Below are 72,089 nucleotides of genomic sequence, written 5' to 3'. Positions count from 1 at the left end.
TAGACTTATATACCGCTTCATAGGCCTTTCAGGCCTCTCTAAGCGGTTTACAGAGAGTCAGCATATTGCCCCCAACAATCTGGGTCCTCATTTTACCCACCTCGGAAGGATGGAAGGCTGAGTCAACCCTGAGCCGGTGAGATTTGAACCGCTGACCTGCTGATCTAGCAGTAGCCTGCAGTGCTGCATTTAACCACTGTGCCACCTTGGCTCAGCAGCCATGCCCTGGGAGACCAACATGACAATAATATACAGAACCCTGGTGATGCCATGGTTAGAATGCAACATTACAGGCAAACTCTGCCCACAGAACTAGAAATTTGATCCTCACTGGCTCAAGGTTGACTCAACCCTCCATCTTTTCAAAGTTGGTAAAACAAGAATGTAGATTGTTGGGACTAGTATGCTGACTCTGTAAGCTGCCTAGAGAGTCAAAATACATTCAACAAACCTCCCTAAAGAAAATAGAGTTTTAGACATAGATTATTGCCTTACGACACCACCCTAAATGATGCCTTGATTTGACAGCAGGAAGGATCATGGGAGCAATCTCATGACACTCACCCTATACAGGCACCCCAGCTGTTGTCCTTGATTACAGTTTGAAGACTGTGAATCCTACTGCAGACATCAGTTTCTGGACAATCAAATGCAGCACCCAAAATAATATTGCAGTAATTATTTATTCAGTGGACATTGGAGGAATTTCACTCCCCAAAATAGTGGGAGAAAATCCTACATACAACAGGATGCACTCATATTGATACATTTCAGAAAAGGAGGACAAAATGATAATGATATATATGGATACTTAATAGATCATGAATATTCATAATTATCAAGCCTCAAGTTACTTCCCCACTAATCTTCTGCTATTATCATCAAGAAAGAGTTATTGTGTAAATTAAAAGAAACAATTGCATAGCCTTAGCAGTTTTAACAAAAAGTACCAACAATTGAGTTTGTCAAGGTATGCAATCCTTCCATATTTCTATTTTGTTAAAACCTTCTTACTATTCCAAGAATTTCTTTGTCTCATAACACTAACTTCATAGAATCATAGAATTCTATTATTGATAATCATGAATCCTCCAGCTACCCTTTAATTATTTCAAGCAAAATCATTGAAATAACTTATGGATGGAGAACAGCTTTGATCTTTTCCTAGGTTATCTTGGAAAATGTTGAGCATGGGAATTGCTCAATTTCACAAGTTGACATTTTTTCTTGTTGTAAGCTGCTCCTTGGTATTCAGGTCTGGCCTCAGAATGATAATATAGCACTTCGGGATGAAGATACAGCCCAGCAGCCCAGCACTGGAGGACAATATGGAGAACACCTCCACAGCCACCATGTATTTCCCTTTGGTACTCAAGTAGGTTGGAACAAAAGTCACCCAGACACTGCAGAAGACTAGCATGCTGAAGGTGATCAGTTTGGCTTCGTTGAAACCCCCAGGGAGATTCCTGGCCAGGAATGCAACTGTGAAGCAGATGGCAGCCAGGAAGCCCATATAGCTAAGGGTGATGTAGAACATGACATCAGTGCCTTCATTGCATTGCAAGATGATTGCTTCAGTTTGGGAAAGGAAGTCAAAGTCAGGGAATGGAGGAGAAACTCCAAGCCAGATGGAGCAGATGATAATTTGGACAGCAGAACAAGAAATGATGATGGAGTTGGCCAAGCTCTTCCCCAACCATCTGTTCACTCGGTTTCCTGGTTTTGTGGCCAAGAAAGCCAGCACTACAGTAATCGTTTTGGCCAAGAGAGAAGAAATGGCAATTGAGAATATGATGCTGAAAAACATTTGTCGGAGAAGGCAAGTGGTTCTGCTTGGTTGACCAATAAAGAGAAAAGAAGACAAGAAGCAAAACTGGAGGGAGACCAGGAGGATATAAGACAGGTCCCGATTGTTGGCTTTGACAATGGGAGTTTCTAGGTATTTTATGAATATGATTAAAACAAGGCCTGTGGTTAGGAACAAGACTAGGGCAAAGGAGACCAGGATGATGCCCAGATATTCTTCATAAGACAAGAAGGAGATAACTTTGGGGATACATTGGATTCGGTCCTCATTTGGATATTTATCATTAGGACACTTGGTGCATTTTTCCATATCTGAAAAGAAAAAAGCAATATTTCTTTAACATTCTATCCTTTTATCTTTTAGGGAATATCTTATTGAGACAACACTTGATACCAGCAGCATTTTCCACTGAAATAAATAAGTATATTTTCATTTGTTCTAGGCACTTTTTAATATACTGAACCTAAAAGATGTTGATCTTGTGAACTTTATTTGCTTGGCAGAGAAAGCTAGTCTTCCAAATGTCTATGGGGATTCTCTGTCATCCAGGTCACAGTTGTCCAAAGGTGCTTTTTCAAAAGGCAATTGGACTTTTTATGGAATAAAATTAGCAGGAAGGGACCTTGGAGGTCTTCTAGTCCAGCTCCCTGCTCAAGCAGGAGAACCTATACCATAGGAGGAGAACCTATACCATTTTCCTTGAAGATGTTTTGTTTCTTATCCAAGAAGCATCTTCAGTTCTGACTGAATGATGAAGAATGGAATAATTTATATTCCTTGCAGTGATCTGGTTATAAGCACTCTCTCTGCAAGTCTTTGAGGTCACTTGTCCTTAGGGTCACCTCTATAATGAGAATGGGTATGGGCTTTGTCTTTCAAAGTCATTCTTTTGAAGACAGGTCACTATTCTGAGGACATCAAAGCCCACATTCTGGACAGAGTAAACCACTGGTTTGAAAGAGGGACCAGAAAGGCCATCTACATTAAAATTGAACAGCCCTATTTCAACAAGAGGGGGAGGGATACAACATCTAGTTCTGCAGCTCGGCGGTTCAAATCTCACCGGCTCAGGGTTGACTCAGCCTTCCATCCTTCCGAGGTGGGTAAAATGAGGACCCAGGTTGTGGGGGCAATATGCCGACTCTGTAAACCGCTTAGAGAGGGCTGAAAGCCCTATGAAGCGGTATATAAGTCTAACTGCTATTGCTATTGCTATCATCTACCCCTGGTCTCTAACACAGTCCTTTCAGCAATTCCATGGTTTCACACCTCTTTACAATATTTTGGTGACCCTGCAGGAATAGATAAACCTCCAAGTGACCTCAATGACTCTTAGAAAGAATGCTAATGACCAGATGACTGCAAGTAACATAAATCCTTCCATTTACCATTCAGTCAGAACTGAGGAAGCTTTTTGGATGAGAAACAAAATGTTTTTTTAAGGAAACACAAAGAAAGACTAGTTGCCTTTTGAAAAAGCATCTTTGAGATAGTCTTCCAAATAATCTGAAATGACCCTTAGGAACATTGTAAATATGTGTGTAATGAGGTGAATATTTAGTTGTCTACACTACCTTATAGATTAGTGACATCTTTTCAGTGGTCCTTAATGAGAGGCCCATATAGAGTGTGTTTCAATACTACTTTTCTTTTAATATTTCTTCTAATTTCTTTTAACTTGCATTTTCATGAAAATGCTCTGGATTAAGCCACTTCTACTTGACAGTTATTTTCTTTGGTGTCACCCACCTTCCTGAGTGGAGATGGTCCCCTCTGGACAAGGAACACAGTCGTAACAGCAAACTGGCTCTTCTTCTCGCTTTCGCTTGACAAATCCAGGGTGACAATTTTCCACACATTTGGACTGTGGAATAGACTAAGCAGAGAAATAAGGAATTACCAAAGAAAATGTGTTAGTACTAATTATTTATAGAAAATAGATGTAGAAATGAACATTAGCCCAGTAGTCACTGGGCTTCAGTTAGTTCAATATAATTTTTTTGCTTAATTCCAAATAGATGTAGAAGATGCAACTACTGACAGATTCTTTATTTAGTTCCTCCTTTTGAAATTTTGGAATAACTCATTGCAATAAAGACTTCTTTTACTAAATAAAGTCTGGAGGGGTTTCAGCAGTACATGGCAACAGTGGCTACATACTCATTGTCTTCATTAACAGGGATTCTTCCATTCTTTATATGTCGTATCTATGATTTTAAAGTATGGTGACCTTATTATATTAAATTTTACAAAAAAAAATTCTAAAAGAATTATTATTTTTTATGCTATTTGATTTATTAAACTAGATTAAAACTGTGGTTTAGAAACTTCTGACCAGTAGAATTTGCAAACAGGGGAGGAAGGGAAGTTGGTGGTCCATTCCCTGAACTTACCTTCCTTCCTTCAAGAAACAACTCTAAGCAAAAAATAGAAATGGAAAGATAGAACATAGAATATAGCATATGAGCCAGCAGTGTGCAGCGGCAGCCAAAAAAAGCCAATGCAACCCTAAGTTGCATTAACAGAGGGATACAGGATCAAATGAGATACTAATATCATTCTATAAAGTCCTAGAAAGATCACACCTAGAGTACTGCATCCAGTTTTGGTCACCACACAATTAAAAAAAATGCTGAGAATCTAGAAAAAGGGCAGAGGAGAGCAACCAAGATTATTAGGCGACTGGAGACTAAAACAAAAGAAGAACAGTTGCAGGAACTGGGCATGGCTAGCCTAGTGAAGAGAAGGACAAGGGGAGACATGATAGCAGTCTTCCAATATTTGAGTGGCTGCCACAGAGAGGAAGGGGTCTAGCTATTGTCCAAGACACCTGAAGACCAGACAAGGAATAAGGGATTGAAACTGACCAAGGAGAGATTTAACCTAGAAATAAGGAGGAACTTTCTGACAGTGAGAACAATCAACCAATGGAACAGCTTGCCTTTGCCGATTGTGGGAGCTCCATCACTTGAGACTTTCAAAAAGAGATTGAACTGCCATTTCTCAGAAATGGTGTAGGATCTCCTGTTTGAGTGGAGGGTTAGACTAGATGACCTATAAGGTATCTTTCAACTCTTAATCTGTAAACTCTGATTTGTATAATAGAGTTGGAAGGGATCTTGGAAGTCTTCTAGTCTAACCCTCTGCTCAAGCAGAAGAGTCTATACCCATTTCAGAGATGTCCGGTCTCTTTTTGAAAGCCTCCAGTGACAGAGTACCTACAAATTTTGAGGCAAGCTGCTCCACTGGTTGATGGCTGTTGGGAGAACAATCTCTGAATGGATTCACAAGGAAGGGCTTTTCTTTGCATCAAAGTCTTGTTTCACTTCAGTTTGCTAGGTCAGACCATTATCTTACATCAGAAGAGTCTTTATGATTTCATGCGAACTGAAATCTTTGGACCTTCTTAGAAAGGTCTATTGCTCTATCAAGGTGCAGTGAAAAAGTGTCATGGAGATCTCTACCAATAAAGAAGAATATTGGTAGCTCAGGGTTGAAATGAGGGGTTCTTGGTGATATCTGAGCTTGGATGTTTTCTTAGATAAACCTGACCAGACTTAAACATCATAGATAATGGACCTGCTCATTCAGGGACACATTCCCCAATCTGGACAATACAAGGTTTATTTCCCACTTGGAAAGACTATATTCCATATAAGTCATGATTATATTCCATATAACCAGATGTTATTAGCAACACAAATCTTTGGGAAGAAAAGAGAAAACACAGCAATTTTTAACCTACCTTGTTGAGCAAATTTAGCTCTGATAGAGCATCTTGGTTGATAATAAGTGTCTGTCTTTCAAAACTCCCCAGTTTCTTGTGGATGGAATCCTTGTTGGAGAAAACCAACAAGCTGAGGAGTCCCAGATCAGCTACGACATCCCCATTTTGGTCCAAGTATAGTTTTGCCCATGAAAGATTGCAAAACTCGTTATTCTTCAGGAATGGATGAAACTGGAAAAGACACATCCAGGAATTTTAAAAGCAGAAACCTTTTTTAAAAAAAATCTCATGTGGCCTCTTCACATTTGTATCTTTCTTCTACAGTTTTTAAAAATGCAAATATGCTTAATTAGGAGAAGTGTTACCACTATCTTTATAAGTGAACAAAAAAGGTTGAGCAAAGTTTATCAGTGATATACTTTCAAAATGCCATCTAGTTTGACAAAATACAGATAATCCTCGACTTACAACAGTTCCTTTAGTGACTGTTCAAAGTTACAATGGGATTGAAAAAAGTGACGTATGACCATTTCCCATACTTATGACTATTGCAGTATCCCCGTGGTCATGTCATCAAAATTTGGATGCTTGGCAACTGCTTCATATTTATGATGGTTGCAGTATCCTGGAATCACCTCATCATCTTCTTTTGACAAAACAAAGTCAATGGAAAAGCCAGATAGTTATAGTTATAGTTTATTGGTCTTGTATGCCGCCCACTCCCGGAGGACTCTGGGCGGCTTACAATAAAAAGGGGAAAGGGAATAAATAAGACAGGCAACAATTTAAAATACAACAACATTCATAGTTACCGTGGGGCTGGATACTTCAACAGCCCCCGGCCTGCTGGAACAGCCAGGACTTAGTGGCTTTACAGAGGGCCTGGAGGGTCATAAGGGTCCGGATCTCCATGGGGAGCTCATTCCAGAGGGCCGGAGCTGCAACAGAGAAGGCTGTCCCCCGGGGGGTCGCCAGCCGACATTGGCTGGCAGATGGGATCCGGAGAAGGTCTAGTCTGTGCGATCGAATTGGTCTTTGGGAGGTAATTGGCAGGAGGCGGTCTCTCAGGTACCCAGGTCCGATGCCATGAAGGGCTTTATAAGTAACGATTAGCACCTTGAAGATTTACTTAACAACCATGTTTAACAATTTCAATGATTCACTTCACAACTGTGGCAAGAATAGTCATAAAATGGGTCAAAACTCACTTAACAACAAGAACAGGACTGCCTGTATAATTATGGTAATACATTTCCTCAAGTATAAGGATCATACTAGAGCAGCTGTCAAATAAATTGAATAACAACAAAATTATTCAGAAACTTCTAGGAAACAAGAATGTATGGGTTTTTCAAGATGAAGGTTGCCAAGCTAATCTATTCCCAGGTAGACTTGACAAGAAGCACGATAATATGAACTACATAATTGTACTGTATTGGAATGCTACTGAGAGAATTATACAAGTCTGAAAGTACAAATCTTCCGCCAATTCTTTTTTTCAACCTGAAAACTTAGAGAGGATCCTTTCTGAGTTTCTTTCTTTACCCATTACACAGCTTCTGGTTCCCCACCTTTTCTCTGATTATCCCTTAAGCAACATCTCTTCTCCCCATCACAAGAATTATTCTCACATTGCAATACAATTCCTTAATAGATTATGGGAATGTTGATTTCAGCAAAATATTAATAAATTAGTTCATGATGTGGTGATTAGGAACCAAGTTAAGTGAAGCCTGGGTGGCATGATAAATAAGTGGATAAAAATCTACTAAAATGTACTCAAATATTATCCAATCTTTTAAATCTTTCATGTGAAATTATGAATAATAATTAGCCCTTGGCCATCTGTTCTTCAGACTATATTATGTTATTAATGATTATACTGTCATTAATATAGCATAGCAATTGTGATTTTTTTTGATGCAATATTTATAACAATTCTGAAACAAAACTAATTTGATCTTGTTTTAAAAATAACAAGTTTCCATACATATATGAGGGGGAGTAGAGATCAACAGCAACCCCCCCCCCCCCTTTGGGCATGCAGATTTGTCCTGCGAAGAAATGAATATATTTAAAAATGCAAGCATCCTTTGAAAATTAGCAATAACAATAGATATATACTGCTTCCTAGTGGCTTAGAGAGTCAGCATATTGCCTCAACAATCTAGGTCCTCATTTTACCAACCTTGGAAGGATGGAAGGCTGAGTCAACCTTGAGCTGGTCAGAACTGAACTCCTGGCAGTGAGCAGTGAGATGTCTTGCAATGCTAACCACTGTGCCATCATGGCTGTTTGATATTAAATGCAATAGTGTTTAATATCAAAATATATATGTTGCCAGCTCTTTGGAACATTGTCCCCTGATGGATTAGACTGGCAAATCAGTTGGCCTTTTGTAGTACAAGGAGATTGATAGGGTTCCCTTCCTTCTTCTTGGGATTCCTTCTCGGAAGGAACTAAGTTTGATGAATTCTTCTAGGTCCTCCATACCTGCCATGGCTTCAGCCTTTGAGCCGCCAACATCTCTTCACCCTCCTTCATTCTTCTCCTGGATCTGGAGGAATATGCAGCTTTCAAGACATGTGCTAGAGTTATAACAGTAAAGAAAACATAGTCACTATTTCGGAATGGGAGACTGTTCTTTTTCCTTTGGGTCTCCAGTGGTGCTTTTTGGGTGCATCTTCTCCGGCCTTTGACAGAAAATTTGTGCTTTGAAAAAGAACAGTGAAAAGACTGCTCTTCAAACTGGGAATCTATAAAGAAATAGCGTTCAAAGGCACCATCGTTTTCACGTTCCCTTGAAAGAAAACCAAAGCTCCAAATACTATGGATGTATTTCAAAGAGCTATGCCGTTTTATTGAATATTTTCCCAAAGTTGTGGTGATCCAGACTTTCTCTTTGATGGGTCCTGGCAAACTTTCAAGCGTTAAATGGAAAGGAAGAAGTTTTTCCGCAATGGAGTCATATCCTATGAAGTGAATAAAGACATTGACTTTTCTCCACTTAGAGAGGGCATCCTTGAGGGGTGCTGTATGGCCAGTCAGTGACAATTGTTGTGAGATAACAACACAAATTCCATTCCTGACAAGCATAGGAGTAAAAGTCCTCATGAAATTCTCTTCATTCTCTGTATCTGAAATAAAAAGACCAATCAGAATCCATCTGAAATGGAGGAGCAGTTGGACAATTGCTGGAAACTCAATCCCTTTTTTGGGGAAGCATCCGGTGGAAAAAAGGGAATTGAGTTTTATCACTCATAGCCTCTGAAGCCATTTTATCTTGGATCTGAGAAAGCAATGAAGAATGCTGTGTTATATTTGGGGTCAGATCAAGTTCAAAATATCAGCTTTTAATAAATCCAGCTTGGATCCAGTGAACACATTAGACTAGATTGTAGATTCACCATTGTTTAAAATTTTAAACAGAGCATACTAACAAGATTATATTTAAAAATGGAATACAAGAAACCAATGAAGTAAAAAAAGAATAAAGAATGCAAATCATATTTCAGTGTTATCCCAACAATTTACTATAATTAGACTCATATGTGCAGATAGCTACTATGTTTTTTTATTCCAATAAAGATCTCTATTATATGTAATTTTGAGGATTTCTTCATTTTTTTCTGCTTCCATCTTCCAAATTCATTATGCAGCAATACTGTTATTTTTTCCAGTTGTACAAGAGATACAGAGACCACAGTACCTAATATAACTTGTCAATTGTATAATCAAAGAGGTGTTTCATTGAAATTGTGTCTGTTCTAACATGCACAATATTGGGAGACTGACATTTTCCATAGTTTTAATTTGGTACTAATAATGATGTGCCCTGATTTTAGAGAAAGAAGAAATCACCTAAATCCCCAACTCATCTCTCAGAGCAGGAGCTGAAGTCCTTTTATGCCCCTCCATGATACTTCTCAGATGCTTTGATTAAGTTTGTTCTATTAGTGATATCTTATTGAAACCCCAAATATCGGCTTGATATAAGAACATGGGGGTAACTTTGGCCTTATATACTTTAATAATTGGGGATAAGGAAGCTGGATAACTATGAATTTTTAATGTAAGTACTTTCACTCACTCTTTGACCTCAATGAGCTCCTATAATGATGAGAAATGCAAGATTCAGTCTCAGAGAAAATTTCTCCTAGATAAAGAAAGGTGCAACTTTCTCTTTAGCTTACCATCGGATACCCATTTATGACTATGATAACATTTTTAAAGACCACAACTTTTGAAACTGATTTATTAACAATTATTGAATTATTATGACAGTAGGATCCCAGTCTTATTAACAACTTTCACAACCCAAATGATGAGTATGACAAAATTATCTTGTTAGTTTATAAGGCATTGCATTAGGTATTGTGGGCTTTAGGCATGTGTAGATCAGGTTCATTCATTAGCATAAAAAAGTTGTAGATGTGTAGATAGAATAACAATGGTTCAAATATGCACTCTTCTCTACACCTCTTGGTAATTATTGATCCTTCTTCTTGTGGCTCCATTGAGCCCAACATGCACTCTCAAACAAGCGCTTGTAGAAAAGAGTTTGATCAAAGCCAACAGTTTGAGTTCCATTTTAAGAACAATCAGTTTCCTCCACAATATGTATCTGTTTAGTATGTCAAATTCTGCATTAAGATGTATAAAGACAGCAAACTTTAGTTTCCCCTGATCAATGTATTTTGTAATTGGATGGTTCAAGACAAAGGCAATAGTGAATCAACTCACAGGATCATAGAGTTGGAAGGGATCTTGAGACTTTCCAGTCTAATCTGTTTATCAAGGAAAAGATCTTCTACCATTCCAGATAAATTGTCACTTCTTTAACACTTCCAGTAATGGAAGTGAGGCAAGCCAGTCCATGGATTAATTGTTCTCATTGTCAGAAAATTTCTCTTTAATGCTAGACTGAATCTCTCTGTCATGAACTTACAACCGTTACTTCTAGCCCTGACCTCAGGTGCTATGGAGAAACAAAATCAATCCCTTATTCTCTGTGACAGCCCCTCAAGTATTGGAAGACAACTGACACATCATCCCTAGTCTTCTCCTTTTTATACTGAACATATTTAGTATATAATGCAGTTTAGCCTCCAGACCCCTTATTGTCTTTTTTGCTCTTCTTTGTACTTTTTCCAGGGTTATTCTTTTTAAATAATTCAGGGCAGAGTGTCCTCTCCAAGAGCTCTATTGCTGTTCAAGCTTTTTTGCATGAATTTGATCATTAATACATTAGGATAAAAACATGTTGATCTGTTGACTAATATGCCTTTTTAATATCACAGTTAATTAATGCTAGTGGTCACTATGAGTCTATTGAACACAGAGCCACTCTTCACCTTCACAAATTTGCAGCAATGTCACTCAAAATTATGAAGATGGCATCATGAGAGGATAAGGTCACTTTGATCCCTTCCCTCACCCCACTGTGGATCCCAGTCCCCAACCATGACATCTACAATGGTCATGGTGAAAACCAGCTCTTGATTTCCATATAGAAGCTATAGTTGGAGCTACTGATCACCCACTTCCATCCCACTCACTTTTACCAGATAAACATACACACAAACCTGTGGAACTTTGTAGGTGCCAGCTAATGTTGACATCTGGATGGAGATGTCCTTGTTAGCTGCATCAACAAGAGCCAAAAGATTTTCATTCCTTCCACAGCTGTAGTTGGGAACATTGGCTTCTCCAGTAGAAAGTATGTCCAGCAAGGCTTCTGAAGTAGCCAGGGTGCTGACATAGTTGTCATGGATGTTGTACCCAAGTGTGAGATTGTCTAGGAGCTGGTGATCTTTGTTGATTACTTGAATATTAAACATAAAGCGTACCACTCCATCCATACCATATGGTGTACTAGTATAAAAAATGCTCACGTTAATATCAGCATCATCAACAGGAATAACAAAATACCCTTTTCTATTTAATTCTCTTTTCCCTGACAAACTTATTGAATCTTAACCCAATACTGATCCAAAAGTAGAGGCAAATGATCATTACCATTTTATTTTAATAGGTTTTCTGAAGATGGGATAGAGATATTTCTCCACTAGGATTTAAACATATGATTATTTGTAGCAGAACTTATTTTCACCACCCCAGTAGCAGATTACAAAATAATTCAATCATTAACCTGGAATTATCCTAATAGGAAGAGGATTTTTGATAAGTGACCTAGAAAAGCCATTCTAAAAACAAGCCATCCTCTCTCCCTAAGTTCAGGTATTGAATACAAATGAACATATATAAATAAGACCCCCAAAAGGTGGATTTCACTGAAATCAAAATGATTCAAGAAATTACTCAGGTCCCGAAATATAGAAGTAAGTGGAAGAAGAAGAAAATAATGAGTGTATTAGAACTGCATATGGAGGGAAAGCAACAATATCACACTGAATAACTTACAATTGAATCTGATTGGAAGGATCCATGCTGAAATTTAACATTCTATGTTGTACAGTTGATGCCCTCATCACTATACCAATGAGATGATTTCCTGGCATATAAAAGCTCCAGGCTTTTTGTCCATCTTGGCCTTCGAAATTCTGTGGGCACTTCATTCTAAGCTTCCCAAAGACCGGCTGGGACAACAGCAGCATTAGAAGCAGAAACAGGACTTCCATAATTCATGGGGCTGTATTAATCCCCTCCCTGTTTCTAAAGAAGAATTAAAAGAAGAGAAAGCACTCTCACAAGATGGAAATGTCAGATGAAGAACAGACAATCTGAGCTTCATCTGGAAAGGAGAGAAAGTACATTCCACAGCACAGTCCCTGCCTGTCCCAATGTCTAAGTGTGAACTGTGGCATTTATCCTTTTCTGATACAAGTGATTCAGCCTGATGTTTACATCAAAGGCAATCACTGGTAAAGGAGCAGAAGAGGTCTCAAAGATCAGGATGGTGATAATTATGGTGAGGAACAACTTCTCCTCTGGAGATCCTTAAGTTCTTTGGGACTCCACATGAAAAATGGTAGCTGGAGAAAATCATGGTAGTGAAAAATCACAGATACACCCCTTAGCAATAGCACTTAGACTTATATACCACTTTACAGTGCTTTACAGCTCCCTTGAAGCAGTTTACAGAGTCAGCCTATTGCCCCCAACAATCTGGGTCCTCATTTTACCCACCTCAGAAGGAGGGAAGGCTGAGTCAACATTGAGCCTGGTGGGATTTGAACTGCCAAATTTCAGGCAGCCCGCAGTCAACAGAAATAGCTTGCAGTACTGCCTTCTTAACCACTGCACCACCAAGGCACCACCAAAGAAAGCATGTAAATAGCATGTAAATGTAGATGTTTTTAAAGAAATAGTGCAATAGAATAAGCATAAAGAATAAAAATTGTATTTCTTTACAATCCTAAAATTTACCACAATCAGACCCTAATTTCCTTCCAAAAAGCCTATATGATGAGCCGATAGACAGAGAAAGGAAGCAGTATGCTTTCTCCCATATTTGGACATACCAGGGGTTGTGACACACACACACACACACACACACACACACACACACACACACACACACACACACATATTTCTGAGGTTTTCACGGGTGTTAGTATGTAGGTCTTTGGTTATTCGGGTTTTCTCCTGCGTAAAATTGTCAAGACACCTCCAATTTTACATGGGAGAAAACCCGAATAACCAAAGACCTATATCTGTGTGTGTGTGTGTGTGTGTGTATATGTGTGTGTGCGTGTGTGTGTGTGTGTGTGTGTGTGTATGTATATATGTATATATGTGTATATGTGTATATGTGTATATGTGTATATGTGTATATGTGTATATGTGTATATGTGTATATGTGTATATATGTATATATGTATATATGTATATATGTATATATGTATATATGTATATATGTATATATGTATATATGTATATACATTCTGAGTATACAGGAAATACATTTTTTAAATACTAGGATCCCAATAGGTTGTTTCTGTAAAATGCAACCTGAGATATTGATTTCCCACTTTCTTATAGAATTTACATTGAAAATAATAGATGTATTATATCTTCTATTTCTGGAGCTCCGCAAATACGAGTATATTCATTGTAAGGGATTTAACTCAATACTTGGCAATTTGGAAGGTACATTTGTAGCATTTAATGCATTTAAAAGTGCCAACTTTACTGAGGATGGCTATATATTTCTCTGTTTTGAAAATTTTGGATTCTTTGTGCTGCAGCATTTTTCTTAGTTTTTTCCTCCATTTGTAAAAAAGACAGGGAGATTACAGTTTCTAATATAATTTGTCAGCTGTACATTTTAAGACTTTTTAAATTGAAATTTGTTTGTTCTAATCGAGTTTTTAGACTGACAGTTTCCACACCATGAATTTCATTTAAAAATTACATGCCCTAATTTTATAAATTGTATAAATTCCCAATTCAGCTCTCAGGACAGCAGTTGAAGTCCTTTCATCCATCCCTAAGATACTTCTTAGATGATGTGATTGGATTTGTTCTAGAAGTGGTATAAATTAAATCCCAAAGTTCAGCTTAATATAAATGCATGGTGGTGACATTGGCCTTCTCTACTTTAATATTTCAGGCTAAGAAAGTTCCATAGCTATGATTTTTTTAAATTATGTTTATACTTCTGAATTTAGAATAACAGTTGAAAGGGATTTTGGAGGGCTTCTAGTCCAACCCCCTGCTTCGACAGGAAACCCTACACCATTTCAGTCAAATGGTTATCCATTTGTTATTATTCTCTTTAAAACTTCCACTGTTGGAGCATTCACAACTTCTGGAGGCAAGCTGTTCCACTGATTAATTGTTCTCACTGTCAGGATATTTCTCCTCGCTTCTAAGTTGCTTCTCTCTTTGATTAGTTTCCACCCATTGTTTCTTGTCCTACCTTCAGGTGCTTTGGAGAATAGTTTGACTCCCTCTTCTTTGTGGCAACCCTTGAGATATTGAAACACTGTTACATGTCACCCTACCTTTTCATCAAACTTTCTTTATTCAACCTATATGTTATATATGCATTAAGGAAAACTGGATTTTGAGATGAGTTTTATTTTGAAACTGGAGGAAAGGAAAAAAAAGGCATCAACAATCAATATTTTGCTGTTGACACAAATTTTATAGTCAAAAATGCAAATGATCTTCAAACTCCAGCCTTAAAAGTAAAGGGGCACACAGAAAAGGTAATGTCAGCATTCCAAATATCATGCAGAATTAAATCAGTCCAAGACAGAGCTATCCTTAAAGTTCCAATTCAATAAGAAAGACATGTTGGCACATCTGTGGAAAATGCCAATTCTGAAAACTTCCTGGGATTCCCACCCAGTTGAAAGTTCATGATCTTATCCCCACACCCATAAATCCATCACATGGTCCAATCTTCTTCAGCCACACTGGCATTTCCACCCATCTAGTTCCGGTCAGATGCAGAGGTGCGGAGACAAAAGATGACCTTGGCTTCTAGAAAAGAATAATAACAACACATTCCACAATTCTACTCCTTTCTATTCCCCCCTCCCAACTACTACACTAATGGAACAGCATAGGAAAATAATAGAGAGTGTGGCAGGCCAAAAATCCTAAAAGGAATATAACTGCAGGCCTGACAGGTAACTAATATTTAACATGAAGAAGGTTAACCTGAACTCTTTTTCAGTTCTGTAATTCTTCTCCCAATGATGTCATTTCAAATTTCATTCCATGTACATAATTTCAAACTTTTTCAGAACCTCTTCCATGGATTAAGAGTTCTGACCTTGCTACCGGTTTTTTCATAATCCATTCACAGAATATAAAAAAAACAGAGTTGGAAGACAACTTGGAGGTTATCTACATTGAGCAGGAGACCAAATACAATTTCAGACAAATGGCTGTCTAGTCTCTTCTTCTCCAGTGACAGAGCACACACTGCTTCTGAAGGCAAACTGTTCCACTGGTTAATTGTTCTCACTGTTAGAAAAATTCTCCTTAGTTATAAGTTGCTCCTCTCCTTACTCAGTTTCCATCCATTGTTTCTTGTCTTGCCTTCTGCTACTTTGAAAAATAGCTTACCCCCTCTTCTGAAATGGACTGACTGATCTATCTTTGACAACACTGGAGAAATGATGTCATGTCAGAAAATTCAAGAAGGGTGGAACTCATTGTTATTCCATACATCTAGAGCTGATGTTAAGAAAGAGTTACAGTAAATATCCTAATTGGGCACCTTCTTTAGGATGGATGGATGGATATTCTATATGCAATAAACATTTAATGGAAGAACACCTAATATTCTATTTAGCAAGTAAGGGTAATATGCTGTAGTGGTTATTAAGCTGGCTGAGAAATTTAGCCAAAGAGGGCTGATTGACTGGTCTTCTTGAAACAAACAAGAACAATTGAATTTGTTGTCATATTCTGCTTTGGATTCTGTATTCACCAACATTTTTATTAATTATTTTGATGAAAAGAGAAAGGGAAGGTATCTTAGAGCTTGGGATGGAGTTCTAATACTATAGAAGACCAAAGGGGCCATTGACGCCTTGGACTATGAGTGTGTCCATGAGGTTGCCTAAATCAAGATGAATTAAAATATTTGTAAGCATTTATCTGGAAATGGAGTGAAATATTTCTTGAAGGACTGATTTATTGCATTTTTAAACAAGCATCTATAGTAGAAAAGGGGCGTGATAGCAGAAAGGCCAGTCTAAAATTAGTTATGAAATACCAAAAACATAGACCAAACCAGGAATTCTGTTTTGAGCCTTCTGGTTTAGAGTAGGACACTATTTTTTTTTTAAATTAATCCTTGTATTTGCCATTCACAGGATTGTTTTCTGAAGTGGCAGTTGATTAAACTCCCTAGCGAGAAAAAAGAAAGGAAGAAATCCCCAGTGCCTCCAAAATTATAGGGAAGAAGTGGGACACCTGCCACAGCTCCTTTGCAGAGCTAGAAGTGAGCCTGTAAACAAGAACTGACTTTCAAGGTTTCACATCCTTGGATGTTAATCAAGGAGGGGCAAATATGGTTTTCTTTTGAAAGAAATCAAGGCTGAGATGTGGCAATGAAAGAACAAGCAACACTGGTTAACTAAATTCCACGTTTGCTGCAGTCATGAAAATGCTCCTTTGCAGTGTGAGAAGTTATCATCCAGCCCTCTCCCAGAAAAATAAAATATCATAGGAAATATTGAAAAGGCAGAATATTTCTCTGGATGTGAAAAGAAAGAAACAGTTTTAAAAGACATAATAGTTGCCTGTAGCTTCCTGCCCATTCCCACTGGGCCTTTGAAAAGGCCGGCTAGCCCCCTTTACATAATAAAGACTTCTCCACTGCAGCTGCAGGGGGAAGGAATGTTGGAACTTTACTCAACTGATCACATGGCATCTGAGAACTCATCTATACCTGGATTCAAAACAGCCTAGAGAGTAGCCCCTGCATGGCCCCATGGGAGTCTGATAACCAATCAGAATACATTTCTTACACAGGAACAGGAAACAGAGAAGTGGGACTAAACAGGGTATAAAAAGCCTAGCAAGCTCCTCCTTCAGCCCTTCTCTTCTTCTCCAAAAACATTGAAGCATGTGATCATCTTTTCTGTTCAGGGCTCAAGCCATGTGGCCCTGTCCAACAATAAACCATCTTTCCAAGCAGCCTCCATGTCTCCAGTGTCTTCTTCCCCACTTGGCGATGAACCCAGAAGGACATTTCTTTCAACAGCAGATTTAAATTCTAAATCATGGGAGTCAAACTCTTTGGCTTGCCTGAGACACATTGAATGAAGAGGGACTGTCTTGGGCTACATATACAATATGTAGTATAGATAGTTAATGTTTATAAATAACAAACTCCCTTTGTTTTTTTAAAACATTTTATTATATCTTGTCAGGCCATATTACTAGCTGCTCAGGGCTTCATATGGCCTGTGGGCTACAGATTGGACAAGTTTATGGCCTAAATGGACTCAAATGCTCTTCCCTGAGAGTCAAGGCAACCCTGGATCTCAGGCTGGGTCTCCTCTACTTTTTCTGGCTCTAGGGCAGATTTGGCTTTTAGCAGGAGATCAAGGACCCGCTACAAAATGGTGGATATAATGGTGTTCCAATCTTCAGAGAGCACCTAGATCAGATCTAGAAAATCAAAATCTGGTTTTCAGGAACTTGCAGCATATTAAAAACACCCATTGAAACCAGCATGTTGCTACCTAGAGAGCATGCAGGTAATATATGGGGAAATCTGTGGAAGGAAGGCCAGATTGATGGAAATAGTCACAAACCTTTTCTTAATTTCATTGTGACATCAGACATGCCCCAAAGGGGTGGAGCTTGCAGCTTGACCTTTTGATGCTGATTTGATCATTCTGGCAGAAACTGTGAGTTCCTGCAGATGTTCTTTTATACAATTCAACAGCTTTATTACAATTATAGTGCCAAAAAACAACAACACACAACTAAGAAAATTCACTGAGATAGGGCAGACAATCATTCCTTGAACTAAAACCTTAAGCTTGATATTTATTAATAAAGAATAAGAAATACTATGGAGAATTAAATCTGGGAGAGATAAATGTATATATAAACAAATAATTTAAAAACACATATGCATTATGTGTAAGTATGTGTGCATAAAGGTACAGAGAACACAAAATTAGACAATGAAAACATATGTTATTCAGTACATGTCACAGTTTTGTGCAGTGGCAAAGCTATCAACAGGAATGTAGCAAGCTAATCAATTACACTTTTTATTGTTTGTGTGAGAGTGTAGCCCTCTGTAGAGTTCATGGTTGGTGATTGATAGCTCTCCTTGAGTGTGTGCAATAGATGAAAAAAAATAAGGAGAGACACAAATATGATGCAGATTAAATCATAAGTGGCTATATTACTATATTACCGATTGTAAAGACAACTAAGATTCTTGAAAACAATCATAAAATTAGGTTGAATTTATGAAGATCCCATATTTTGGTCTTAATCTGATTCCAGATAAGATCATTGTGGGAGGGAAACCTCATCGATGTGTGGAGTTGTGTGGGAAGTGTTTCAATAGAGGCTTTCCATAAAAAGGTCCACCAGAGAAACATCATTGTTGACAAGAGGTTTAAGCAGAGGAATTTCCTCAGTTCCTCTTAATGGATCCGTAAAAGAACAAATATGTGTGATGAATGGATTATGGAAAGACCTTTAGCAAAGATGGTATGATTAAATGGGTAATAAACCTTGGATGCAACATAATGTTTGACCAATGGGAAAATATGTGGAGTGAAATTTACACTGAATTATAATTTGAAAGACAAAGCTGATTTGATGTACCGGTATATCATTGGTATTTAACACCTGACAAATTGTCCAAAATGAAAAGAAATGTTTCAAATGTATGTTGGAAATATAAGCAGTTTGAAGGCACCTTCATCACATTTGCTGGTCATGTAAGAAAGTTAAGAAATACTGAGACCAAATGGGATAAAATGTATTTCATATTCATAGAATTCTCAAATTGAATGTACAATTGAATATACAACTTTTTTCTTCTAGGTTTCATGGACAAACAAAATGGAAAAAAAATGGAACTTTGTTCTTATACATTATAGCAGCAGCAAAACCTCTTTATATCTACAGAAATGGAAGGACTCACAAATACCAACAGTGGAAGAATAGATGGTGAAGTTAATGGACCTGGCAAGGATGGCAAAATGGATTGCTTTGATTAAAGAAAAGACTTTGTCTAGCTTTGTTTCTATTTGGAGCTTATGGATATCTGCAAATCTCTTATGTGATGTTTAAAATCAAAAGGTGGCTTTCAGATTTCACTCTCTGCCCCTCTTTCTCCTTTGCTCTTTCAGACTTATAAAATCAATGAAAGCCCAAATATGATTCCTGAATAAATTGTGATATGATTTAGAAAAGTAATGTAGCCTAATGAAACACTATTTGTGTAGACAAATTTGTAAATATCCAATATTTGGAAAATCAGGGAAAAAATTTTTAAGTTACATTCCTGAAAAATCAACCCAGAAGAGTTGCATTCTCTATTTTACTTTTATTGCTAGGTGTTCCTTGGTGTTCAGATCTGGTCTTAGTAAAATAATATAACATTTGGGGATGAAGATGCAGCCCAGCAGCCCAGAATTGGAGGCCAAAATGGAGAACACTTGCACAGCAACCATATATTTCCCCTTGGTGCTCAGATAGGTAGGCACAAAGGATATCCAGACACTGCAGAAGACCAGCATGCTGAAGGTGATCAGCTTGGCTTCATTGAAAGCCCCAGGCAGGTTTCTGGCCAGGAAAGCCACCGTAAAGCAGATGGCAGCCAGGAAGCCCATGTAGCCCAGGGTGATGTAGAACATGACAACAGAGCCTTCATTGCATTGCAAGACGATCTCTCCAGGTTGGGAGTGCATGTCAGAATCTGGAAAAGGGGAAGAAATTCCCAACCAAATGGCAACAATGGCAATCTGGACACTAGAACCAAAAATAACAATGGAGTTGGTCAAAGCTTTTCCCAGCCATCTCCTCATGGTGTGTCCTGGCTTTGTGGCCAGGAAAGCCAACACTACTGTGATGGTTTTGGCCAAGACAGAAGAGACAGCAAGTGAGAAAATAATGCTGAAGGTTGTTTGACGGAGAAGACAGGTGGACTTCTTTGGTTGACCGATGAAAAGAATGGAAGTCAAAAAGGAAAGCAGGAGGGAGACCAAGAGGGTGTAGGAGAGATCCCGGTTGTTGGCTTTGACAATGGGAGTTTCTTGATGTTTCATGAAAATCCCTAACACCAGGGCAGTTGTGATGGAGAAACATAAAATAAAAGAGACTAGGATGATCCCCAAAGATTCTTGGTAGGACAGGAAAGTTATCTTCTTGGGGATACATTGATCTTTGGCCATGTTTGGATGTTGATCTTCAGGACATTTCAGGCATTTTTTTGCATCTGAGGAGAGGTAAAACAATATCGCTGGTACAACATTTCATTTTTCCAGTTGGTGAAATGCCTGTTTTGGGTGAAAACTCCTCCACATGTGTTTAAGGGGGATACTTTATAAACATGATCATAATGGGAAGAAATTAGAGAAATGGACACCAACCTCCCCTAGATCACAAGCCTTTCACAAGGGGATGAGGGAATCTCCACGCCAATGAACTTAACTGGTATTCAAAGGAAATATATCTAGGAATCACCTATTTCTATAGTTTAAACTTATTTTATAGAAATTATACGTCAAAATGAAAAGGTATGAATGAATGAATGTAATGAATCAGTGTATGGCTCTTTCAATGCACATTTCTACCAACTCGAGGATCAGTGAAGTTTCCTCTTTGAAAACCAGTATCCTTGTCCACTTTTGGTGGCAGCTGGCAGAATATCACCAATGACCCTAGCATTGATGTTCATAGGAACAGACTGATGAAAATGGAGTGACAGTGGTATCAGGTAAGTCCCACCCTTTTTTTAAATTAACAAACATGTAAAATACGCACACACAAAACTTAGACGTACACCACATTTACACAATACAATACAAACAGGGGTTTCCTGTTCTTTTTAATAGCAATTATCAATCGATGCCACTCACCTTATATTATTTCCCCTTCTATTGTATTTCATTCGGATTTCACCATTCTTAACCCTCTTATTTTACTCATAACTATTATTTTTGAGTTTTGTTATATTCCTTCATTGATTCTTGTTTCTTTCCTCCATCCACCTATACCATTTATCCCATATCTGGTAGAATTCTGATTCTTCTTTTCCCTGGATTTCTTTAGTTAGTTTGTCCATTTCAGCACAATCCATAACCTTTCTTATTATTTCATCTTCACTTGGAATTAATTTGTTTTTCCATTTCTGGGCCAAGGCAATCCTTGCCGCCGTAATTATATGTGATATTAAATACTGGTTTTCTTTTTTGTATTTCGCAGACATTATTCCTAGTAAAAAAACATCAAGTTTCCATTCTATTTTAACCCCTGTTATTGCCTCCAGCCAATTTTTGATCTTTTTCCAAAAGTTTTTAGCCTCCTAAAAGCCCACCATAAATGTAATATGTTCCATGTATTGATTTGCATTTCCAACATTTTGGGGAGGTATTTGTTAAGATTTTAGCTAACCTTGTTGGTGCCAGGAGCCATCTGTAAAACATTTTGTACTGGTTTTCCTTGTATGCAACCGATAATGTCATTTTTAAGTTTGTTCCCCCAAATTTTTCCCATTTGTCTAATTCAATATTATAGTCAAAGTTCTGTGCCCATTTTATCATTGGTTCTTTCACAATTTCCTCTTCCATTTTATACTTCAGGGGAAATTTATATATTCTCCCTATCATCTTTCTATCTGCACTTTGAATAATTTTATCCAATTCATGTGGTTCTGTTCCGATGTCATTTAATTTAGTACCATTATTGTATTTAGTTTTGATTTGGAGGTAAGTTAGCCAGTCAATTTTCATGTTCTGTTCTGCCAATTCTTCAATTGTTTTTAAATTTCCCTGTCTACCAATTAAATCTCTGTATCTTAGGGTTGTTTCGGAAAAATGTTCCACAATTAAATATGATAATTACAATAAATTAGTGGTACAAATAAAGAAAGATTTAGAAAATTGGAAAAATATTCAGCTCTCACTCATGGGATGTATAGCAACAATTAAAATGAATATTTTACCAAGAATCTTATTCCTGTTGCAAGCCACACCTATTAATCCGGGTAAAAAATACTTTCAAGAATTAAACAAAATAAGGTTCATTTGGCAGGGACGAATAGCAAGGATTAAATTAAAGTCAATGCAAGACAGCAAGTAGGGAGGTTTAGCATTATCAAATTGGGATTTATATGCATCAGCAGTATCAATAACATGGGTGAAGGATTTGATAGAGCTAAAGAATAAAAGAATTTTGACCTTAGAAGGCCATGATTTGCAAGCAGGCAGGCTATGGGATGATAAAAATAAAACACGCAAATACTTTCGAAATCATTTAATTAGAAGAGCATTATTGCAAAAATGGCTCAAAATAATAATAAAAAGCCACTATGTGGAAATCCTGAATTGGCTATCATCGACAGAAAGGATGACCCATCCAAATTTTATAGATTTGAACAAAATTCTAGGATACAGAGAAGTCCCACCCTTTTTCTAAGTGCACCAAGATATGACATATGCAGTCCAGAGGGATGGAATCTACGGCTTGGTGTCACAGCAAGTTTTTGTTGTCTTGGTACATGAACATGTGGATGCTGCAATTCTCCCCAGAGCATCAATTTTCTCTCCCTCTCTCTTCCCCCCCCTCTCTCTCACACACGTACGTACATACATACACACACACACACACACACACACACACAAACAGAGACAGACAGACAAACACACACAGAGAGAGACAGACACACACAACTCCTCCAAAATCTGCCTTTTCCTCCATCGTCACCCACCTTCAGAAGTGGAGATGGTACCTTCTGCACAAGGAAGACAGTCATAGCAGCAAAGGGGTTCTCCTTCTTGAGGCACTTTGACAAAACCTGGGTGGCAGCTCTCCACACACTGGGAAGCAGGCAGGGGCTGAGCAGAAAAAAAAAGTAGAAATCAAGCAAATGTGATTAATCTCATTTACTTGTGGCCATGAAGATTCAGGAGAATAAAGTCATTCTTCAGTTGTGGCCTGAATTTGGAACTTCAAACAAATATCCTGTTCTGGTGACTGACACAACTCTCTATTACTACTTTATACTCTTTATTCCTTCTCCAGGGTTTCCCAGGAGATTATTCCATGAATGGACTGGATCAATGGAAACTAATCAAGGAGAGTAGCAACCTGGAATTAAGGAGAAACTTACTAACAGTGAGAACTATTAAACAGTGGAAGAGCTTGCCTTCAGAAATTGTGGATGCTTCATCATTGGAGGTTTTCAAACAAAGACTGAACAGACATCTGTCTCAGATGGTATAGAGTCTCTTACTTGAGCATGGGGTTAAACTAGAAGATCTCCAAGGTCCTGTCCAACTCTATTCTGATTGACTGAGGTCTGGATGCCCTGCCAGTCCTTTGTAAATTGTAGTCTGATTGAATACTAAGGAAGTTTCTACATTTGCACCTTGACTGACAGAAACTGCCTGAAGACTTTGCTTTTCTACTGCCTCTGTAAGATGCAGCCTTCCGGTTGTCCCAAGACCATGAATAAGATAGAATTAAGTTGTCTTAAATTAGGTAGTTATAAGTATTTGGCAGGCATTTGAGTCAGTAAAGTTATTAAAATTTTAGAAATTAAAACCTTTTGTCTCTTACCTTGTTCGGCAAGCTGAAGAGGGCAGTGCCATCTTGCTCAATGAAAAGCTTGAGGTCTAGGGATCCATCTCTTTTCAGACTCCCAAATTTCTTTCTCATTATGGATCCATTAGGGAATATTATGGAGCTCAGAATATTCAAATCAGCTGTCACATTGTTGTTCTCATCTAAATGTACTCCATCCATGGAAGAGTTGTAAAAATGGGAGCTTTGCAGGAAGGGGTGAAACTGGAACAGGTGAAAGAGGAATAGCAAAAGGAAGAGATGGAGAAGAAGGTGAAGGAGACAAAGGAAGACAAGGAAAAGAGAACAAATATTGCCCATGTTTATGGCATGGTGCCTATGGTGAAAAACCGATAGAAACTTGAGTGGTGGCACAGGTTTTTTTTAGACATATGAAGACATCCTACTCATTTTGAATATCAAATGAGATCTAGTCCTTTAAGAAGGCAAATCATTGTGTTTGTATATTAATAATAATAAAACTGAGCTGAATGTCATTTCAGGAAAAATAAAACTGGCAAAGAATAGAATGTTCTAGTATAAAATGAAAGGGCACAAAAAGAAATACTCCAGTAAACTACAAATAGTTTAAAGTCTCTCTGTTGGACACATGATATAGCTGTAAGTTCAGACTTAACTTGGCATTGTCCTGCACTACAGTTTTTAAGAACTTATAATTTTAATCAAATTTCTTTTAGAACTTTTAAATACATACTTGAAATATTCTTGTTTTGTACCTAGGAGAGATAGGCAATTGCATTTTCTTAAAACTCAGCAGGCCACATTGTTTCCATCTATATGTCCTGTCCATGAATTACAGGACAGTCAAGTAGAGCAAAGGTCTCCAACCTTTTGGACCCCAGGGACCATTAAATTCATAATTTTAAATCCTGTGGACCACTAATATGATCTGGGTGTGCAGGGCTAGATGGTCATGTGACTTGATAGGAGTGGCCAACTTGATGTCACTAGTCATTCCTCAGCTGCTTGCCCAGGCTCCTTAGGGCCCCAACAGGAAGCAGTAGTTGGAGCTAAGTAGCCACCATGAGAAAGAGTTGGCCAAACAGCTCGTTTCAAATTGGATCTGACTGAGAAGGAGGCTCAGCAGAAGCATCTCACTGAGGAGTATGAGCATAGGCTTTCCAAGCAGAAGGAAGACCTGCAGGAGTGTAAGGCCTGGAGGCTCAGTGTACTGAGATGGTCAGGCAGTTCCACACGGTGATGCAGTCCCACTGGAACAAGGTCCTCTGTCTCTTTGCCACCAGTGGCACTTTCCTCCAGCCTTTGCCCAAAGGCCTACAACAGGAGGCAGAAGCAGACCCCAGGTCAGAATTTCTCCCCTACTCCAACCCACACAAAAAGAACCCAAGGGGGAGACTCTCTGCAGCAACAAAAATGTTCATTGCACGTATCTGGCCCAGGGGCCATCGTTTGAGGAGCCCTGATTTAATGCAATATAAAAAAATGGAAATATTTTTTTCTGTGGACCACCAAAATTTTCTTGTGGACCGCTGAAGTGGACAATAGAGCCCTACAATGGAAAAAGTAATACCTGCCATGGTTGCAACCCATGAACTTCCAGCTTGTCTCCATCCTTCTTCTTTATCTTCCTGCTTCTAGAAGAGTATGCAGCATTTAATGCCTGTGCCACAGCCCAGACAGAGTGGTATATATGATAGTTGTCTAGAGATAAGTTTTTTTCCTCCCCCTCCTGGGTCAGTCGGGCTTTCAGTTTCTCTTTCTCAGTGCACCTGGTCCAACCTTTCTTGGCCAAGGGATGCTTTGAATATGAACAATGAAATGCTTTTTCTACAAACCTCTCAACAGATTCATAAAATAAATGAAAATAATCATGGGTTGCCCATTTTTTTTGGAGGGTGAAGAAGGAAAAAAAAGCAGAAGTGTAGAGAATATCAGGTGTACAATATTTCAAATCCAGCATAAAATCCCAGCTAGCTGTAGTGATCCAGACTTTGCCACGAGTGGATGCTTTCACCATCTGAACTAATTCCTGCAAAAAGAGTACTCCTTGTACAAAGGTACCTGGCTCTCCAAAGAAAACAAAGACATTGACTTGCATCCATTTGTAGAATGGATTTAAGTCAATTGTCACATGGTGGGCAGCCACAGATATTTTATTTGACAAAACCACACAAATTCCAGTCCTTATAAGCAGGGGAGTTAAGGTTCTCATGAAGATTTCCCCATCGTCATTATCTGGAGCAAGGATCCCAATTAAAGTCCATTTGAAATGCTGGAGGAGTCTCACAATCCCCGAGTACTGAGTTTCTTCCGAAGGGACAGAGCGATAGAAAAAAGGGAACTGAGTTTTATCACTCAGTACAGATGAAGCAAAAGTAAAAGTGATCTGGAAAGGAAAGGGGGATATTAAGGTTTTCTGTTTGGTCAGATCAAGGCCAATTTGGTTAGCTATACAAATTGAAAGTTAAAATGATGCTCTTTATCTTAGGGAAAGGTACCCCACCTTTTTCACAAAAAGGAACTTTTACAGGGAAGCTGCTTCCCATCTCACTTTGCCAAGCCCAAAAGCAGGAATCTCACTTTGGAGGCCATTTCTCTTCTAATGATTGAGACCTCTTGAATCATCCAAACTTTCACTTTCACTTTATTAGGATTTGTATGCCACCCACTCCCTAGAGACTCATTGTGCCAAAGTAACCATTAAGGAGGACAGGCTAATCCACCTCAACAGGGGCTGGGTAATGCTCTGCAAATGCTATTATTAAAGGAGAATTTTTTTTACAATTAGCTGTTCTGACCTGGGCTTCCTGATACAGTAAAAAGCACACACTTAGTCCCAAAAATCCTCTTTTTGTTTCAAAGGCTGTGAATTATGTTCATTCACAATGAGGGAATCCAAATGAAGATCCAATATTGAGTCCCAAAGAGTTGTGAGTTCTGCTGTAGGCTGGCCAAAGCCCTTCAGGATAGGGCTGATACGCCTTTATCTTCCTGGAAATGCTGCCAAAGACTTAATTGGCAGTTAGTGTAACAAGGCCACATGGAGCAAAGTGTCAGAATGGAGCTTCAGAATGTAAACTGACCAGCATGAACCAAGTCGCTTCCTGCAAGGGCTCATGTGCCTTTGCTCCTCCTTTATGTCCTATGGGGAGAGGGCAATCACCTCTAAGCCTTACTCTGGAGTCATCCCTTCTGTCTTAACTGTTTTTGCCTTCTGGCAGCTTTGCACATGCACACACTGGGAACAGGGTGAGCCTGTTCCTCTGACTCCCTACTGTTCAACTCTGGAAACTCCGAAGGCAGCACATAACACCCAGATGGCCTTGGCCCCCTCTCTGCAGAGCCCTCATCTGAGCCTTCCCCAGACTCCAGGACTGTCTCGTGTTCCTCCTTAACCTCCTCACTGTCCGATTCTGCTCCCAACTCTGCAGGCTGCCAGCGGACCACAAGATTAGCATTCATGGGTCACCAATCAACATTGGGATATTATGCTGCTAATATTTCAATCATATTACTGAACTAGATATGGTTCCATGCACACAAACACCTGAGGGATTTTGTAGGTACCCAACATAGTTGAAATCTGGATGGAGATGTCCATGGCAGCCCCTTCAAGAAGAGCCAGGATATGTTTTGACTTCCCACAGGTGTAGTTGGGAATGTTGGCCTCTCCATTTGAAATCAGGTCCAGCAGAGCATCTGAAGTCATTCTTGTATCAAGGTAGCTTTCCTGGATTGTGTAGCCCAAAGTGATGTTGGGTAAGAATTTTGGATCCTGGTTGATCCTTTGGACAGCAATGAGGAAGGACAGGAGTTTCCAATAAAGTGGTGATCCTTTTCTACTACTACATGACACAAAATGACACAAAAATAGACTTGAAAACAATATTGAGTGATTATGAGCTGCTAGGCAGGAAAGTTAAGGAATTAGGTGCACAAGTAGTTTTTTTTATCTGTACTGCCAACAAAAGGTCAACATCCAGTAAGGGAACAAAGGGCTCTAGAAGTGAACCACCAGCTAAAGGGTTGGTGTTACCAAAATAACTTTGGATTCCTGGACCATGATCTGCACTGTCTCCATGATGGGCTTTTGGCATCATGGGCTGCACCTCACAAAAACTGGGAATAATGTTTGTGGGAAACAACTTGCTCAACTTATTAGGAGGGCTAAACTAACTAAACTTAAACTAAAATTGAAGGGGAAATGTAAGTAATCTTTAGGATCTGCAGGATGGGAAGGAAGATAAGCTCAAACACCAAATAGAAGACATCGGAAACATACCTAGAGTCAGACATAAAAATCTCAAGTGCCTATATACAAATGCACAAAGTTTGGGGAACAAACAGGGAGAACTTGAATTATTAATACATGAAGGTAGATATAATATAGTTGGAATTACAGAAACCTGGTGGGATGAAACCCATGACTGCAACATACTGATAGAAAGATACAAACTGTTCAAAAAAAACCCAGACCCCATAAGAGGGGAGGTGGATTTGCACTATATGTAAAAGAACACTATATTGCTACAGAAATGCATGAAAGCAAACATAAAAACCTACTATAAGGCATATGGGTCAATATAAAATAAAAAAAGAATGACATTGACATAAATGTATATTATAGGCCACCCAACCAAGCAGAAGAAATAGATGTCCTTTTTGCTAAACAGTTAACAACTATATGTAGGAAACATACTGCAATATTAATGGGGGAATTCAATTAGCCTGACATCAATTAAAAGACTAATTCCACACCAAGTGAGAAATTGAATAGGTTCCTGACCAACCTAGCTAACAACTTTGTTGTCCAAAAGGTAGAGGAAAGAACTAGAGGGGCATACTGGATTTAATTCTTACAAACAGAAGAAGTGATAGAGAGAGTGAGAGTCTGCAGGAACCATGCAATATAATGCAAACACAACCAATAAAACATAATGATACCAGAGTCTTAGATTTTAAAAAGATCTGATTTTAGAGAGAACTTGGGAAAAATTCCTTGGATGAAGATCCTAAAGGGGAAAACAACTCAAGAAGCTTGGGAAAATATTATCATAAAAGTTCAGTCCAGCACAATACCACTGAAAAAGAAAAACAAGAAATCCAAGAAGAAACCAGCAGGGCTACACAAAGGTCTCTCTGATAAACTGAAAGATCTTGGGGAAAAAAAGGGATAGAAACAGACCCAGGAAACTATAGACTAACATAAACAAACAGAAACAATCAGCCTAACATAAATACTCCAGAAGATACTGGAAAAGATAGTCAAAAAACAGATCTGCAAACATCTAGAAATGAGTAAAATAATAACGAGAAGTCAGCATGGATTTGTTAAAAAGAGATCATGTCAAACCAATCATATTTCATTCTTTGACATTGTGAATAAATTAGAAGACCAGGGAAATGCTGTGGTCATAGTATACTTAGACTTCAGCAAAGCATTCAACAAAGTAGACCACAACCTACTTCTTGGTAAGCTAGAAAAAAGTGGGATAGATAGTATCACCATCAGATGGATTTGCAACTGGCTGACAAACTGCATTCAATGAGTAGTCCTTAATGGTATATGTCTACATGGAGGGAAGTAAGCAGTGGAGTACCATAAGGCTCTGTTTTAGACCCAGTACTCTTCAACATCTTCATAAATGGATTAGATGAAGGAACAGAAGGGGAAGTTACTAAATTTGCAGATGGTACTAAACTGGCAGGAATAGCCATCACCCTAGAGAAATGGATCTTGACAGACTTGAACTCTGGGCCCTATCTAACAAAATGAAATTTAATGTAGAGAAAAGTAAAGTCTTACATTTAGCAAGAAAAACCAAAAGTACATATATAGACTGGGTGAAACTAGATTTAATAGCAGTACATGTGAGAAGGATCTTGGAGTCTTAATGGACAACCAATTAAATATGAGCCAGCAGTGTGTAGGGGCAGCCAAAAAAGCCAATGCAATCCTAAATTGCATTAACAGCGGGATTCAGTCAAGATCAAGTGAGGTACTGTCACAGAGAGAAGTGGTTCAAGCTATTTTCCAAAGTACCCAAAGGCCCGACAAGGAATAATGAATGGAAACTGATCAAGGAGAGATTCAACCTAGAAATAAGGTGATTTTTTTCAGACAGTGAGAACAATCAACCAATGGAACAGCTTGCCTTCAGAAGTGGTTGGAGCTTCATCACTGGAAGCTTTCAAGAAGAGACTGGGTTGCCATCTGTCAAAAATGGTGTAGGGTCCTCTGCTCGAGCAGGGGCTGGACTGAATGACTTACAAAGTTCCTTCCAGCTGTATTATTCTGTTCTGTTCTAATTGCAACCTATCAACATCAACCTCTCCAACAAACACATCTATTTCATTGCCCCTTTCTTTAAAACTAAAATCATTTACAATGGATTTATAACTACTGATGGAGCCTCAGTAGTTATCCAAGCACAATTCCAAGCTATGTGGAATATTTTCTGCCTACTATCATTGGGAGGTGGAAGTTTGATCTTATTTTAGGGTCAGCACCTCTTTTAAATGTGATTCTTATTTCTAATCCACCAATCTCTGAATTCTGTGTATGCATTGCAAAGATACTGAAGATTTTAAAACAAAACAACCCTGAAATAATGTGGATAAATATATTGACCAGCACAAAAAAACTCTGAAATGGGTTTCCCCCCCCCCCCAAGATTGCAAAGTTTTGCAAGTCCTGGCAAATATACTGTATGAATTAGGAATGAGCATTATCTGAAATCCTGTCCAACCAACATTGCTGGTTCCTTAGTTATGTAGATTTCTTCACAAATCATTTGACTAATATTCTTTTTTTTTAAAGCAAGAATAAAATGAAGCAGAAACTGCTCGTTTGATTTTTTTTTTTTAGGACCTTTTCCCTTCTGCCGAATGTAAGAAATCATTATCAGTTTCCTGCAAGATATTTGGAGCAGTTTCCTCCTCATTCCTTCTCCCTCTCTTCCTCCTCTTCTTTCTTCCCCTTCTCATCAATAATCAAGTTTTGCATTGATACAGCAACAAACGGTCAACAAAATGGTGCAGCCGTGTTTGCTGTAAAACAGAGAAATGCTGTTTGGCAGAAAGACTTCTAATCTGTCTAGCTTGTCAGTCAGCATTATGGCTTACAGCCACATCAGTTGCACCACAGTAAATTCATCTCCATGAACATGGGGCAACGATTGACCCATGGAGAAGAGAGGGAATTTGGAAAGATCCATATTTTACTAATGCAACAGAAATCAGATTAGCTAGAAAACCAGCGTAGACTTACTGTTCTAACATAACAGAGGGAGAGGGAGTCCTGTGGAAATTAATTAGTTGAAAAAGAGTTTTCATTCCACAGGTGAGGCCACCAATGAGAGCATCTCCTGGTTTGTAATGATTCACTGGTTGTTCCCCATCCCGCCCCAGAGTCAAAGGGCAGGGGGTCTTCCACATCCTGGAGGCTGTGTCTGGAAGGAACAGGAACAGCAGAAATAACGAGTGCAACAGAAACATCCTTCTATACCTGCACTCTCTCCTGCCTTGTAACTGCATTGTTTACTCTGCAAGCAGAGCATCTTTCAAGACAAACCTTCAGTGGCTTTTGTAGTGCAGAGAGAGCTCAATAAAAGGCTAACTTCTGAGAGGGTGAGGCGATGTTCATCTACACAGCACCTGCCAAAATCTGACCCAAGGTGTTTATGCAGCCTAGATGCTGGATTACTTCATCTTGCACCCCAAGGGGTGCGGCATCAACATGAAACAAGGAATAGCTGTGATTTGGAAAATTGCAAGGAGAAAAAACATCACTTTTGTAACTTCCTCCAGAGTGCATGGCCTAAAGTGCTCCATTGAGAAAGAAAGTTTCAGAAAGTCTGCCCCCCCCCCGCCCAAAAAAGCAAGCAAGATCACAGAGCGCCAAGGACCCCTCATGTCAAGGGGTGGGCTTCAAAATTTTTAGCAAGAGGTTCTCTGCCTGGTTGCTGGGTGGGTGTGGGAATGGCCATGGTGGGCATGGTCTAGTCGGCCTCTTGCACCATAGAGGGTGGTTTGCCCGCCCTGGGCTTCCGGAGGCTTTCCTTGAGCCTCTGGGACAGCAAAAACAGCCTCCCCAGATTCTGGAGGCCAGAAACAGGCCTTTTTCCAGCCTTCCTGAACTTCCAATAGGCCCGTTATTCACCCTCCTTAAGCCTCTGAATGCGCCCTGCACTTATATGCATCTAAAACGGGCTATGTGGGGATTCCTGGGAGGGGACAGGTGGGGAGTATGGGACCAGCTAGAGTGGGATTTGGGAATTCTCTGAACTGCACAGAATCTTAGCTAGAGGTCGTCTCGAACTCCTGTGAACCCCCAGCAGCCCACCATTGCTCATGTCAACCCTGAGCTACACATATTCTTTATTGGGAAAACACCACCAAGACAAACTCAAAAAGCAAGGCCCCTTGGCCATCTGTTGAACTAGTCAAAATTCAAAAAGAAAAATGGTAACAGCTGCTGAAGGAGAAAGACAAAGTAGAACTACTCAGTCTTTTATTGTGGTGAAACTGGCAAAGGGGGAGGAAATGCAAAGAATCAAGTCACACAGAGGAAGAATTGGCTGTTCACTCGTCTTCTCAATGTCATGTTTGCCAAGATGAATGAAGAAGGGGAAAGGGGGATAATTTGAAATCAGTAATCAGAAATCATCATAATGATTCTACTCTAACCTAGGGAGAGAAACTCCTGCTATAGTTTCCAAGAATTTATATTGACCTCAACTAGCCTTCAAGAGATATTCCCTGAAAATCTAAATACAATGGATATAAAAAGTCTACACACCCCTGTTAAAATGGCAGGTTTTTGAGATGTAAAATCAGAAAAACACACATCACTTCATATTTTTCCTCATCTTTAATATAATGTATAAACTGTACAATTTAACTGAAAAACAAACTGAAATATTTTTTTGGGGGGAATAACCATTTAAAAAATGGAACAATGTGGTTGCATAAGTGTTCACACCGTCTTATAAGTAGGGATGTGGCTATCTTCTGAAATAACCAATCACATTCAAACTAATGTTAAATAGAGGTCAGAACACACCTGCCATCAATTAAAGTGATTCTGATCAAGACTATATAACATTCAGCTGTTCTAGTAGGATTTGTATTACAATATATAATAAGTGGGTTATCAGAAATTTTCAACATGGGTGTTTTCCATTTTAACATTTTTACCAGCAACACATGGACATTATTTGTCATAGAACTTGGGATGGGATCCTAATATTGTAGATTTGGCACATTAGAAAGTGTCAACAAGTCACTTTGATCTCCTGTCACCGTGATGGCCAACCTATGCCACGTATGCTGGAAGTAGCAATCTATCTGGGCATGGAAGCCATCACCTGATGCTCTTCTGGGTTCCAGCACATGCCTACACAGCAGCTAGCTGATTTTTGTTCATGGTGGAGCACCACAAACCGGAGGAGCAGTGTCTGGGTGCGCATGCACACTCCAGACTCCTGATCTTTTGGTTTCCGGCGCATGCATTTGGGGCGGTAAGTTGGTTTTCATGCATGCATGCCACTGGAAACAGGAAGAGCAGGCGGTTGTTGTGCATGTGCACGCCAGAAACCAGAAGCACAGCTTCCCGGCATCTGCATACATGCTGGTTATCTTCCCTTCTGGTTTGTGGTCAGTGGTGGGTTCCGTATCCCATTCCAACTGGTACAGTTGGAACGGGCCTGGCGTCACTCACAGGGATGCATGCAGCACACATGCACATCTCTGTGGCATGTGCATGTGTTGTATCTGCCAGCGACGCTCATGCAAGCCTCCAGCTGCTCGGCGAAGGCTTTAAATGACAGGTAAGGAGCTCAGGTGGGTGGATTGACCCGCCGAAGCATCATACCGGAACAGTACCCAGTGCTCCGGGCAGGCTCCAGTATGCCCATAGAGGGGCATACCGCCTGCAACCCACCACTGTTTGTGGTGCTCTGATACATGTGTGCATACACATATTTAGTGCCGAAAAGGTTCACAAGCATTGTCCTATCACTTACATCTTCGCCATGTTGATTGATCCCTCATTTTTCCTTTTAGGTTTCCCCACCTCTGGAATTCAGTCTATCCACCCTGCAATATTGCAGAAGATGGTGGTGGTGGGGAATCACCAATATGGAAATGAAAGTTATTTTAGGCTTTCAGTTTTAGGTGTGTCCATAGAGCTGTTTGGGTTGAGCTGGATTAACAGGAGGCGTTCTAGTTCTACATTTCTAAATCTCTGTATGGACATCAGCCTTGTTTCCCCATCCAGTGCTGATGACAAAACTCTCCTCTCAGAAACCAAAGAATGCCTGGAGCATCTAGTCAAGAAAATCAAAGAAGAAAGTGAAAGTGTTGGTTTTTAACATCAAAAAGATCCAGCTCATGACCATTGCAAGGGATGGAAACGCAAAATAGAAATTGACAATGAAGAGAGAGAAAGCATGGAAATAATAACTTTCCTATGATTTGCGGATTATTCAAAATGGTGAAAGCAGCCCACAAATAAAACCTTGAATTGCACTGGGTCACACAACAATCAGAACATGAGCTGAATATGGAAAAGCAAGGACCTCAGCCTGGTAATCTAATGTAGGTTATCCAGCACTATTATGTTCCCCATACATGTGTTTCCCATAACATTCTTGCCGATCAGAAGCTCGCCTTTAAAGAATCTAAAGTGGACATCTATGGGTGACCAATGCCTTTAGGATTTGAATTAATTCCCATCCCAGAAGGTGTTCTTCATCCAGACCCTTGGTCAATTTATTTCTTGCTGTACAATCTTTTCAATGGGAGCAGCAACTGACCCTAGCATGAGTCAGACTGCTTCAGCACCAAAATGGGATACCTGACACTAAAGCCTATGAGCTAATGCAAGCAGAAGATTGGTGTGTCAGAGAAAGAAGGGTCTGTCTCCAAGGTGGAAACACCCATACTTGGTGCTATTAGTTGCTCACAGTGGAGCCAAAGTTGAAGGATAGACTTTGGGGATTCAAACATCAAAAAAGAAGAATCCGCCCAGTAAGAGATTATGAAGAAGAAAAGATCACAAGGATAGCAGCAAGCTGCATAGTAACCAAAAAACAAAAAACAAAATCTATGGGTGATCATCACCAATGATCTCCTAGGTGAAAGAACAAAATGATCAAAATATTTCAAAAATTAGCCTTGTTTGAGGTCTTCTGGATCGCTTAAAGAACTTTGACCACTTCCTTAGGAATCGTCAGCTCAAACTCCTCCCATCACACCTCCAGACCTTCCCCAGTAAACTAAAAAAAGCTTCAAAATATAAAGTTTATCCATGTGTTGGATGAATATGAAAGGACAACAAAGAAAGCATCAAGGGGGGGGGAGATCTATCCATTCTATCTCTTTCTTCCTATTAAGCAAATGATACAGTCCATAGGCTGTCATTTCCGTGCTTGTAGTCAGCTCTCACCCAAAAATTGATATTTCTAGAAAAAAATGGGAAATAAAATTTTAATTCAGTCACAAGCAATTTTAAATTCAACTCCAATTTAGAATTCATATATGGAGGTCTCTTCCGACCCCCTCCTCCATCCAGTAACGAATGCAAGCTTAACTGGAATTTCACAGCACTTTATTAACAGGAAACATAAACCTCGGTGGCTGAAAGTCCAAGCATAAGAAACAGATAAGAACCTTGGCAGCAACTCAGACTTTGACAGAGACAGATAACAGCTTCTCCAGCGTTACAAATGAAGTTGAATCCTGCAAAACCAGACTCCTCCCAGTCTCTCCTTAAATACAATATTGAGAGGAGCCTAATTGCAATAACCTGGGTCCAATTATCTTTTGTAACTGCGTAGCTGTTCTCTCCGTCGATCTGCCCGGCACTCCTGGGCATCCAGGACCGCCTCCCTTATCTCCTCGTCACTACTCCAAGGCATGACATCAGGAGCACACGCCCTTCAGCTCTCACCACTGTTCCATGCCTCAGGCACCTCCTGGTGGCCAACCAGCCTCTCTGCGCCCTGCTCAGAGTCAGAACCCTGTCCAGGGTCCTCCACCTCTTCCAGAGTCAACTCATAAGGCCCCTCGCTGGCGGAGTCTGTTTGCAGCTCCAACGGCTCCTGCTGGGCCACAATAGCGGTCTAATAGAAAACACAATCTCAAACAGGCCCAGCTCTTAACAATTGACAGGGTTCAAGGGTCCTGATTACTTAATTGGAATAAAGATAACAGAGAGCACTAGAGTTAGATAAGACACAGCCTAAAATGTCACCAAACCTCTTGGTGGTGGCTGGCATCATCTCCAGTGGTCCCAGGAGACAAGATCCCACTTTGAAGTAATCATCTGGCTCTTGAACTATGTTACTTTTTGGACAAGACCTGACAGGAAGGAGCACATCCACTAGAGAACAGTGTCCCCTGGGGGTGTAACTGTTATTTTTCACTAACATGTTTTTTTCCCAGCTACTCCTGTTGGTTTTTTATCAGAAAAGAATAAATACCACAGTCTGTATGGCAGAAGGACAGGGAGGGTCTGTGGCTTTGAATGTCTCTATCTTTCTTTTCCTAGTGAAGCTCAGTTTGTCCATGTTGGAATCACGAAACTCACTGGCATTTCCATCTTGTGAGAGGGCTTTGAATTCTTCTAAAGCTGCTTCTTGTTTAAAAACAGGAATGGGATTAATTATGGGTGTCCTGTCTCTGTTTCTGCTACTTCTGATGTTCCAGCCAGTCTCTGGGAAGATTAGAATGAAATGTCCTCTGAACTTGGAGCACCAGGATGAAAAAAGACCACGGAGCTATTACAGGCCAGGAGACCATCTCATTACTATCATCACCACTGCAAGAAAAATATTGCGTATAACAACATTGCCTTTCAACGTGGCTCCTTCAATTCAGTCTGAGGTGTAAGTTGTTCAGTGTGATGGAGTTGCATTCCTCCATTTGCTTCTAGCATTCTCCCTTTTTTTTCTTATTTCACTTATTTCTATATTGCAAAACCTATATAATTTGCTGAATCACTTTGATTTTCATGGCTTCTCTCTTTTGCCTTATTTTATGGAAAAGATTCAAATCTCAAAATGGGAGTGAGGACCTGAAAGAAGTCTAAATGAAATATTTTTTCTCAGTCCAATTCTAAGATATCTCTTGAATACTGACTTTAGTTTAAAGTAATGAGTTGTAGTCACTCGTATTCAATGCCTAATTCTTATACACATACATATACATACATACATACATACATACATACATACATACATACATACATACATACATACATATATATATATATATATATATATATATATATATATATATATATGGAGTGGGGTTTTATATAATTTCTTTACTGGATCACTTATGAAACACCCTTTTCCTCATACGATGATTGAATGATATTGTCGGGGTTGCAAGTAACACCCTTAACCAATGAAGACTCCAAGGCCAGCAGTTCTTCAAAGTTTCATTGTATTAGAGATGTCAAATTGGCACATCTAGGAAAACCGGAATCTGAAAGCTCCTATGTTTTCCCCACCCAAAGGAAAGTCAAAGCTCTTTCCCCTGCACCCACATGTCCATCACATGTCCAATCAATCCACCCTCCCAACTGGAGATGCTTCCCAGTCATTTAGAATCCCAGATTCTTACATTTAGTGGAACACTATCTAAATCCCAGCTCCCAACACTCTTTAAAATGAAATGGTGATGAGTGACTAGCATTTGCATTTGATTTTGGATCAATATTAGCTTAAGACTCACAAGGCTTGTGGAGAGAAAGAAGCTTATATTGAAAAAAAATCTATTGTTATGTAATGATGGTGATGATAACATGAAAACCTTTTTTTACATTAGTATACCTTGTGATAAAGAAACATTTCTACAGTACATTTTTAACATTCAAGTGGCCAGCAAGACTCCCTGGCTTCCACAGAATATCTCACTTAGCTACAACATTCATGACAATTATTTGAACATACTTCACACTTCAGAAGCCTTGCTGGACATACTCTCTACTGGAGAAGCTAATGTTCCCAACTACAGCTGTGGAAGAAAGGACAACATTTTGGTTCTTGTTGATGCAGCTGCTGATGACATCTCTACCCAGATTTCAACATTAGGTGGTATCTACAAAGTCCCACAGGTTTGTATGGCTAGTTCTTTGATAAGTAAATTGAGTAAGGCGATTGGTGTATAAGTAATAGATTTAATCATATCTTCTCTTCAAAAATTGAGAGTTGCTTTTCATTGTGGCTATTTTAGGCATCATGGTTAGGGATTGGTAGGGGGAGTAAGGATCAAAGCAATGGGAACCTTTTATGACATCTTATTGCATTCAGTCTTCTCTTTTTCACATTTGCGAAGGTCAGGAGAGGCTCTATGTACAATCAAAATGTTTTCTGAGTGAATGGGTGGTGCAGCAGAGATGGTAAGCTTATGTTTTGTACATAAGGTTAACAAAGAAAATGATGTTTTCAATGGTAAACACATCCCACCTTCATGAAAAGAATCCAAATGGTTTACCTTATCTATTGCTGCTAAAACACATATATTTTATGAATTTGTAGGAACCACAGGATTAATGACCCACTTTGTTTAAAAGAAATTGCAAGGATAGAAGCAACATGTCAAATATTTAAATACCCCCATTAGTGATTGGCAGGCTCATTTACAAATATAAATAATTCCTACCATTTCAAGTTGGGTTGAAGATGGCAGTAGTCTTCATCTTATTGATGTTATGCCTAATATATATGTTTCAAATACATCACTACTAGAACAAAGCTAATTACATCATCTGAGAAATATTTTGGGATTGGATAAACATATTCCAGCTACTACCTTCAGAGCTGATTTGGGAATTTATGTAAATTTGTTCTATGGCTAAAATCAGGGCATATAATTATTGGTATAAAATTAAAGTTATAGAAACTGTCAAACTTCCAAAATTCTGTCTTTTGAATAGAATAGAATAACAGAGTTGGAAGGGACCTTGGAGGTCTTTTAGTCCAACCCCCTGCTTAAGCAGGAAAGCCTGTACCATTTCAGAGAAATTGTTGTCCAATCTCTTCTTAAAAGCTTCCAGTGTTGGAGCGTTCACAATTTCTGGAGACAAGTTGTTCCACTGATTAATCATTCCAATTGTCAGGAAATTTCTCCTTCATTCTAAGTTTCTTCTCTCCTTGATTAGTTTCCACACACTGCTTCGTGTCCTAGCCTCAAGTGCTTTTAAAATTAAAAAAAAAGTACAATTAAAAACTTCTTAAATTGTACAACTGACAAATTATACTAGAAGCTGTTTCCCTTTCTTGTACAATTAGAGAACAAGCAAAAAAATCTAGACAAAAAATTCTGGGGCACTAAATAAAGAAAGATACAACCATTCTTACTAAGGATGGCATATTGTAATGAATGAACCTCTACAAATGTACTCCCAAATTGGCAAATATTTCAATGCAGAAATCTCTAAATATTTTAGGGCATGTTTTACTTAAGCAAGATTTGAGCACCAACCCACATGTAAGGAACAGATTTGTACTTGCAAAGTTCAAGAGATAGACATAACATATTTTTGTTTTAATGTCAAGGTATAAGAAAGAGAGGGATCAGTATCTTGGACTGTAGATAAGATGGGTTCTTATATTAAAACAACTAATTTCCTTTGTGGTCAATTTTTTTAAAGTACATATAACAAGGCTCTTTATTTGAACAATCAAATAGAAAAAGATACAGCCATTCTCAGTAAGGATGTCACATTGGAGTCGATAGGTCTCTAAAAAAGTATGTCCAAATTGGCAAATATTCCGATCCAGAAATCCCTAAACATCTTAGGGCACTATTTAAGCAAGATTTGAGTCCCAACTCACTTATAATGAATAGAGTTGATTTGTGGAGTTCAGAGATAGATATAAAATATTTATTATTTTAATTTCAATGTATAAGAAAGAGAGGGATCACTACCTTGAAGTGCAGATTAGAATTTATTGGGATTCTTATATTAAATATATTCTTATATTAAAACAACTTATTTTTGTGGTCATTTTTTTAAAAAGTACATATAATACAGCTGTTTATTTGAAGAAAATATTTCATCTGTGATCTGCACATGTGTATCTGATTGTGGTCAATAATAGGGGTAATACAGAAATATGATTTGCATTCTTTATCCCTATTCATTTTAATAATTTGTTTTCTTTTCTACACTTGTTTTATACAGTCTTGTAAATGAGAAGCTTTTTCTTTTTAAAAAACCTGTATCTTAATATGGTTTAATGACTGATCAACAGTAATCTATTCAAATAACTATTCAAGTATTTATGAGAAACAAACTGGATTTCTTTAAAGGTAACAGTTTGGAATAGCTCTGACTGCAAAATTCTTCATTGCTTTTTCAGATGAATTTTGAATTATTTTCAGATTCACTGCATGATAAAAGTCAATTGCCATTTTACCATTCCCTGTTTCCCAAAAAAGGGTTCTATCCAGAAATAGTCAAACTTCTTCTGCATTTTGAATGGACCTTGATTGGCCTCTTTGCTTCAGACACAGAAAATGGAGAGAATTTCATGAGGACATTTGCTCCTTTGCTTGTCAGGAATGGAATTTGTGTTGTGATATCACAGCATTTTTCAATGACTGGACATACAGCATCCCTCAGGGCAGCCCTCTCTAAGTGGAGACAAGTTAATGTCTATGTTCACTTCATAGAATATCGTGCCATTTGGGACAGACTTCTTACTTTCCAGTTAATCTTTAGGCGTTTTCCAGGACCCATTGAAGGGAAAGTGTGGATCACATCAGTCATTGGACTACACCCACTGAAAATGAGGCTTTTCAAATATGTGAATACCATATGGACTCTTAGTTTGGTGCGAAAAAAAATGCAAGAGTCAGATTCCCATGTACATTATTTCTTTATAAAGCCACCATTGGGAGATTCGTCTTTTCACTGTTCTTTTTCAAAGCACATCTTTTCTGCCAAAGGCCGGAGAAGATGCACTGAGAAAGCCCCACTGGAAACACAACAGAAAAGAAACTTGGTTGCAGTCAGGAATTTCCACCGTTTTTACAGTGTCATTAAGACTCTGGCCTATGTCTTGAATGCTGCATATTCGTCAAGATCCAAGAGATGGAGGAAGAAGAGTGCAAGGCTGCAGCCATGGCAGGTATGGGTCCATCCAACCTAGTTCCTTTTGAGAGTGGATCCAAAGAAGAAGGAGGGGAACTATGTCAACATTTTTATGCTACAAGGGGCTAACAGGTTTGGCCACTCTAATCACTCAGGGCGTAATATTCAAAAAGACTAGGAACTATTACTTATATAGTTTGATATTATGAGTATTTTTTTAAAAAAAATGCATTTTAAATATATTCCTGTATTTGTGGTTTTATGTTTAGATTGGTAGAATTTTACCTTCATAAATTTGAAAGAGCAATTTAGACTATGTAGCCCAGTCCCTTCTCTCTGCAGGAATCCCAGTTAAAGCTTCTCTGTCTGATGGCTATTTGGTCTATTTAAGAAAATCAGCGAAAGAGAGACTTACTCTGAAACTCTTTCTCTCATTCAGCTATAATCTCCTGATTGAGTTTATCTTATGTTCTTCCACCTTCTGGAATAGCAATAAACATAGTTTAAGCTTCTGAATAACATCTCAGTTATTGAAAAATTACTGTTCGCTCCCTTCTTCAACTAAGAGATTATATTAGTAGGAAAATGTGTTCATTGAGATTGTTATGGATGTATTTGCTTTCTTTCATTTATCATCACAATGCTAGGTCATATTTGATTTTTAATCAACTACTATTTCAATATAATTGTCACAAATATTCTTATCAAGTTTGATATCCCTCGTCCTTCTTGATCTGCATTTATTTTTTATTTTTCTTTGCATTTCTCCCTCTTTTAAATTCCATTCAGAGGTCTGTTTCAGCCTACAGTATTTTGATTTAAAAAATCAAGATCTGTTTTGAATTTTATACCTTGTTTAAAATATATCTTTTGATGTCCAATTTGATCTCAGCTATAACTTGGTTGGCATTCAATTCCCTTTCATCTAAAGCATTAAAGCTATTATTATGAAATTAATTATATGATTATTATCTAATCACTTTAAAATACTACTACTAATTTCTTAGAATCAGTATCAGCTATACATAATAATATGAGAAAACCACAAATGAAATCTTAATGAAAGGTCTACATTGTAGCTGCTATCTACAACTTTGTTGTTATATGAAATACCATGCTTTGTCAAATCTTATTTGCTAGAAATCTGATAATTTTCTGCTTGATTTTGTTTATCCACTTTATCAGGAAATCATAAATGTTTATCTAGATGCTTTGTATTTTTGGAATGAATGGAATTTTAAAGGCAGTTTTATCCATCTAATTATCATGCCATCCAGCCCTCATTTTACTAGGTGCCTAATAATCAAATTAGGAATTTGTTCATTAATGCTTAAATTATAACACCAGAATTCCCACAGTCTGTTAAAACTGTGTAATCAGAGAAAATCTCCTTGCTTTTTCAAGAGGCAACTGGACTTTCTGTTTTTTCTTTGAAGAGGTTTCACTTCTCATTGACGAAGTTTCTTTAGTTCTGACTGGATGGTGGGGAATGGAAGGATTTATACTCCTTGCAGGAAGCTGGTCATTTGCATACTTTTAAAGAATTGTTGAGGCCACCTGGAGGTTTATTTACATCATCAGAGTAACACTTATAAATGGGTGTGGCACCTTTTTGGATCTGTTGAAAGGACTATGTTGTAGATTGGAGATAATTATGTTGTATCCCCACACTCTGTTGAGAAAGGGTTGTTAAATTTTGACATAGATGATTTATTTGACATGCCTTTACAACCAATTGTCCTCTCTGTCCAAATTTGGAGTTTGCTATCTTCAAAAGAGTGGCCTTTGCCTTTTCAATGCAGATGGACTGCTGAATCTTGTCCTGATGGGTTTATTCTCCTATGCTGTACCATGCATTTGGAACAACCATAACCTGGATTACTGGGAATCTCTGCAGACATAATCAGAGAAAGGGAAGATAAATTTTACTGAGCCATTCTTTTTCACTTTTGAAGATCATGGTAAAACTTGCAAGTTAGATCACTGTAGAGGAATGATACCTATGAGAACTAACAAAAAGGAATAAGTTACCAAGTTTACTACTCTTAAAATTCCTGGATGTTCCCATTCTAGTTCCATCCCTTTCTGGAGAAGAATGACTACTACAATTTTTCTGAATTCAAACTGTACTGGGACCAAAATGGAGATTTAACGTATAATCTGGAGATCACAAGCTGGGTATTTTTCACAAAGGAGGGTACCATCCTAAATAAACTGTTGAACTTTGAAAGACAGAGACTGATTATTGACCAAAAGCATCTCTCACGGCTAAAGTCACTAAACAGAGTAGGAAAAATATTGGTATCTTTTTTTTGTATATCCCAAAGCGTTCCAACCTATTTCAATTAGGATAAGTCCATGCATCATGGCTTAGTGTTGAAATAGAGAAGCTGCATGAAAATGGTAAGGTAGTCCTTCAAGTGTGAAGGCTGATAGCCTTAGGTTCATCTGTTCCTTGTTCACAAATTCCAAAGATGAAGGCAATTCTGTTGACCAGCTCTTGAGTTCAGGTTTGGACTGAAATTGATGAACTAGCATCAGCACTGGATGGAGCTCCTGCTGCCCAAATTATCTTTGAAATTAAGATTTACATTGTCCTGGGTAGGTCCAGTGTCCCATTAAAGGACAGGGCAAGCAGTTTTTCAGCAACCCAGGCCTGGCTAGCATTCTCCATTCCAAACTTTCACCCCACTGGGATAGTGCAATAGGCCTTCTGCTCCTAGAAATGTGGCCCAAAGCTTTCATATGAAATCGTTATAAAGACTGGTCTGATGAGAGATAATGTCCTGACCCAGAAAGCTGGAGCATTGAAACATTGACTCAAAGAAAAGCCCCTCCAAGAATCTGAAGTAACGAGGGACTCTTTCATAGGAAGCACAGCTTAGATTTGGCCTTTGGCTTCTAAAAAGAGCACTTCATCACAAAATATCTAAATGCAATTGTTTATCTTGATTATTACCTGCCTACAGTATTTTGGGAAAAAAGAAAGCTCCAACTTCAATTGATAACAAATATGAGTATGTTCTTCCATGTTAGTTGTTGTTACCTAGGTATAGGTCTTCAACAGAAAGGGTCTTTTCTTGGCTACCTAGTTACTGTCTTAGAAATAGCCCTTTCTGACACATGACTCAAACCAATGTCCCAAGTGCTGCAGAAAACAAGTGCCTTAATTTCCCTTTTTGAGGGATATATTTTCATGACCCCCTGTCTCATATCACTACAGTTCTTAGAAACTGAGCAGTCACTTTTAGTCTTATTTCAAGAGCATGAAATAAGCATGCCAAGATGGCTGTACTAACATATTTTCTTTGGCATTCTTTGCTTTCTCCTCAGTCTCTTCCTCAGTCCAAATGTGGGGAAAAATGTCATCCTGGATTTGTCAAGAGGAAGCGAGAAGGAGAGCCAGTTTGCTGCTATGATTGTGTTCCTTGTCCGGATGGGACCATCTCCATTCAGGAAGGTGGGTGATGCCAAAGAAGGAAGTGGAAGTGGATTCATCCATAGCATTTTCATGAAATTGCAAGTTAAAAGACAGTTTGAAGTTTGAAGCTCATCTACCTTCTTCTTTATTTTCAAAGTGCACACTTTCTTATCTAAAGTGAATAATACCCAAAAGGCCTTGAATTAGGAGCTGGTAAGAAATAAGGGGAGGATTAGCTAAGCTTTACTATTGTCAGAGAAAATGTTTCTTCTATATTTTAGCTTGAATGTGGTGTTTGACATTTACCTTTCTTTTTCTTTTCTCAAAATACTTTTTTTATTTTCCATTTTCATAACATATAATCACGTGTACACTATTACATAGCCAGTATCATATTGTATTAAGTAATAATTACATCCTCTTGCCATCAACTCCCAGAAAGATAAAAACCAATTATTAGCTCTTCAGCTCTCCATACACCACTTTCTTCTGCCTCTTTCCTCCCCCTCCTTACCTCCTTTCTTCCCTCCATCATCCTTTTCTACTCTACTTCCCCTTCCTTTCTCCTTCTCCTCTCTCCTCATTCCACTCCTCCTTATTCTCCTCATCTTCCCCCCTTACCCTCTCTCCTATCCCTCTCTTCCTAGCTTTCTTCTCTCTTCTGCTTCCCACTTTTCCTCTCATTCACTTGGGGTGTATTTCAGCTTCTGAGCAAACTCCATTCTATGTTGATGGTATTTATGCTTCCATATCAATATACAACATATCTTAGTTTTAAAGAAAAAATAAGAGAAGACAATTTATATGTGCAATTATATTACTTTAAAATCTAAAACCCCTCGTCAAGCCTAATATACTTCCCTCCCTCCCCCCTCCCCCCAACCCCCCCAACTTTCCCTCCCCTGACTTCCTAGAACCCATACACTGTATAAATCTTTATCAAAAACAGTCTAAATATATATTTGAAAACAGAATAGAAAATTGATAACATCTTTAAATTGAGTTTAGCTCCTCCTTGCTAGGCTAACTTTAAACAATTTATATCATTCCTGATCTTAATGATAAGCTATCTGGAATTTCTTAGTCTCATATTTATTTTGAGTATAATCAATCCATTTTTTCCAGTCTCCTTTATATCTCTCGTTTGAGTAGTCCTTAAGATATGCAGATATTTTAGCCATCTCAGCTAAATTTGTGACTTTCAATGTCCATTCTTGAATTGTAGGCAAATCTTCCTTCTTCCAGTATTGCACCACCAACAATCTTGCTGCAGTTATTAAGTGCAAAATCAAATTAATCTCTACAGCTGTACAATCAGTAATTATACCTAACAAAAATAACTGAGGGGTAAACTTTATCATTTTTTAAGAACATTTTGCATAATCCACCATATTTTTATCCAAAATGCCTTAACCTTTTTACAGGTCCACCATATATGAAAATATGGAGCATCGAGAGAATCACATCTCCAGCATTTGGGTTGTAAGTTCGGATACATAGAAGCCAACTTTTTAGGATCTAAATGCGATCTATAAAACATCTTGCTCTTTCTTCCTAATTTCATCTTCCAGTTCTGTTCACTTTTCCCCTTGTTTACGTCTACGTAATCTATTTAGATTTATCAAAGCTCCTCTCATATACACTTTACTTGCATTCCATACAATTTCCATAGATGTACCCTTATTCATATTAAAAACAAAGTATTCTGTTAACAATTTTTTACATTCATTAATATATTTCTCATATCTAAATAAATTTTCATTCAATCTCCAAGACCTTCTTGCTTGCGTCACCCCTCCCAACTCCATCCAAACCGGATTATGATCTGATAAAACTCTGGCACATATCTTTGTCTTCTTTACCCTAGAAAGCAAATCATTGGTAGTTAGTATGAAATCAATTCTAGAAAAGGATTGATGTCTATCAGAAAAGAAGGTAAAATCGTATTCTTCTGTATTTCTTTCTTGCCAAATATCTCTCAGTTCAAAATAATCCATCATATCGAAAAAGGACTTAGGTAGTTTCACTCGCATTTGAGTATTTGGCCGAGAAGCCTTCTTACCTTTCTTAGTGTCAATAACACCGTTCCAGTCACCCAATAGTATGCAAGACCTATAATCCCACTGTACTAATTTGGCATGAAGCTTTCTATAAAATCCATCTTGTTGTTGATTGGGAGCATATATTTCCAGTAGCAATGTCTTTTTCCCTTCTAATACCAAGTCTATTGCGATGTATCTTCCTTGGGGATCTGCTTTGATTAATTCAGCTTTCATATCCTTCCTTAAGTATATAACTATACCATTTTTCTTCTCTGAAGCAGAAGCTATAAAATGTTGTCCAAGTCTTGTATTAATCAAATATTTTTGATCAGTTGATCTAATGTGAGTTTCTTGCAAACAAATTATATCATTCTTGAACTGTTTAAGATAGTGATTTATTTTCTTTGTTTTCTGTGGAGAGTTTAATCCATTAGCGTTCCATGTTAGGAACTTAGTTGTCATCTTTGGCTCCTTGAAGCCTTTTTAGAGCCATTTGAACATCCTGGAATTTAACCTTTGGTCTGTCTCCTCCCACTGCTTCTAAGCTGGTACCTGTAGCATCTTGACCGGTAACAGGTGTTTGTTGTGATTGTTGCTTTTTTAATTGTTGGTCTATTCGTCTGGTAATCACACGGGTTTGCCTTTGTTCTTTGGCTCCTTGTACTTCTGAGAGAGAAAGATGATCCATCCTTGTTGATAGTTGTATAGTTCGCCATCTATCTTGTCCTTCTTGTTCTCTTTCTCTACGTCCAGGTGGGATGGGGTTTCCAGCCTTCAAGATATTATGGTAAAAGTCTAGGGCCTTCCATACTGAATTAAGACGGTATCTTTGCCCCTGATAAATGAGTCCTAGGCTGACTGGTGCATCCCATCTGAACTGTAGCTGATGATTTTTAAGCTCTTCTACTAAAAAAGTGTAGTCTTTCCTAGAACTTAGCATTTGAGGTGGTATCTCTTTCAAAACAGTCACTTCCTGACCCCCAATTTGAAGCTTGGTTTTACAGGACTCTTGCAATATCATATTCCTCATGTCTCTTGTGGTAAAGTAAACCACAATGTCCCTTGGAAGTTGCTTCTGTCTAGCAAGTCAGGAGTTAACACGATAGACCTTATCAATTTGCCAATCAAAATTCCCCCCTGGCCTTCCCATCAGACTATCAAAAGCTTCTGAGAGAATCTGCTTCAGATTTTCCTGGTTATTTTCACATAAACCTCTTATTCTTAATGCAAGTTCCATTTGTCTATACTGTAACATAATAATTTCTTTTTCAGCATCTCCGACTTTTTGTTGAACCATGTCTATTTTGGATACCAAATTAATATTAGAGTCATTAAGATCTTCTAATCTGCTTTCAATTCCAGACACATAATCTGAAAACGAATTAAGAACCCCCAACATATCATCCCTGATCTTCTGAACCCGGGTCTCAAGTTTATCAGACAGTTCTTTATGAGCAACGGATATCTCCTCCTTAATTTTTGTTTCCATCGTAACTACATGATTTTTAAATGCTTCAGCCAGTTCTTTCTGAAAAAAAAATTCTTTAGTTAACGGCTCCCCTATGGGGGGAGGAAGTAATGACTGTAGTTTTGTTCCAGGGGCGGGGGAATTGCCTGCACTTTTTGAAGCAGGGGGGGAACCTTTTGGATAGGGTTTTGCTTAGAAGCCATTCCAAGTTTTAATCTTCTTCAGCCAATTAAAAAGTCTATGCTTGTCAATTGTACAGCAATTACTGTTTAATTTAGTAATACATCACTCCTTTTCTTTGAAGTTTTAAACTCCATAGGAATTCAAAGCCCGATCAGTGTTACGAGACTGTTCGGCGCCATTTTGTCTATCTCTTTAACAAGTAAGATATCGGAAGGAATTCTTGTAAAAAGGAAGCTAAGGATTAATACAAACAATTAAAAGTTCAAGTGTATAGGTTCTGCTCGTCTTGAATTCAGTAGATCAAATTTTTGTTCTGAGGGTGAGTGGTTTGCTTTGTGCTGCTAATAAGCAGCAGGAATTCATGGCACAGAGACAATTCTGCTTTCAGGTGCCCTTCCGCCCCCTCCCAGAGTCGGTCTGAGAGGGTTAGTTGGTGCACTGCCCAGCACAATTATCTCACCTTATATCCTTAGCCTGAAGAAAAGGTAAACAAGCTGTCAAACGGCTGATGGATTGCTGTTCAGACAGTTTAACGCAACCAGGATTCCGGAGCTGTTAACAACCAGCTCCCACCGGCAAACTCCCCCCCCACCAAAAGCCTCTTTGACATTTACCTTTTGAAGAACACAGGTGTTCTTTGAAAATTGAGGATTGGTCTTAAGTCCACCTACTGGAAGGATTATTGTGATGTGTTTACATGATGTGCCTCTCCTTGAGGATCACCAAGAAGGTTTTGCAAATCCACAATGAGGTGGTATGCATAGTTATTGGTGCATGTCATTGCACACCAATTACCACTGCTGCCAGTAGCTATTCCAGATAATTTGCAGGAAAAGCTTTCTCTGCCAGTCAACTAGATTTTACAAGAGAAACATTCTCTGGAATCAGTATATTAATACGTGCCATCTGACATGACTCAAAATGTTTGCTTAGGAAAATTAATTGATTCAATTCTTACTCTAATAATGTAGCTTCCTATGAATGTTCAACAAATTACAGAAGAAATCATATATCCACTAGGACTTTCCCCAATTTGATAAGCCTTAGCAATAGAGCTAGACATAAAGAGATATGCATTATATTCTTCTTAGTTTATTTTGGTTCAGATGTTAACAAATGCTTTTTAAAAAATGCCTATGATGTCAGCAGTTGTCCCAAAAAGGTATTTCTTGAAATGTGAAAGAACGGAATGTTAAAGAAATCTTTTTTTTTCCTCAGATACAGAAAAATGTACCAAGTGTCCAGATGATCAATATCCAAATGAGGGCCGAGTCCAATGTATCCCCAAAATTATAACCTTCCTGTCTTATGAAGAACTTCTGGGCATCATCCTGGTCTCTTTGTTGTTACTCTTCTTCCTAATGACAAGCCTTGTTTTAATCATATTCATTAAATTCAGAGAAACACCAATTGTCAAAGCCAACAATCGAGATCTGTCTTACATCCTCCTTGTCATTCTCCTGCTTTGCTTCTTGTCTCCTTTACTCTTCATTGGCCAACCAAAGAAAGCCACCTGCCTTTTCCGACAAACATTTTTCAGCATCATCTTCTCAGTTGCCATTTCATCTCTCTTGGCCAAAACAATCACAGTGGTGCTGGCTTTCCTGGCCACAAAGCCAGGAAATCGAATGAAAATGTGGTTGGGGAAGAGCTTGGCCAACTCCATCATCCTTTCATTTTCTGCTGTCCAAATTATCATCTGTTCAATTTGGCTGGGAGTTTCTCCACCATTCCCTGACTCTGACTTCCATTCCCAGCCTGGAGAGATGACCCTGCAATGTAATGAAGGATCTGTTGTCATGTTCTACATCACCCTCAGTTACTTGGGCTTCCTGGCTGCCATCTGCTTCACTGTGGCTTTCCTGGCCCGGAATCTCCCTGGTGCCTTCAATGAAGCCAAGCTGATCACCTTCAGCATGCTGGTCTTCTGCAGTGTCTGGGTGTCTTTTGTACCCACATATCTAAGTACAAAAGGGAAATACATGGTGGCTGTTCAGGTCTTCTCCATCATCTCCTCCAATGCTGGTCTGCTGGGCTGTATCTTCATCCCCAAGTGCTACATTATCATTCTGAGGCAAGACTTGAATACAAAAAAGCATCTTACAACTAAAAGAAATGTAGCAATTTGAGACAGGGGAGTTTCTAACAGGCCAGTTCTAGAAAATTGTTCAAACTGTTCTCCATATATTAATGGGGAAATGACTTCGCTTGAGATAATTAAATGGCTGTTGGCCCATAGACCTTCCTCTTTTTACTCTAGAGTTGCAAGCTGCCCCTTTTGGACAGTTGAGGTACAATATCTATTCTGTGCCCTTAGATTAGGCCTGAAAAGCTCTGCCAAAGATATTTTAAATATGACACTTGTGCAATGGAAATCTTGTTGATATGCCAGAAATAACTGCATAATTACAGGAGAGGGGGCTGTAAAAATGCCATTATTTTAATTGTGTGGTAGCTTTTCTGCAATTAGGGTTCTTTATAAAATTTGAATCATGGTTTTTACATTATCAGCATAAGGAAAGGAAAGAAACACCTCCAGGCAAATTAGGATAGGGACAATCTGGATTACCCAGATGGTTAACTAAGAAATTATATAGAAGTTTAAAAAGAAAGGAGCTAAAGTACATGATTTCCAGAAAAGAATTCCTACAGAATTGGATAATTGATTGTCCTGCGGTTGTATTGTAAGGAAGAGGGATGAGGTTGGGCATAAACACACAGGTGAAGTTGGGGTAATTCATATATCTTCTGCTTGTAGACACTCCAAATGTATCTGGCTGGTCATTTTGACATGAAGTTGGGCCCTGTTCTGATTCTGAAAACCTTTTATTTGCTTCTTAAAATGGAAGTTTGCAAATAAAATCATCCTGAAAGAATCATATTTATTCTCAAGTTAGCAGAAATACGTTTGTTTATTTATTTATTTATTTTTGATTTTGTCATGGATGTATCTTCCGAACACCAAATAAATTAACAGTTTCTCTCATCCCCTTCTTTGACCTGCTTCAATATGCAGCATTTAAGACCTGTGCCACACTGTGAGATTTATGAGATGGTTTTGGGGACAAGATCTTTTTAATCTCCTCCTTCTCCTCTGTGGACATCTTGCCCAGCCTTCCACTGAGAACTGATGTGGAAATGGAAATGCTTTATTTGAAAATTGTAGAATAGAAAAGAGCCTGAATAACACTGTATTTTGTTCTTTCAATGTACATCTGACCTGAAAAAGATGGAAATGAGGATAGTAATAATGTGCAGTAATATAGTCAGCTTTGTTTGAGGGCAAAAGAAAAGTAAGATTATCATAAAGATTATGGTTGTTATGAAGAAGCAAGTAATTTCTCCTCTTGCAGATAGAAATGTGAGCATTGGGAGTGCTTATCTGCTCACTCCCCTCAATCATTGCATATCTTCCTACTGACTGCTACAATTTGTGAAGTAGGTTACAGAACGATATGGACATACCTGTAGGATTTTGCAGGTGGTGGACATGGTGGCAGTCTGAGAGGAGATGTCAATCCCTTCAAGGACAATAAAATGGTCCTTCTGCCTTCTACAGTTAAAGTTAGAAACATGAGTCTCCGCAGCTGAGAGCAGATCCAGCACAGCATGACAGGTCATTTGAAGGTTCAAATCAGGGGTGGATTGCTGGTTTGGTGTAAGTAATATGTAAAATTCCTGTGATACAGAGAGGTTCAGTTGAGCATCAACATTTAAAAGTTAGGATGTCTCTCTCTCTCTCTCTCTCTCTCTCTCTCTCTCTCTCTCTCTCTCTCTCTCTGTGTGTGTGTGTGTGTGTGTGTTTGTTAATGGGGTAGACAGAGTTTGACAACTTTTGTCAAATCCATAAAATTGCTTATTTTCCTATCCCAACTTCTCCCTCTCCTTCTCATCTTAATTATTCCAAGGCACATAGATGCTTACAATGTATGAAATCTCACTTTGCCTGAGACAGCACCAAATCAAATTACTATTTGGTGGGGACCTAGGAAATTGGAAATATCCATATTTTACTAATGCCACAGAAGTTGGATTAGCTAGAAAACTAGTGTAGACTGAGTGTTCTAACATAACCGAGGGAGAGGGAGTCCTGTGGAAATCACTGGGTTGAAAAAGAGTTTTCATTCCACAGGTGAGGCTACCAATGAGAATGTCTCCAGGTTTGTAATGATTCACTGGCTGTTCCCCATCCCACCCAGAATCAAAGGGCAGGGGGTCTTCCACATCCTGGATGGGGAAGGAACAGCAGAAATAACAGGAGAAACTGAAACATCCTTCAGTGCCTGCACTCTCTCCTGCTTTGTTTACTCTGTAAGCCGAGCATCTTTCAAGAGAAACCTAAGGTGGCTTTTGTAGTGCAGACAGAGCTCAATAAAAGGCTAACATTTGAGAGGGTGAGGTGGTTGTCATCTACACAGCACCTGCCAAAATCTTACCCAAGGTGTTTATGCAGCCTAGATGCTGGATTAGTTCATCTTGCTCTTCAGATGAGGGAAACCCCCAAGGGGTGCAGCATCAACATGAAACAAGGAGTAGCTGTGATTTCGAAAATTACAAGGAGAAGAAACATCACTCTTGTAACTTCCTCCAGAGTGCATGCCCCAAAGTGCTCCATTGAGAAAGGAAGCTTCAGAAAGTCTGCACCTCCAAAAAAGCAAGCAAGTTCAGAGAGCACCAAGGACCACTCATGTCATGAGGTGGGCTTCAAAATTTTTAGCAAGAGGTTCTCTGCCTGGTTGCTGGGTGGGTGTGTGGACATGGGCATCGTGGGCATGGTCTAGTTGGCCTCTTGCATAATAGGGGGAGGGTTGTCCTCCCTTGGCTCCCAGAGGCTTTCCTTGAGCCTCCGGGACAGTGAAAACAGCCTCCTCAGACTCTGGAGGCCCTCTTGAGGCCAGAAACAGGCCTGTTTTTGCCCTTCCCAAACTTCCAGTAGGCCTGTTTGTCACCTGTCTAAGTCTCTGCATGCCCCCTGCACTTACCTGCATCCAAAACGGGCTATGTGGGGATTCCTGGGAGAGGAGGGGTGGGGTGGGATGGGATTTGGGGGTTCTCTGAACTGCACAGAGTCTTAGCTAGAGGTTCTCCTGAACTCCTGCGAACTCCCAGCAGTCCACTCTTGCTCATGTCAACCCTGAGCTACACATATTCTTTATTGGGAAAACACCACCAAGACAAACTCAAAAAGCAAGGCTCCTTGGCCATCTGATGAACTAGTCAAAATTCAAAAAGAAAAATGGTATCAGCTGCTGAAGGAGAAAGACAAGGTAGAACTATTCAGGTTTTGATTGTGGTGAAACTGGCAAAGGAGGAAAAAATGCAAAGAATCAAGTCACACAGATGAAGAATTGGCTGTTCACTTGTCTCCTCAATGTCATGTTTGCCAAGATGAATGAAACTGGGGGAGGGGGGATAATTTGAAATCAGTAATCAGAAATAATAATAATGAGTCTACTCTAACATAGGGAGAGAAATTCCTGTCATAGTTTCCAAGAATTTATATTGACCCTCAACTAGCTTTCAAGAGATATTCCCTGAAAACCTAAATATAGTGGATATAAAAAGTCTATACACCCCTGTTAAAATGGCAGTTTTTGAGATGTAAAATCAGAAATACATACTTCATATATTTATTGTTTATTGTTTGTTTATTGTTTATTAGACATTTATAGGCCGCCCTTTTCCCTGAGGGGACTCAGGGCGGCTTACAGTCAAAAGGGAAGGGAGTGTCAGACAATACAAAAAAGAAATGTGCACAAAAGTAAATTAAATAGTAAAACTCAACATTCACTCAACATTCGGGAGGGGCAAAAGTAAACTTATCCCCAGGCCTGACGGGCTAGCCAGTTCTTGAGGGCTGTGCGGAAGGCCTGGATGGTGGTGAGGGTACGAATCTCCACGGGGAGATTGTTCCATAGTGTTACCCACCTTTAATACAACACATAAATTGTACAATTTAACTGAAAACAATCCACACAGGATCCAGACAGAGATGTCTGGGCGATTCTGTGGATGTGGTCCAGTACCACATCCACAGAAAAAGAAGTGGGACCACAAGGTTCCCCCAAAGAGGTTTCTTGAAAAATGTGGCAAAAATCAGGTCACACCACTGAGCATGCTTTGAGAACTGCCACCACCATAGCTGTAGATATCAGCCCTCTGTTTATTTAGTAAAGAAGAAAACCTTCAGAATATAAAGTTTTTCCATGTGTTACATCAGTGGTCTCCAACCTTGGCAACTTTAAGACCTGTGGACTTCAACTCCCAGAGTTCCTCAGCCAGTTCCTTTGCTGGCTGAGGAACTCTGGGAGTTGAAGTCCACAAGTCTTAAAGTTGCCAAGGTTGGAGACCACTGTGTTACATGAATATGAAAGGATAACAAAGAAAGCACCAGGGGAAAAAGATCTATCCATTCTATCTCTTTCTTCCTATTAAGCAAATGATACAGTCCATAGGCTGTCATTTTCGGGGTCTTAGTCAGCTCTCAACAACAACAACAAAAAGATATTTCTAGAAAAAAATGGGAAATGTTTTTTTAATTGTCACAAGCAATTTTAAAATCAACTCCAATTTAAAATTCATGTATGAGGGTCTAATAGAAAACAAAATCTCAAACAGGCCCAGCTCTTAACATTCAACAGGGTTCAGGATTCCTGATTACTTAATTGGAATAAAGATGACAGAGACCACTAGAGTTATATAATACACAGCCTAAAATGTCACCAAACTCCATAGCCCTGGCTGGCATTGCCTCCAGTGGTCCCAGGAGGCAAGATCCCACTTTGAAGGACAGCAGAAGTCATCATCTGGCTCTTGAACTATGTTACTTTTTGGACAAGAACTGACAAGAAGGAGCACATCCACTAGAGAATAGTGTCCTCTGGGGTGTAATTGTGATTTTTCACTAACATGTTTTTTATCCAGCTAGTCCTGTGATCAAGGAGTCCTGGAGAAGTTCAGGATCCCCAGAGCAGAAGCTGCTTATTACTGTAATTTTCACAGTTCTGATCTTTGAGACTTCTACTACAATTTCCATTTTAGGTAAACATCAGATTGAAGAAACATGAAAAGGTTTTTGTATCAGAAAAGAATAAATACTACAGTCTGCATGGCACAAAGACAGGGAGGGTCTGTGGCTTTGAATGTCTCTATCTTACCTGGCAGGGGAGATACCTTGATCACGTACGTCTCTATCTTTCTTTTCTTAGTGAAGCTCGGTTTGTCCATGTTGGAATTACGAATGTCACTGGCATTTCCATCTTGTGAGAGGGCTTTGAATTCTTCTAAAGCTTCTTATTGTCCTTGTTTAAAAACAGGAATGGGATTCATTATGGATCTTCTGTTTCTGCTACTTTTGATGTTCAAGACATTCTCTGGGAAGATTAGAATGAAATGTCCTCTGAATTTGGAGCACCAGGATGAAAAAAGACCACGGAGCTATTACAGGCCAGGAGACCATCTCATTACTATCATCACCACTGCAAGAAGAATATTGCGTATAACAACATTGCCTTTCAACGTGGCTCCTTCAATTCAGTCTGAAGTGTAAGTTGTTCAGTATGATGGAGTTGCCTTCCTCCATTTGCTTCCAGCATTCTCCTTTTTTTCTTCTTATTTCACTTATTCCTATATTGCAGAAACCATATAATTTCCCGAATGACTTTGATTTCCATGGCTTCTCTCTTTTGCCTTGTTTTGTGGAAGAAACTCAAATCTAATGATGGGGGAAAAATTGAAACAAATCCAGATTATGTACTTTTCCCAGTCCAATCCTGAGTTATCACTTGAATACTGATTTTCTTTTAAAGTAATGGGTTCCGTTGCCTTTGGTCAGCCTATTTCAATTTTTATAAAACCGCTCATTCATATTCTATGACTAATGGTAATATGAATAGGAGTTGTTTATTATTTCTTTTCTCGGTTACTTATGAAACATCCTTTTGCTAGTATAATGGTTCTATTTTAATGATTGAATCCTATTGAATCATAGTTACTGGCAGATGAAAAGTAGTGCTGCTACAAGTAATGTTGTGCTGTGATTCTTATGTTTAGTGGAACACTATCTAAATCCCAGCTCCCAACACTCCTTAAAATGAAATGATGAGTGGCTAGCTTTTGCATTTGATTTTGGATCAGTATTAGCTTAAGACTCACAAGGCTTGTGGAGACAAACTGGATTCTATTGAAAAAGATTATTGTTATTTTATGATGGTGATGATTACATGAACACTTCTTTTTTTACATTAGTATATATTCTGATTATGAAACATTTCAACGGTACATTTTTAACATTCAAGTGGCCAACAAAACTCCCTGGCTTCGGCAAAATCTCACACTCGGCTACAACGTTCATGACAACTATTTGAACATACTTGACACTTCAGAAGCCTTGCTGGACATACTGGCTACTGGAGAAGCCAATGTCCCCAACTACAGCTGTGGAAGAAAGGACAACATTTTGGTTCTTGTTGATGCAGCTGGTGATGACATCTCTACCCAGATATCAATATTAGGAGGCATCTACAAAGTCCCTCAGGTTTGTATGGCTGTTTCTTTGATAATTGAGAGGGGTGATGGGTGTATGAGTAATAGATTCAACCATATCATTTGTTCAAAAACTAAAAGCTGCTTTAAACCATGGCTATTTTAGGCATCATGGTTAGGGATTCGCAAGTGGGGGTGGGTGGAGATCAAAGCAGTGAAAATCTCTGTTAACATCTTCTCTATTGCTTTGGGTCATTCTTGTTCTTCATACTCAGGAAGGTTAGGAGAGCCTCTATGTACAATCAAAAGGTCGTCTGTAAGCTCACCAGCATGCCTACGGTCCCTGTCCTAATATTCCCTTTTATTTGTATCTATTGTATGTATTTATAACCATGTTTATTCTTATATCTGTTATCTAATTCATGCTTGATGAAAATAAATAAATAAAAATAAAATAAAATACATAATGTTTACAAAGATAGTGATGATTTCAGGTAAACACATCCCAGCTTCAGGGAGAGTTTAAATGCATTATATTACCTACATCTGCTAAAGCATATATTTTATGAATTTGTAGGAACCACAACAATAATTAACCACTTTGTTAAAAAAAATCACAAGGATACAAGTAACTATTTTTTACCCTAGAATATTCATGATGATATTCATCATAACAGACCTGAAGAATAATAATGCTCCTGGAGAAGACTTCCTACCAGCTGAAATATTCAAAAATGTATCCATTGATTGGCAGGTTCACTTACAAATATAAATAATTCCTACCATATCAGGTTGGGTTAAAGATGGTAATAGTCATTTATATATATTAATATAGGAATAAAAAGGACCCTAGCAATTTCAGGCCCATTCATCTTATTGATGTTATGCCTAAAATATATGCTTCACACACACACACACAAAAATACACACACACACACACACACACACACACACACTAGTAGAACAAAAGAAATTGCATCATCCTAGAAGTAATTTGGGATTTAGTACAGAAACTTCAGAACTGATTTTTGAATTTATGTAAATTTTTTCTACTTCTAAAATCAGGATATATAATTATTGGTATAAAATTAAAGTTATAGAAACTGACAAACTTCTAAAATTTTGTCTTTTAAAACAAAAAATGTACAATTAAAACTTCCTAAATTGTATAACTGACAACTTATACTAGAAGCTGTCCCTGTCTCTTGTACAACTAGAGAACAATTTAAAAAATTTACACAAACAATCAAATAGAAAAAAGATACAGCCATTCTCAGTAAGGATGCCACATTGGAATGGATGGGCCTCTACAAAAATATGTCCAAATTGGAAAATATTCCAATCCAGAAATCCCTAAACATCTTAGGGCACTATTTAAGCAAGATTTGAGCAGCAACTCACTCATAATTATTAGACTTGATTTGTGGAGTTCAGAGATAGACATAAAATATTTATTATTTTAATTTCAATGTATAGGAAAGAGAGGGATCAGTACCTTGAAGTAGAGATTAGAATTTATTGGGATTCTTATATTAAATATATTCTTATATTAAAAGAATGGTCATTTTTTTAAAAGTACATATAATACAGCTGTTTGAAGAAAATATTTCATATGAGATCTGCATATGTGGATCTGATTGTGGTCAATAAGAGGGGTGATACAGAAATATGATTTACATTTTTTATTCTTATTCATTTTAACATTTTCTTTTCTACAAAATCTTGTAAATGTTAAAGATATTTTTCTAATCTATATCTTCTGATGACTTAATGACTAATCAACAATAGTTTATTCAAAATATGTTTATGAAAGCGAACAATTTGGAATAGATCTGACCCTAATTTTCTTCATTGCTTTTTCAGATGAATTTTGAATTATTTTCCGAGTCTTTGCATGATAAAAGTCATTTGCCATTTTACCATTCCCTGTTCCCCAAAAAAGGTTTCTTCTACCCAGAAATTGTCAAAGTTATTCGGCATTTTGGATGGACTTTGGTTGGCCTCTTTGTTTCAGACACAGAAAATGGAGAGAATTTCATGAGGACTTTGACTCCTTTCCTTGTCAGGAACGGAATTTGTGTTGTTATATCACAACAATTCTCAACAACTGGACCTACAGCATCCCTTGGGGCAGCCCTCTCTAAGTGGAGACAAGTCAATGTCTATATTCACTACATAGAATATCGTGCCATTTGGGACAGACTTCTTACTTTCCAGTTAATCTTTAGGCGTTTTCCAGGACCCATTGAAGGGAAAGTGTGGATCACATCAGTCATTGGACTACACCCACTGAAAATTAGACTTTTCAAATATGTGAGTACTGTGTGGACCCTTCAAATGGTTAAAAAAACCCACCCACCATCAGATGCCCATATACACAATATCTGTATAGAGCCACCGTTTGGAGATCAGTCTTATCACTGTTCTTTTTCAAAGCACATCTTTTCTGTCAAAGGCCGGAGAAGATGTACTGAAAAAACACCATTTGAAACACAAAGGAAAAGAAACTTGATTTGTGTTTCTAATGTCCACCGTTTTTACAGTGTCATTAAGACTCTGGCCTATGCCTTGAGTGCTGCGTATTCTTCAATATCCAGGAGGAGAATGAAGGAGGGTACAAGACTGCAGCCATGGCAGGTATGGATCTGTCCTACTTAGGTTTTTTTTAGAGTGATCCAAAGGAGAAGGAGGGGAACCATGCCAACCTTATTATGCTACAAGAGGCTAACAGCTCTTTCTTCACCTTTCCTACAGGTCTAAGACCTGTCCCCCCGGGCTATGGTTTGTCAGCCCTGGTTTTCACGGCACTCCATGGAGGCCGCTATATCCACTCTGTCTCATCATGGTGCTTCCTGTCATCTCTATTTGAGAAAATCAGTGAAGGGGTGACTTAAAGTCTTTGCTTTAGTGGCTCAACTCTGAAACTGCTTCTCTCTTTCAGCCACAATCTCCTGACTGAGTTTACCTTATCTTGTTCCACACTCTGGAATAGCCATAAAAAGAGTTTAACCTTCTGTGTAACATCTCAGTTATTGAAAAAGAATTGTTCACTGCCTTCTCCAACCCAGAGATTATATTAGTTGGAAAATGTCATCCCAATATCCTCTTTTTCCATTCACATGGACATAGATTTTACTTGCCTGGAGGTCTTCAAAATAAAGGACATAGATTGTTATGGATATATTTGTTTTCTTTCATTGATCATCACAATACTAAGTCACATTTGGGTTTTAATCAACCAGTATTTCAACATTATTTTCACAAATATTCTTATCAAGTTTGATAATCCTCATCCTTCTTGCTCTGCATTCAATTTTGCGTTTTCTTTGTAATTTTCTCTCTTTGAAATCCATCCAGAGGTTTGTTTCAGCCTATTTTGATTTTTGATTTTAAAAAATCAAAAATGTTTTGAATTTTACACTTTGTTTAAAACATATTTTAGATGCCCAATTTGAACTCATCTATCAGTTGGTCGAGGAATGCAGTAACAGTGGCTAAGATGCTGAGTTGTCAATCAGAAAGGCCAGCAGTTTGGCGGTTCGAATCCCTAGCACCGTGTAACAGAGTGAGCTTCTTTTACTTGTCCCAACTTCTGCCAAACTAGCAGTTTGAAAGAACATAAAAAATGCAAGTAGGTAAATAGGGACTAGCTTTGATGGGAAGGTAACAGTGTTCCGTGCACATTTGGCATTTAATCATGCCAGCCACATGACCACGGAGATGTCTTCAGACAGCACTGGCTCTTTGGCTTTGAAATGGAGATGAGCACCACCCCCTAGAATTGAGAACAACTAGCACATATGTGCGAAGAGAACTTTTACCTTTATCAGTTGGTCTGCATTAAATTCCCTTTCATCCAAAGCATTAATGACATTATTATGACATTAATTACATGATTATTATCTAATCACATTAAAATACTACCATTACTAATTTCTTAGAATCCGTATCGAGTATAAATAATAATATGAGACAATACCAATGAAATCTTAATAAAAGATCTATACAGTAGCTGCTATTTACAGCTTTGTTGTTATATGAAATAAAATTGTTTGCCAATTCTTACCTGCTAGAAATACAATAATTTTCTACTTTATCTATCAGGAAATCATAAATGTTTATCTAGATATTTTGTATTTTTGGAATGAATAGAATTTAAAGACAGTTTTATCCACATAATTATCATACCTTCCAGCCCTCATTTTATTAAGTTTCTAATTGTCAAATCAGGATTTAGTTCATTAATGCTTTGCAGAACTCAAGTTATATCATCAGAATTCTCATAATCTGTTAAAAATGTATAATCAGAGAAAGGGAAAAGAAATTTTACCGAGTCTTTCTTTTTCACTTTTGAAGATCATGGTAAAACTTGCAAGTTAAATCACTGTAGAGAAATGATACATATGAGAACAGACAAAAAGGGATAAGTTAAAATTCCTGAATGTTCCCATTCTAGTTCCATCCCTTTCTGGAGAAGAATGAATACTACAATTTTTCTGGATTCAAACTATACTGGGACCAAAATGGAGATTTAGCAGCATATCTTGAGATCACAAGCTGGGCATTTTTCACCAAGGAGGGTACCATCCTACATAAACTGTTGCACTTTGAAGGACAGAGGATGATTATCGACCAGAATCATCTGTCACGGCTAAAGTCACTAAACAGGGTGGGAGAATATTGGTATCTTTTCTGTATTTCCTAAAGGGTTCCAACCTATTTCAGTTAGGATATGCCCATGCACCATGGCTTAGTGTCAAAATCAAGAAGCTGCATGGAAATAGTAAGAGAAGCCCTCTAATTCTGGAGCTGATAGCCTCACTTGTTCCTTGTTCATAAATTTCAAAGAAGATGGCAAATTCTGTTGACCAGACTAAAATTGATGACATTGAATCATTACTGGATGGAGTTCCTGCTGCCCAAATTACCTTTGGAATTAGGATTCACATTGTCTTGGTTGGGTCCAGTGTCCCATTAAAGGACAGGGCAGGCAGTTTTTCAGCAACCCAGGCCTAGCTAGCATTCCCCATTCTAACCTTCCACCCCATTAAGTTAGTGCAATAGGCCTTCTGTTTCTAGAAAGGTGGTCCAAAGCTTTCAGTTCACATGACATCATTATAAAGCCTGGTCTGATGAGAGATAAAGCCCTGACCCAGAAAACTGGACCATTGGAACACTAACTCAGAGAATAGTAATGAGGGACTCTTTAATAGGAAGCACTGCTTAGATTTGGCCATTGGCTTCTAAAGAGAGCACCACATCAGAAAATCTCTAAATGCAATTGTTCATCTTGATTATTAGATGCCTCAAGTATTTTTGGGGGAAAAGAAGGCTCCAAATTCAATTAATAACAATGGGTTTGTTCTTCCATGCTAGATAATGTTACCTAATATAGATCTTGAAAGGATCTTTTCTTTGATACTTAGCTGTGTTTTCCTATCCCTTTCTGACACAGGACTCATACCCATGTCCCATGAGCATGTCAGGATGGCTAGTGTTAACAGATTTTCTTTGCCATTCATTGCTTTCTCCTTAGTCTTTTCCTCAGTCCAAATGTGTGGAAAAATGTCATCCGGGATTTGTCAAGTGGAAGCGAGAAGGAGAGCCAGTTTGCTGCTATGACTGTGTTCCTTGTCCGGATGGGACCATCTCCACTCAGGAAGGTGGGTGACATCAAAGAAGGATGTGGAAAAGGATTCATTCAGAGCATTTACATGAAATTGTAAGCTAAAAGTTTGAAGATCAACTATTTCCTTCTTTATTTTCAAGCTGCACAATTTCCTATATAAGGGGAATGATACTGAATTAGGTGGCTAGAGATAGGTATGGCAGAATAGCCAAGCTTCACTACTGTCAAAGAAAATATATATTCTATTTTTTTTTTTTTAGTTTGAATGTGATCTTTGACATTTTCCTTTCTAGGAACACTTGTATTCTTTGAAATTTGAGGATTGGTTTCAGGTCTACTTGCTGGAAGAATTATTGTGATGTGCCTACATGATGTGCCTCTCCCTGAGGATCACCAAGAAGGTGTTGCAAGTTCACAATGAGGTGGTGTGCACAGTTATGGGTGCAAGTCATTGTCTACCAGTTACCACTACTTCAGTAGCAATTCCAGATAATTTGCAGGACTAGCTTTCTCTGCTGGTCAACTAGATTTTACAAGAGAAACTATCTCTGGATCCAGTATATTTATTAGTGCCATATGACAAGACTCAAGATGCCTGCCTAGAAAGATTAACTGATTCAATTTTTATTCTAATAATGTAGCTTCCTCTCAATGTTCAACACATTACAGAAGAAATCATATATGCCATAGGATTTCCCCAATTTGGTAAACCTTAACAATAGAGCTAGAGATTAAGAAATATACATTATATTCTTCTTTTAAAAAATGGGGGGGGGAGTTTCAGTTGTTAACAAATGCATTTGAAAATGCCTATGATGTCAGCTCTTATTTCAAAAAGGTATTTCTTGCAATGTGAAAGGACAGAAAGTTAAAGAAATATTGCTTTTTTGTTTTCTCAGATACAGAAAAATGCACCAAGTGTCCTGATGATCAATATGCAAATGAGAACAAAGTCCAATGTATCCCAAAAATTCTAACTTTTTTATCTTATGAAGAACATCTGGGCATCATCCTGGTCTCTTTATTGCTACTCTTGTTCCTAATAACAAGCTTTAGTTTAATCATATTCATTCAATTCAGAGAAACCCCCATTGTCAAAGCCAACAACTGAGATCTGTCTTACATCCTCCTTGTCTCCCTCCTGCTTTGCTTCTTGTCTCCTTTTCTCTTCATTGGCCAACCAAAGAAAGCCACCTGCCTTCTTCAACAAACATTTTTCAGCATCATATTCTCAGTTGCCATTTCATCTCTCTTAGCAAAAACAATAACGGTGGTGCTGGCATTCCTGGCCACAAAGCCAGGAAACCGTGTGAAAAGATGGTTGGGGCAGAGTTTGGCCAACTCCATTATCCTTTCTTGTTCTGCTGTCCAAATTATCATCTGCTCCATCTGGCTGGGAGTTTATCCACCATTCCCTGACTCTGACTTCCATTCTCAGCCTGGAGAGATGACCCTGCAATGTAATGAAGGATCTGTTGTCATGTTCTACATCACCCTCAGTTACTTGGGCTTCTTGGCTGCCATCTGCTTCACAGTGGCTTTCCTGGCCAGAAATCTCCCTGGGACCTTTAATGAAGCCAAGCTGATCACATTCAGCATGCTAGTCTTCTGCAGTGTATGGGTAACCTTTGTGCCTAGCTATCTCAGTACCAAAGGAAAATACATGGTGGCTGTGCAAGTCTTCTCCATTGTAGCCTCCGGTGCTGGTCTTCTAGGCTGCATCTTCATCCCTAAGTGCTACATTATCATTCTGAGACCAGATCTGAATAAAAAGGAGCATCTTACAGCTAGAGGAAATGTAGAAATGTAAGGCAGGGGAATTTCCAACAGACCAAACTAGAAAATGGTCCAAGCTGTTCTTTATACAGTAATTGAAATAATTAAAGAACACTTGTGCAGTGGGAATCTTGTTGATAATGCCAGAAACTATTGTATAATTATAGGGAGGGCTGTAAAATGACATTACTTCTTTGGTATCATAGTTTATCTACAATTGGGATTCTTTTAAAAAAATTGGATTCACAACCTCCACATTATCAGCTAAGGAGAGGCAATACCTCTAGCGAAATTTGAAGGAGGATAATTTGGAGTATCCAGATGATTAACTAAGTGATTATGTAGAAGTTAAAAAAATGAAGCTAAAGTACAGCCTCATGATTTTTAGAAATTAATTGCTACAGAATTAGATAATTGATTTCCCTGTGGTGTTGTAAGATAGAGGGTTGAAGTTGGGCAGCAACTGGGATAATTCATACATATTCTGCTTCTGGCCATTCCAGATGTTTCCAGGTGTTCATTTTGACATGCAGATAGACCCTGATCTGATTCAGAAAACCTTATCTTCTTAAAATGGAAGTTTGTGAATGACTCCTATTCAAAAATGGAAGTCATCCTGAAAAAAAAATCACTTTTATTCTCAAATTTAGAAGAAATACATGTCCTTATCTATATCTTTCTTATTGGCTGTGTTGTGGCTATATCTTCCTAACATTGAATAAATTCTCAACTTTTCTCACCCTCTTCTTTGACCTGCTTGAATATGCAGCATTTAGGACCTATGCCACACTGTGAGATTTATGAGACTGTTTTTGGGGACAAGATCTTTTCAATCTTCTCCTCTTCTGTGGATGTCTTGTTCAGCCTTCCATTGAGAACTGATGTTTCAAATAAGAAAATGAAAATGCTTTCTCTGCAAATTGACAGAATAGAAAAAAGCCTGAATGACACTGAATTTTGTTCTTTCGAAGCAGCTTGGTTTGAGGGGAAAAGAAAAGTAAGAATAAAGATGGTGGTTGTTATGAAGAAGCAGGTAATTTCTCCTCTTATAGATAGAAATGTAGGCACTGGGAATGCTTATCTGCTCATTCTGCTCAGATTGCATATCTTCCTACTGATTCCCACAATGTGTGAAGTAGGCTATAGAATGTTATGGATGTACCTGTGGGATAGTGTAGTTGGTGAACATGGTTGCAATCTTAGAAGAGAACAATATCTTCTAGGACAATAAAAAGGTCCTTCTGCCTTCTACTGTTAAAGTTAGAAACATGGGTCTCCCCAGCTGAGAGTAGGTCCAGAACAGCATCACAGGTCATTTGGGGGTTCAAATCATGGGCGTGGAGATTCTAACCCAGGTGGACATTAGGAATGAGCTGGAAATACTGGTTGATCTCTTGCATGGCAAAAAAGAAATAGAGGTCTTTGCAGGATGCTCTCAAAGTGAAAAGGAATATAAATTAATTAGAGTAGAAAGAACATAAAAGAAAGAGAGAAATAACAGTAAAAGCTAAAAGTGCAAGAAGAAAATAAAATGGAAGAGTTAAAAAACCAGAATGGTATAAATAAAATGCAAAAAATAGCTTTTAATATTCTTCACAGCAATTCCAAGTACAATTATATTTTAATCTGTCTAACTAAATGTAACTCTATTCTTTATATACTCTATCCCATCTAATCATTAAAAACATAAATCAGAAGTTGATTTTTTTGGATTTTCTAAATGCAAAAAGGCACTAAGGGTATTTCAGTCACCAATCAAGATAGATATTGCCCTTTCTCTAATAAAATTAATCAGTTTGTTCATCTCAGCAAGTTTTGTCCATTTCACCAACCATTCTTCCATGGCAGGTAGTGCTAAATTTCTCCATCTTTGTAGTATTGCTACATTAATCAGAAATCGAAATAATATTCTATGGCATTTTTCTGTTTAACCATCAATCCGAAAAGGAACATTCTGTCTTAAAGAAAATATTTGTCTTTAAAATCCTCTCTATGAACGTAGGAGTAGAAACCAATTTTAAAACCTTTTTACATGTTCATTAAGCTTTGTGGAAACTTATCACCCAGCCCTCTCCCAGAAAAATGAAATATCTAGGAAATATTGAAAAGGCAGAATATTATATTTCCCTGTGAAAAGGAAAAAAACAGTTTTAAGAGAGAATAGCTCCCTGTAGCTTCCTTCCCTGCCCACTTTGTCAATGGGCCATTAAGAAGGCCAAGCCAGGCCCTTTACATAATAAAGAGTTCTCCCCTTCAGATCCAGTGGGATGGGATTAAGGCATGATAATATTGGCCCTTTATCCAACTCACCACATGGCATTTGAGAACTCAGCCAAACCTGGATTCAAAACTAGAGTTGCCCCTGCATGGCCCCATGGGAGTCTGACAACCAATCAGAATACAAACTCAAGATCAAAGATCAAAGGCCAGAGAGGGCATAAACCCAGGAAATCAGCTTCTCTTCCACCTTTCTCTTTTCTCCACCAACATTGAAGCATGTAATCACTTTTTCTGTTCAGGATTCAAGCCATGTGGTCCTGTCCAGCAATAAACCATCTTTCCAAGCAGCCTCCATGTCTCCAGTGTCGTTTTCCCCACTTGGAGCCGAACCTAGAAGGACATTTCTTTCAACAGCATAATAAAATGCCCCTTCATGTTTTCAAATTTCTAACTGTATATAGCTTTTTAGCAAAAGCGCATGACACAATTTGTGGAAGTCTGTTTTTCTTGAGTTAATTTAAGAATGAAAACAATTAGCAACCCAGGCCATATTTCCTTGTGTCCTCGTCATCTCATCCCCTCCAAGATTACTGGGATACAGCGAGGTTCAATTGAGTATCAGCACTTAAAAGTTTGTTTGTGTGTGTGTGTGTGTGTGTGTGTGTGTGTGTGTGTGTGTTAATGGGGTGGAGAGAGTTTGACAACTGTTTGCATACCCCAATTTCTCCCTCTCATCCAAATTATTGGACAACATCTCCAAGGCACTTAGATGCTTGCAATGGTGCTATATCTCATTTTACCTGAGACAGCATTGAATCAAATTACAATTCCTGTGTTTTCCATCACTCCTAAGTGTGGCCAATGAGCATCAGAACCCAGATTCACTTTCTTCATTAGTAATTACACTGAAACCACTAGCCATTTTGAGGGAATGGAACAAGATGTTTGGCTAGATTTGCCCAAACCTGACTCTGATTTAGGACTCCACTTAGATCTGAACCATTTCCCAAGAGGGCAGGGCTAACTTTCTAGGCAAGGTATTTTACTGCCACATGTCCTTGGCCACCACACTACAAGCAAAGACCCTGTCTCCATCTCCATGACTTCTCAGCATCTTTCAAATGAGGCCATGCAGCCAAACTTTGCATGGGTTCCACAGGGGAGATTTTCTCACATTAAACAAGGGTGAGGTGTGGCAGGCATAACAGCAGTTTGCTGTGGCCTCTGGTCTTTTGCTGTTATAAAAGCCCATCTATATGCAAGCACAGCTGAGTTAACCCTTGTGTTGTGCCCAGACATTCACTTTGTGTTAATTTGTGAAGAATCTTATTTGCCAACCTTTCTTGAAATTAGTCATTCAGGGCAACTTCATTCTTCAAAGGGTGTTTTCCAAAGGGGAGTGTGCAAAAGAGCCCCAAGGCTCAAGAGCAGGGTCAGAGTTCTCAGGTAACAAGAGTGAAATTCATGCACAGGGATCACAATTGAGGTAAACATTATTTCCACCAAAGAGAAGAAATGGAGTCCAGTCTCTTATATGGGCTTTCTCTCCTTGGAATGTGGCTGCAGCCAACTGCCACTGATCGGAATCTTGATTCTGTTGCTAGGCAACCAACCTAACGGAAACTCCCCTTCTGCTCTCCTTCCTCCTGGGCCATGACAAGTCAATTCTTCAAGAGCCAAAATAAGCAACAAATGGGACAAAGGACAACCTTGACTTGTCACATTCTAGACATCACATGGTTTACTTAGATCACCATTAATCATATTTGGAACCTCCTGACACTAAATTCCTTGAATAAAATTCTGAGCAAATTTTTAAAAAAGGATTGGCTGATAACTTGGCATTGCCTGGGTATTTATTTTTCCTAATCCTGTATTAGACAGGAAAAGCCCCGATTTTGTTGAAAATGTCTGGGCCAAACCTAATTTCTACCACTTTCCTGTTTTTTTTAATAACCTCTCATCCAAAAATTGATATTTTCAAGAACAGATTAGAAATGAAATTTCACATCAGACACAAAGAATTTTAAAATCAGCTCCAATTTAGAGTTCATACATGGAGATTTAAAGTGAAAGAAAATCACAAACAGGCCCTACTCTTAACTTTAGACAGAGTTAACAGAGTTCAAAGGGATTTTAGAGGTCTTCTAGTCCAAGCCCCTGTTCAAGCAAGAGATCCTATACCATTTATGGCAAGTGGCTGTCCAGTCTCTTCTTGAAAGCCTTCAGTGATGGAGCACCCACAACCTTTGGAAAGAAGCTGTTGCATTGGGTTGATTGCTCTCACTGTCAGAAAATGTATCCTTATTTCTAGGTTAAATCTCTCCTTGATCACTTCGCACCCATTGTTTCAGGTGTTCTGGAAAATAGGTTGAGCCCCTCCTCTCTGTGACAGCCCCTCAAATATTAGAACATTGCTATTCCAATATTTGAGGTTCAAAAGATTGATTGCCTGCATAACTCTGGGTGATCTTCCTCAGGAGTCTCAGGAGAGACCATATTGAAGGACAGCAGAAGTTACTTGATTGTTGAACCATTTTCCTTCAGCATCATTTTTAAGACATGTCCTGACATGAAGGACCAACACTACGTCAGAACAGTGCCCCCAGGAGTGTAACTATGATTTTTCACAAACAATGAAACTAGCTTTACAACTGCTGATGGGTTGTAAAGACCTTTAGGATCCCAAGAGGGTCCCAAGTTCCTTCTCAGTACAATGATCACAATTCTGGGTTTGACACCTTTTTGCTGCCTCCCCAGTGACTGCCTTTGATGTAAACATCAGTCTTGCATCAGAAAAGAAAAGAATAAATATGTCATATCACACTCTCAGCTGCACAAATTTTGGGACAGGCAGGAGCTGTGCTTTTGAAAGCACATTTCTCTCCTTTCAAGGTGAAAGTCAGTTTGCCTCTGTCTGAATTGGGAAAAAGCCCTGGCATTTCCATCTTGTGAGAGTGCTTCATATTCTTCTAACATTTCTTACTGCTCTTGTTTAGAAACGGGAAGGGAACTGATTCAGTCCTATGAATGATGAACCTCTTTACTCTGCTCCTGATGCTGCTGATGTCCCAGCCAGTCTCTGGGAAACTTAGAATGAAGTGTCCACTGAATTTCAAGCACCAGGATGAAAAAAAGCCATGGAGCTATTACAGGCCAGGAGACCATCTCATTAGTGTGATCGCCACTGGAACAAAAATACAGAGGACAACAATGTTGCCTTTCAACACGGCTCCTTATAGTCAATTTGAGTTGTAAGTCATTCATTATGATGCCTGGAATGCACTACCTGATTCTGTCATTACATCCTCAAACCCCCATAACTTTAACCTTAAACTGTCTACTGTTGACCTCACCACATTCCTAAGAGGTTAGTAAGGGCGTGCATAAGCGCAACAGTGTGCTTAACATCCCTGTTCAACGGTACCCATTTATTTGTACCCATTTTCTGTGTTCTTATTCATGTTTACTCTTATTCTTGTTATCTTGTACATGGAAACTAAATAAATATATAAATAAATCCCTCTATTTGGGATTCTTTTCCTATTTCATTTATGCCTATATTGCAAGATCTGTCAATTTTTTTCACTCATTTTGATTTTCATTGTTCCTCTATTTTGTCCTCAAATCCAAAGATGGGACAGAACAAAAAGAAAAAGAAAAATGGAAGAAACCTGAAAAAGTCCAGATATTATAACTTTCCCAGTCCAATACTGAGCTATTACTTGAATACCAATTTTAGTTATTAAATTGGTTGCAGTTGCCTCTGCCCAGCCCATTCCTATATTTTTTATAACCATTCATTCATATTCAATGCCTGATTCTTGTAGGAAGAGAGAATGATTTTAAGAGAATGATTTTAAAATTGCTTTTATGGATGGTTTATGAAACAGCATCTTCCTAATACGATGATTCTATTTTAATGATTAAGTGATTTTGATTTTTGGTTACCTGCTAGATGAAAATTAGTACTGCTACAAAGAATGGTTTATTTATGATCCTTAATTTTAGTGGAAAACTATCTCCATCCCATCTATCAAACACTGATTAAAATGAAATGGTGATAGGTAATCATTTACTTCTGTTTTTGGGTCAGAATTGGCATTGGAGTTAGAAGGCTTATAGAGACAGAGAGGATAAAATTGAGAAAATATTTTGTTATTGCTGCTAATAATGATAATATGAACTTTTTAAAACCTTAGACTACCTTTTGATAAATTAAGATTACTACGCTACATTTTTAACATTCAAATGGTCAACAAGACTCCCCGGCTTTTGCAAAATCTCACACTTGGCTACAACATCCACGACAACTATTTGAGCACACTTGAGACTTCAGATGCCTTGTTGGACATGCTCTCTACTGGAGAAGGCAATGTGCCAAACTACAGCTGTGGAAAAAAGGACAACATTTTGGCTCTTGTTGATGGAGCTACCGAGGACATCTCCATCCAGATGTCAAGATTAGGAAACACTTACAAAGTCCCCCAGGTTACAATGCATGTTTTTTAAATGGGAAAATTGAGTGGGGTAGTGGGGTGGTATGTGATAGGTCCAACCACATCCTCACTTCAGGAATTGAATAACTTCTTTTCATCATGGCCATTGTAGGTTTCATGGTTAGGGATTGGGAGCCACAGTATGGAGAGGATAATGATCAAAGCACTGATATCTTCTCATGGCATCATTATCATTGTGTCTTTTGCTTCACATTTGTGTTCAATTCAAGGGTCTTCTGTACAAAAGTAAAGTGAAGTAGAGATGAAAAGCTCATCTTTTGTATCTAATCTTAACAAAAATAATGATAGTCTCAAGAAATCTTAATTTATGAAAAAATCAAAATGGATTATTTTACCTATAGCTGAAAAAATACATGTGGACTCGTAGGGACCACTATAATTAATTAAACACTCTATTGTAAAAATTGCAAGCATATTAGCCAGCAAGTCAAATAATTTTACCCTAAAATATCCATGATGAAATTCATCAAAAAAAGGTTTGAACAGCAATAAAGACCCTTGAGAAGATTTTCTATCAGGTAAAATATTCAAAAAAATATCTCCAATGGTGGCAACCTCTACTGGCAGTTTCATTCAGACATTTCAATAATTCCTGCCAATCCAGTTGGGTTGAAGTTGTCAATTGTTTTTCCCCTACATATTAAAACCTGAATAAAAAGGACCCCCAAAATTACAGGCCCATTGGTCTAATCAATATTCTAGCTAAAATATGGACTAGGATTCTCTTGATTAGTGTTAAGTGTTGGTAGATGAACAAAGAATTTGTGGCTGAGAAACAAGCAGACTTTACATAGATTTTCGGTTGACCAGGAGCCCTTAGCATGTAGTCCTCTAATAAAGTACATTTACTTGGAGGAAATCATGCAGTTTGGTCTCTCAAAATTCTGCCTTATGCCCAGTGCCCAATTTTTGCTCTTACATTAAATCTAACTCACAAATTTATGTTTTAGAAAAAAAGAAAATTTCAATTGAAGGCACCTTTAATTGTGCAACTGACAAAATATATTAGGAGCCATGGTCTTCCTGTCTGTTGAGCAACTGGAGAACAAGCTAAAAATATTGTTGTACAAAGAATGTAGATATTGAAACAGAGAAGGATACAAACAAGTTCAGTAAGGATGGCACATTGAAATGGATGGGCCACTACAAATGTAATTCAAATTGGCAAGTATTTCGATGCAAAAAGACCTGAACATGTTAAAGTGTTATTTACTCAAGATTTGAGCACTGGATACACAGGTTAAATATGGAAGATTTAACCAAGACTCTTTTAATGATCAAACTTGTATTTGCCGAGCTTCAGAGATAGTCAAAACACCTCTATTATTTAAAATATCAGTTATATAAGAAAGAGATCAGTTAAACAACTTATTGGGATCCTTGTATTTATATTTTCTTTGTGATCAAAATTCAAAACATGCATATAATATGGCTCTTTATTTGAATAAAACATTTCAATAGAGATCTGCAT

The 72,089-nt window shown here is 38.4% G+C and overlaps 2 protein-coding genes across 2 annotated transcripts; both read right to left on the bottom strand.

Moving 5' to 3' along the window:
* Positions 1 to 745: 745 nt before the first annotated feature.
* Positions 746 to 11,395, bottom strand: LOC148047058 (vomeronasal type-2 receptor 26-like). Its single transcript, XM_087707712.1, has 6 exons — positions 11,120 to 11,395; positions 9,625 to 9,644; positions 8,028 to 8,091; positions 5,553 to 5,765; positions 3,557 to 3,683; positions 746 to 2,118 (listed from the first exon to the last, which is right to left on the bottom strand). Exons 1-6 carry the CDS (start codon positions 11,393 to 11,395, stop codon positions 1,208 to 1,210), a joined length of 1,611 nt encoding a protein of 536 aa, XP_087563838.1. The 3' UTR covers positions 746 to 1,207.
* Positions 11,396 to 19,534: 8,139 nt separating this feature from the next.
* LOC148047057 (vomeronasal type-2 receptor 26-like) lies at positions 19,535 to 55,216 on the bottom strand. The gene is made up of 7 exons (XM_087707711.1): positions 55,163 to 55,216; positions 51,455 to 51,667; positions 49,972 to 50,058; positions 48,450 to 48,463; positions 27,313 to 27,610; positions 22,930 to 23,056; positions 19,535 to 20,436 (listed from the first exon to the last, which is right to left on the bottom strand). The coding sequence occupies exons 1-7, from the start codon at positions 55,214 to 55,216 to the stop codon at positions 19,535 to 19,537; spliced, it is 1,695 nt and encodes a 564-aa protein (XP_087563837.1).
* Positions 55,217 to 72,089: the final 16,873 nt, after the last annotated feature.

Source organism: Thamnophis sirtalis, unplaced genomic scaffold (assembly GCF_051295495.1).
Source record: "Thamnophis sirtalis isolate CommonGarterSnake01/CBP01778 unplaced genomic scaffold, rThaSir2_p1.2 scaffold_3, whole genome shotgun sequence".
NCBI classification, from domain to species: Eukaryota; Metazoa; Chordata; class Lepidosauria; order Squamata; family Natricidae; genus Thamnophis; species Thamnophis sirtalis.
The sequence above is the reverse complement of the archived record's forward strand: the minus strand, read 5'-3'. Positions and strand labels throughout refer to the sequence as shown.

Excerpts from the sequence above, each read along its gene's own strand:
- LOC148047058 (XM_087707712.1), bottom strand. The coding sequence starts at position 11,395 with ATGGATGGAGTGGTACGCTTTATGTTTAATATTCAAGTAATCAACAAA. Across the intron at positions 9,645-11,119 it reads GCACCTACAAAGTTCCACAG|GAGCTCATTGAGGTCAAAGA; the intron begins GTTTGTGTGTAT and ends TCATCATTATAG. Across the intron at positions 8,092-9,624 it reads GAGCTCATTGAGGTCAAAGA|ATCCAGGAGAAGAATGAAGG; the intron begins GTGAGTGAAAGT and ends ATATTCCTCCAG.
- LOC148047057 (XM_087707711.1), bottom strand. The coding sequence starts at position 55,216 with ATGGACAAACCGAGCTTCACTAAGAAAAGAAAGATAGAGACGTACGTG. Across the intron at positions 51,668-55,162 it reads TAGAGACGTACGTGATCAAG|GAATTTTACATATTACTTAC; the intron begins GTATCTCCCCTG and ends TCTGTATCACAG. Across the intron at positions 50,059-51,454 it reads CCACCTGCAAAATCCTACAG|AATGATAATGTAGCACTTGG; the intron begins GTATGTCCATAT and ends GTCTTGCCTCAG.